The 72,089-nt window shown below is 45.0% G+C and overlaps 2 protein-coding genes across 2 annotated transcripts; both read right to left on the minus strand.

Annotated features, from left to right (window-relative positions):
• Positions 1–15,324: 15,324 nt before the first annotated feature.
• LOC130128075 (H-2 class II histocompatibility antigen, E-S beta chain-like) lies at positions 15,325–24,449 on the minus strand. Its single transcript, XM_056297782.1, has 6 exons — positions 24,389–24,449; positions 23,988–24,260; positions 16,794–17,007; positions 16,160–16,227; positions 15,939–16,052; positions 15,325–15,350 (listed from the first exon to the last, which is right to left on the minus strand). The coding sequence occupies exons 1-6, from the start codon at positions 24,447–24,449 to the stop codon at positions 15,325–15,327; spliced, it is 756 nt and encodes a 251-aa protein (XP_056153757.1).
• A 19,382-nt stretch (positions 24,450–43,831) lies between these two features.
• On the minus strand, positions 43,832–51,341 carry LOC130127820 (H-2 class II histocompatibility antigen, I-A beta chain-like; the record flags this gene model as incomplete). The annotated part of the gene is made up of 5 exons (XM_056297542.1): positions 43,832–43,857; positions 44,446–44,559; positions 44,667–44,734; positions 45,265–45,478; positions 51,056–51,341. Coding segments are annotated over 5 exons (708 nt in total), but the record flags the coding sequence as incomplete, so codon positions are not given.
• Between the last annotated feature and the right edge of the window lie 20,748 nt (positions 51,342–72,089).

Consider the following 72,089-nt stretch of genomic DNA (forward strand, 5'->3'; position numbering starts at 1 on the left):
TAGCCTCTGAGGTGACTCAACCACTGGTCCAAGATGTTGGGTCATGTCGTGTGGCGGGTATACCATATCACTAGAACCGTTGGGTTGGGTGGTGCGGCGGGTATACCACGTCACTAGAACCGTTGGGTTGGGTGGTGTGGCGGGTATATCATATCACTAGAACCAAGTGAGACTGTATAGGTAAGTTCATTAACGTTACTGTTAGCATGCTAATGCAGCATTGCACAGAAAAGTCACAGTACGGTTCGCTTTCGGTACGAGCGTGCCATCCATCTCACTAATGATGAGTTGGTAAGTAACACGCAGCGTCTTCGTATTATAGGGAGATTAAAACTGATTTTTCTTATTTATCATTTAGCCAATTACCAAGTAGCATACACTTAACAGAAAAAAACACACCACTCTGAACTACCGTGTCAGCATTAATCTTAACTAGCAATAACAAATCCGCACATGGCAGGTCTCCGCCATGAATATCCTCCACGTGCGGAGAAGGAAGGAGTCTAGCCTATATGCATCCACAAATAATGCTGATAAAATGTGCACAACTTTACAATGCAAATAAGAATAATTGTAGGCTATTACTCGCTAAATGGACTAATTGAAGAAAGCTAATGTGGATGCCGCCACTGGTTTTCTTGAGAGCTGGAGACGGTACGAGATTTGACGGATGTGGCATTTCCCCCCCCCCCCCCGATGTACCGGAAACTACCGAACCGTATGGTGATTGGTGACACCGCATAGGCTACTGTAAATATGGGGATATTTTTCTTTGCATATATGCAGCATTGGCTGTGCCAAATTCTAAAAATAGACACGCGCGACGTAGCTTTTGAACAGTACTATGAACTGGCTCTGTCTTCTAACAAAGTCACACCCTCCCTGACCCATACAGAATAAACATACAGACTCACGGAGGATAGAGAGTTAAAGCTCAGCTAGGTAGCATGTAACATACTTAAATCAATAATTAAATGACTGGGTTTTGCTAATTAATCCCTGTCCTGTTAGTCTCATAAATTATGTATCTTTTCTCATACTTTTCATTTATCCAGCTAGCTTACATTAGTTAATCTACTAATATGGTAATGTTAGTTATATAGATAACTAAATATGTAACTTAACTGGTTATGGTTCAAACAACTATGTGTATAATGTGTAACATTTGTATTGCATATTGTTATAGCTATAACGTTACACATTTTTTGCTGTGAGAAAGATTACTTGAAACAGTTTGGCATTAGCAAGCTAAAGTGTGTATCCTATCTTCCCCTAGGTTCCAAGAATACCGTGCCTCCACTGCTTCAGTGTGATGCCAGCTGCTTCAGGTTAGAAGACTATCACATCATTTTTAAATGATGGACAGCAAAGGATGTACGACCTCAAACATCCACGTCAGAAGGCTATAAGTGATGCCCTTGTAAAAGATCTAATCATTAAGTGCTGCTTGCCACTCTCCATCGTTGACAACGAGGACTTCAAGCACTTGCTGCATATCCTGGACCCTCAGTACCGGCCCATAGCAAGATCCATAATTTCCTCTGTGACCATTCCAGGAATGGTGGAAGTCAAGAAAGAACAGATAAAGAGCCAGCTGGCAGAAGCATCGAGTGTTGCTGTTACCACAGACATTTGGAGTGATCGAAATATGCGGTCATTCCTTGGAGTGACAGCACACACAGTGGCAATGGATAACAAAAAACAGGAACTCAGCCTTCAGTCATATCTTCTTTCCTGCAAAAGAGTGCATGGGAAACACTCAGGAGAGAAGATTGCAATGATGTTTGAATGCTGTGCTGAAGAATACCTGATTAAGGACAAGATCAACTTTGTCATAACTGACAATGCATCCAACATGAGAAAAGCTTTCCAGGCCAGCTTTCCCCTAGAGGATCCTTGTGATGCTGAAGCTCATGATCCCAGCACATTTGAGGAGGATGATGAAATATGGCAAGACCTGATGCCAGAAGATCAACAGACAGTCAATGACACTTTGGCTGAGAACTGTAAGATGCAGAGACTATCATGCTTCACACATTCACTGCAGTTGGTCATAAAAGATGGTCTGAAAGACAACAGTGGGCTGTCAAGCACCCTAGCAAAGCTATCCCGTGCAGCCAACCTCCTCCACAGTGGCACCTCGTTTAAAGACTGCTTTGAAGCGTGTTTTGGTGATGCAACAATTCCAACAGCGAATGCCACACGATGAAATTCCACTCTGAAGCAGGTGAAGGCTTATGTGCATTTAGACATGCAAAAGCTGTCCAGTGTGTTGGAATCAGAGGGGCACAAAAGCCTTATCTTATCCCCGCCAGAGTATGCTCAGCTTAAAGAACTGATAGAAGTTCTTGATCTGTTCTTAGAGGCAACCAACATAACTCAGGGTGAGACTACTGTCACCGTCAGTGTGATTGTGCCCTGTGTCCTCACTCTGCGCTGTCACCTGCAGGAAATAAGAGGAAAAGCCAGATACTGTGGGCCTCTGGTGAGAGCTCTGGAGAGCTCCTTGAAAACAAGGTTTGCAGAGGTTTTCAGTGCAGTCAAGATACCAGGATGTGAGCCGGCTGAAGGAAGAGGCCCTACCAAATTTCCTTTCACCAATGCCTACTTCATAGCATCTGTGTTGGACCCAGCATTTGGCTTCCAGTGGCTAGAACATGATGTGCAGCTGGACAGTGACGTCAAAGAAGTGCTGAAGACTGAGATCAAAGGTGAGAAATGTTTTGATTAATGTTAGTTAAGTGATTAACTATTTGATTGTTGGGATGTTTATATCATTGAAGGTGTTACAATAAAGCACATAGGCGTGTCATTTGTCATGTAGGCCTAGTCAATAACATATTTGTAATGAGTCCCCCATGCCCCCTCTCATTTCAGAGTATATAAAGGCAGAGGGTGACAAGCAAGCGGTATCAACAGCAGATGCAGCGGAAGCAACAGGACCAGGGGAAGGTGAACTTTCAGAGTCTCCTCCTGAGAAGCAGTTGAGAATGTTCTCCCACTATAGGAGGACTCCCTCCTCCACCGAGAAGAAGCCGTCTGGCCAGGCTCAGTTGACTGCATACCTCGACTTGATCGCCGAGCAGGACTCTGACTCAGTCCCGTGCCTCAGGTTTTGGCAGCAAAACAAATCCAAATTCCCTACCCTCTCTATCAGATTGCCACACAGGTATTCTCTATCCCTGCCTCCAGTGCGCCCATTGAAAGGGTATTTAGTCATGGAGGCATTTTGATGAGGCCTCACCGTGCAAGGTTGAGTAGTTCCATGCTGTCAGATCTTATGTTTTTGAAATGCAATGTGTATGCTTAAAACTAGTGCCACCAGGCTTTTGTTCCTAACTATTCCTGAGAGACAATGTCTTTTGACTAGTTTTTATGAATGTATTGTATGCTGTGGAACTTACTTCTGTATACTGTTTCCACCATTTGCTAATATCATGCTATTCACAGCTATCAATGTGTTTTGAAGCACATCCAGTGTTCAGAATGTCAAAGAAATTCAGACTGTTCTAAAAATGTGTGTGTGCGCGCATGCTTGCGCGTGCATGTGTGCGAGTGTGTGGGTGTGCATTTGTTTGGCTATCGTGTCACAAAGTAAATAAACTCCCTTTGAAATGGTGACAGCTGTGTCATTTTTGTTTAATGTACACCTTTTTTATTTGTATGTCAGATCTTTGACTGTGCCCGAGTGGATCAATGGAGCCATCTTGGAACTCGACTCAGACTCAACCTTGATGACTCGGACTCGGACTAGGGTAATAGGGACTCGACTCGGACTCAGGTAATGGGGACTCGACTCGGACTCGACTCGACTTTTCTTTGGTGACTCGGACTTGGACTCGAACACTGGGGACTCGAGACTCGACTCGGACTCGAGGTTTAGTGACTCGACTACAACACTGGTGTCTAGATATGAGATGTGAAATGTGTGTCTAGATATGGGATGTGAAATGTGTGTCTAGATATGAGATGTGAAATGTGTGTCTAGATATGAGATGTGAAATGTGTGTCTAGATATGAGATGTGATATGTGTGTCTAGATATGAGATGTGAAATGTGTGTCTAGATATGAGATGTGAAATGTGTGTCTAGATATGAGATGTGAAATGTGTGTCTAGATATGAGATGTGAAATGTGTGTCTAGATATGAGATGTGAAATGTGTGTCTAGATATGAGATGTGAAATGTGTGTCTAGATATGGGATGTGAAGTTCATTTAACCAGTCTACATATGCTCACGTTTACAGAGAGGTTTAAGGTGCCAGCTGTTCCCCTGCCTTGTTGGTAAAATCAGCATTAGGCTTTATTAACATGTGATTTAATTGTTCTGTAAAGATCCTGAAAGTATCAGTGTAAAAGGGGGAGATGTAGTGAGCAGGTTTTGATATGTAATGAGCGCGCATGCGCGAGTGTTGGGACTTGAAGACATGCCTAGTAAAAGGTCAACGTTATGCCTTGGTCTCCGGTCCATTCATGACTAATATCAGTACTATAAAGTACAAGACAACATGCACCCCCAAACAAACTCTGGGGACCGTCCTTGATGAGTCCCGCTGGCAGCCAGAAGACACCAGGGTCTTTCTTGTGGCATTCCATCCAGCCCAGCAGCACCGTCAGGGACTCCTGCTCAGCAAATTTGTTCCCCCTAATTTGTGAATAGTTGTACATTTTAAGACTGTCGCTTAATTATTAATTATAATAAAAGAAACAATTCCGTCCTTTGTTGCCCGTGAAATGTTTGTTAACCCTTTTATAAATGGTTGTACTTTAGTTGTAAATAGTAAAAAGAATAGATAACACATATAACAAAGTAACAATATTTTAATTTATAAAACATCTAACGTTTTGCACAATAAACTTATTCATAACAATTAATACCCACACAAAGAACAACAACCAATCAACGCCTGTCTCTCATTCTGGCTCCAGTAAACAGTTGCTGGTTGTCTTCACGGAGTGGGATGAACTGCTCAGTTTGTTCCTTGCTGCCTTAAACAAGCTGACATGTAAAGCATGTTGTGTGTTATGTCACCAGACACAAGGCTTCTTATGGACTACATTCATCATAATTAAAACGTTTAACTACACTTAACGGTTTTACAGTCTGGAAATAAGGCAGGACTCACAACTTAACCTGACATTAGTTCATCTTGGTGCATTGATGTAGATAATATGAAGTATCAATAGTCTATAAAGTGTCCCGATCATCTTAGATATGAGTCCAGCTTGTAAAGTGGAACATGGGAAAGTGAAGCGTTATAAGGCTTTAGTTCAAAGCTGAAACTGAGGCCTCACATCGAGCCGTCGGCTAGCATGCTAGGTGGCTACATGGAAGCAATACTAACCTCACGTATCTTAACAGACATTTTGAGCTTTTAAGCTCCCCTGAAGTTTAACATATCTGCCGTTAGATGTTCAAATGAGTAGAAACCCAGTACTTACATTTATAAGGGAAATCTTGCTCGGTGCTTTGAACAGACATTCGTCCGCCGCCCATTATTTATTTATCTTTATTTGTTGTTGGTGAGGAGAAGGGGCGGAGCAGCGGCGCGCAAAGCATCTTGGGATATGGAAGTCCGCGAAGGATAGTATTTTTTTTTTATTGAACAAAACATATAAACAAGAAAATATTACATCACAATAGGACTAAAAGTAGTTACAAAAATATAAATTGTTTCAAAATTAAAATTTACATATCCATAAAAAAAGAAAAGAAAAGACAAAATAAAAAAGCTCGAGATACAGGATTTAAGTTAAATTATATTCTTCACATAGTCTTCTTGTTTTGCTGGCTTTAGGATTCATACATTCTTTTAAAGATTCTAAATAGGATGAAATAAGTGCTTTGAATACACTAATGTTTGGACGCTGGTGTGCAAATTTGGTACAATGAATATGAAATTTAGCAAATATTAATAGAAGTTTGATAATATACATTGTTTTCTGAACTTATTTCCTCATTTTGTGACAGACCAAATAAAACATGTTGGATGTCCAGTTTACAAGAAGAGTCAATTTTGTTATTTATGAGATTATTTAGATCAATCCAAAAAACATGAGAGTAGGTACAATCCCAAAATAAATGACATATGGTTTCATCCACATTGCCACAAAAGGAACAGAGGGTGTCAATATGAATCTTGTATTTTACAAGAAGGTCCGCGAAGGATAGTAGCGGTGCATACATAGACATATAAAGAGTAGACGCCGCATTGGCTGTTGGGGCGCGAGAAATACGGCCGCCATCTTGGACCGGTCATCCTACGAGTTGCCTAGCAGCAGAATACACGACACGACTGAGAAAGATGGCAGAACACTGTTCAGCATATTCCTGCTCCAATCGACGGACCGTGGAAAACAGGGCTCGGGGGATTACTTTTCACAAGTAAGATTGAATATACGGTGGCATCACATAGCAAAACTCACCTCTCTTGACCTGCAGAGAGGGAGCACGAGAAAGAAACTCTGCAGAACAGGTCTCTTTCAAGGGTTTTAGGGGTTTCATGTCAAACTTTAATTAGCAACTTTTATTCTTTCCCCGACATTGTTATGATACATTGTTTATATATTTATCTCTCTTTAAAACATATATGTATATCTGTATTTATTTTTTATTATTACATCATACTATTGGATATAATTACGATATTATTACAGGATTATACCCCTTTATTATACACATACACACACTGTATACTTCCTACCCTCACATGTAAATATTTTGTGTTGTTGTCAGTATTTACGTTTGTCCATTGTGTGTAATGTACTGGTCACCTATGTAAGCAACTTTGTACATGTGTAAATATGGTTTGGGGCGGGGATTTATATATATTTTCATTTTCTCTGATATATAACATATATTGTTGTTATATATACTGTAGATATATAATGTGTTCATATATTGTTTATATATTTATATAGCCTAATCATATATTGTTTCTTCAACTTAATAAAATAGCTGACTTTACTGCCACTGTCTGCTTCTGCCTCTCTATCATATTTTACCTTGTGTGTCTGTGTGTGTATGTATATGTAGCACACTTGATAAGAATGACACTTACAAGGGCTGGTGTTTTTGTTGTTTTACTCCATCTGTCAAATAGACATTACAGAGGACACGTTTTCAGAGCACGGCTCACTATACGAACGGCAACACTCATCTGACGACTCTACCCGAATGTCCCAGAGTGCACCGCGGGAGCCAGCACTACGTCACACAGGCTAGAAGCAATTAACCTGCAGTGCCCTCCTGTGGCGAGAACCGGCTATCACAACAACACAGCAGACAATTCTCCTCTTTACTAGTAGTGAGTGGTCAATGAAGGTAAGTATATAAAATAAAAAATAGATGGGGGGCTACTAAATCCCAAGTACCCCACACTCTCCCCTCAAAAAGATAATGGCGTCCCGACATAACAAATCTACCAGTCCACATTGCATAACTTTTCATTGAAAAGATAGGTTATTACTAAGCAGGAGTCAATCTGGATACTGTACTGTAATCAGTCATAACATATAACACACATCTCCTATTAATGGTATATGTTTGCAGTAAATAATGTGCACTTGAATCCACTGCTTCGTCCGTCTTGAGGCCGGGGAGCTATAGTATCTGACTAAAAGCAAATAACTTTGTAATAGTAATATCCCTGGTGGTAACAGGGGTGTTCTAAAACACCAATGCTACAGTAACTCTATGTCTGGTGATCACAGGACAACTAAAATAACATAGCTATAACAATTGTAACATGTCAAAAGTTTTTTTTTTTGGTTTTTTTTTTAAAATTTTTTTTTTTTTTCATTTATTTATTTATACTAACTTGTCTGATTTGCTTATCTACCAGACACACTAGGCTGCCCTAGTCTGTGATAAGTAAACACTGGTGTAAGTTTTCTATTTCTCAAAGGATATGCTTTTTCTCTGGCAGGCTGCACAGCTTCCCCTGGAGGAGGCTGCAAGGCATCTTCTGGTGGAGGCTGCAAGGCATCTTCCGGGCTCTTGTCGTCATCGGGCTCATCCTCTTCTTCAGCTCCAGATGTCTCGCCATTCTCTGACACTGTCCCATTATCCTCTATTGTTGCAGGCTGCTCCGCAAAATCCTCTTCATCTTGACCGTCTCTTTCCTCCGGATAGAACTCCAAGGCGTCTGGGCTCAGCTGACTCTGGATCCGCTCACTGGCTCTGACTGTTGGTCGTCCCACGATGCATCTCCAGTTATCCTCATCATCTGAGTCACTGTCCTGTTCCTGGTTCCACTGCATTTGTCTGTCTGTCTTCTTTCTCTCCCGTCTAGGTTTCACAGGTAAGTCCTCTTCTCTTGGTTCCACCGGCAGGAAGTCGCATGGCAGAAGAAGGTTCCTATGCATGATTCTGGTTCGTCCTTTTCCATTCTCCGGCTTCAGCTCATACACAGGGCTGTCGGCGTGCTTCCTCTGTGTTACTACATGCACCTGGTCCTCCCAGAATGGTCTTAATTTCCCCGGTCCTCCTTTCTCGTTCAGGTTGCGGATGAGAACCCTGCATCCGGGATACAGCTCTGTCCCGTGGGCCTTTTTGTCGTATAGTGTTTTGTTTCTGGCCCCCTCCTTCCGTGCTGTCTCTGATGCTAGGCGATAGGCGTCATTCATGCGGGCCTTCCACTTCTCTGCATATTCTTGATGGGATAGTGCCTGGTCCTTTGCTCTAAGGCCAAACATCAGGTCAATGGGAAGTCTTGGATTTCTGCCGAACAACAGATAGTAAGGTGCAAATCCGGTCGCTTCATTTCGGGTGCAGTTGTATGCATGTATCACCTTTGGGAGTGACGCTTTCCAATCCGTTTTCGCAACCGCTGGCAGGTTTCTCAGCATCGCCAGAACCGTTCTGTTGAAACGCTCGACCTGACCATTTCCTTGCGGGTGATACGGTGTTGTGTGAGAACCCCTGACTCCACTGTACTCCTGCAGCTTGGCGAAGAGCTTATTGTCAAACTCCTTCCCTTGGTCATGGTGCAGCGTCGCCGGGAAACCAAATCTCAGCACAAAGTCCCCGAATACCTTCTCTGCGGCGGTCTTGGCAGCTTTGTTTCTGCATGCATAGGCTTGAACAAAACGGGTAAAGTGGTCCATAACCACCAGTATATACTCGTACCCTCCCTTACACTTCTCTAAGTGTAAGAAGTCAATGGAGACCCTCTCAAATGGGTGTGTGGTCACGATGTTGGTGAGAGGGGCTCTGGTTGGTTTGTTGGGGCGCTTGGTCTTCAGGCAGCTACACACCTGTGTGATGTAATGTTCCACATCTTTCTGCATGTGAGGCCAATAGAAACGGTCCCTCAACAGGTGCAACACCCTCTCCACGCCTAGATGGCCCAGGTCTCTGTGCAGTTCTTTATACACCAGCTCATGGAACTTTTTCGGCAGGACTAGCTGAGTTCGGGTAGCTGTTTTCCGGCGCAGGATGCCATCATCATCAAGGCACAGCCGATGCTTCTCTCTCATGAGTGTCGCAACACCCCTGCTCGCACACTGTGTTTTTCCCCGAGGCCACTGATTGGAGGTTATGTACTTCAGCACCTCACCAATGACAGCATCCTCCCTCTGGGCGTCTCTCACCGTCTGACTGGGTATCTCTGCCACAGGTGATGTATGTTCCTTCTCAAACTCGGCTAGTGCTGTGGCTATGGTTACCGGACACATCCAAGGCTCAGCTCTCTCCAGCTGTACTGACAGCGCCTGGGTCACACTGTTCATGACCTCGGGGTGTACTTCTTGTGAACAGGTCTGCATGTACTGCTCCATCGGGATGCGTGAGAGGCCATCTGCGTCCCCATTGGCTCGTCCAGGCCGGTACTTGATAGAGAACTGGAAATCGGCTAACTCTGCTACCCACCTGTGGCTGGTCGCATTCAGTTTGGCTGTCGTGAGCACATAGGTGAGGGGATTATTGTCTGTGTAGACAGTGAATGATGGAGCGTGGTAGAGGTAATCTCTAAATCTCTCACATATGGCCCATTTCATCGCGAGGAACTCCAACTTCCCTGAGTGGAGATGGTAGTTCTTCTCAGGAGTTGTCAGTGTCCTAGACCCGTACGCGATGACTGCCAGCCCACCCTGTGACTGTCTTTGATACAATACTGCCCCGAGGCCCTCTCGTGACGCGTCGCAGTGAAGGATAAAGGGCTGTTCAAAGTCTGGGTAGCCCAACACTGGTGGCTGGATGAGGAATTCAATCAACTGACAGAGGACCTGTTGGTGTTCAGCTGTCCACTTAACTGGGTGGGAGGAGGGCAGATGGTCTCGGGAGCCCTTCCTCCCCTTGTCCTTTCTCTTTTGTTTGAGCTTCCCCGCTGCTGTCTTCTCTGGGGTGAGGAGGTCATAGAGAGGCCTTGCGATTCGGGAGAAGTTAGGTATGTGGGGCCGGTAATACGAGATGAATCCCAGCATCTTCCTGAGCTCTCCGATGGTCGTAGGTTCTCTCTCCTTCAGTGCCTGGACCGGGGCCACATCAGCGGGGTCCATTGTGTATCCATCCTTGGTCACAAGCCTTCCCAGGAACCTTACTTGGTTTTTGAAGAGTTCACATTTTCTTGCCGTCAGCTTGATTCCATGGCTTCTGTAGTGGTGCAGTACTCTTCTCAGGTGCTGGAGGTGTTCGTCGAATGTGGTTGAGTGGACCAGGTTGTCATCTAAATACGGCTGACAAATGTCGTCCCTCAGCCCAATCAAACATTCCTCCATGGACCTCTGGAACTCTGCTGGTGCTGAGGACAGTCCGAAGGGAATTCTCACCCATTCATATAATCCCCACGGGGTGATGAATGCAGTCAGTGGGCGGCTGGACTCCTCAAGAAACCCCTGGTGATATGCCTTCCCCTGATCCAAGACAGAAAACCAGGCACTCCCCTTCAGGCTGTCGAGCATATCCTGGATGCGTGGTATTGGATGGCGGTCTGGGATGGACCTCTTGTTCAACTCACGGTAGTCACAGCAGAGGCGGAGGCTCCCATCCTTTTTCCGCACACACACGATTGGGCTTGAGTAGGGTGATTTTGACTTAGTTATCCAGCCTCTGTTCAGTAAATCCTCGAGGTATTCCTTCACTTCTTTATGAAGAGGCTTTGGGACTGATGTGTATGTCCGCTTCACCGGTGTGGTGTCACTCAGGCGGATCTTGAGCTGGAGTGATGGAATAGTCCCCACATCATGGTCATCACGTGCGAACACACTACTCTCCTCCCGCAGTAGCTCTCTCACCTGCAGTTGTTGTTCAGGTGTCAGGTGGTTCAGAGGGACAGGCGGGTCCCATAGATCTTCCTCCTGGTGTTCCGTCTTGACATCACCTGGCCCTTTCAGCTTTGTTGTGTCTCTAATCAAAGGTCTTCATTCTGTACCTGTTGTGGAGGTCCCTGGGATGACTGGGTTCACTGTACTAGTCCCATCCACATCCAACGGCTTCATGGCGGCAGGGTAGATGGCTTTAGTTCTTTGGGTCTGCCCCAGGGGAGTCCGTGGCGGCAGTGTGATGTCATGAGCTGTGACGTTAGTCACTGGGACAGCGATGCGTGACCAGGTTCCCTTCTGTAAACATACAATGTTTTCATCCACCTTCAGGCCCTCTGGCCACTTTGGGTTCACATTAGGCTCAAAGAGGACGTTCTGGTCTGCTTGGAGGGGCCCTGCTCTAACACCACACTTAACAGTCTTTGTCTGGCCCGCCGGAATAGTCATGCTTTCTCGGCCCACTTTAACCATCCCCTCACCTTCCATATAATCTCGGCTCTTTATCAGCTTCACGAGAACTTCAGCCTTCTTGTAGTCAACCGCGAACGCAATGCTTAGTGCCTTTGTGATTACACTTGATGGATGTCCAGCTCCAGACTCTAACAGGTGTTCAATTACATTGTAACCGATGATCGGTTCTTCTGCGGTGCCCTGGTGTGTGGTTACTAGTATTGGCACAGTGAGTTCCATTGGTGGGGTCTGAGTGGTGCTATTCGGTGCTAACTGGACAGTCACTTCCACCCATCCAGAGAAAGGAATGGTTGTCTGGTTTGCTGCTTTACCAGTAAGGGTGCCAGGGCCAAGGATCTCTTCTGTGCTTCTCACCTTGGTGTGTGGGAGATGTTTTCTCCTCCATTCTTCACTGATTAGGCAGACCTGCGACCCGATATCCCACAATGCCTGTGTGGCTACACCATCAATGTAACAGTTTATCATGTATTTCTTTCCAATTAGGTTCAGCAGCTGTGACTGGCGTTTTGAGGAGATATGACTCACTGTGGGTGCTTGCTGTTCCCGCCCTGCCTCGTCTCGCTGTCGGGCAGACACTCTGGCTTCTAGTAGCTGAATACTGTCGTCGATGAGCTTGCTGGTGACAGTACAGCTAGATGTGTCTACCTGCTCCGATTTTTCAGGCCTCTGAGCTCTACACCCTCTTGAAAGATGGCCACTCTGTCCGCATTTGAAACAGTGGTTGCACTGGTCGCCCCTTTCACTGTCTTGACAGGCTTTGCATCCGCGCTTCCTCACAGGCTGCTGCTGACGAGAAGGTCTTTGGCCAGAGGAGTGGTTCATGGCTTTTCTCATCTGTTCCATTTCTCCTTTCAGCTGTTGGATTATCTCGTAGAACGCAGACTCCTTTTGGTTCCCTGCCTGTGTCTTAAGGGCTTTCACACTCGCGGATGTTGATGGCGACGACTCCTGACCCCCGACCACTGCAGCTTCCGCTCCTAGATACTGATGTGCCTCAGCTCGCACTTCCCGCACTCTGGTTTCCTTACTGTGGGAGCTCTTCTTGAATTTCCGCTGTCTCTCTGACTCGAAACTTGCGGCCTCTATCATCTTAACAATGAGAACATCATCAGTAGTTGCTTGATCATCGAGATAGCTCTTGAGCTGATATTTTACCTGGTCATTCACTAGCCCAGTTCCCACAGCTCTTAGGAACTTCTTCTGTATCAGTTCAGGGCTGTATTGTTCATCAGAGCCAGGCTCTCTCGCTGCTGCTAAGAGTCTCTCTTTACATGCTATGGCTCGGAACAGGAAGTTCTGTGGTGACTCCTGACTGTCCTGTGTGATGTTGATTAGTCGGTGATATAGGTCCACAGAGCTATCCTCTTTGAAATGGCCTTTCAGAATGGTCCTCAGCTGAGGGAGGGTGAGTTCGGTTTTGATCTCTAACAAGTCACGGAGAGTCAGCCCAGGGCTGATGGCTCGGATTACAGCCTCTATTATCTCCAACTCGCTGTGGCCTTTTCTCACCCCCATATCAATCTGATGCGTAAGATTTATATAAGACAACTTGTCTATCTGCCCCCGTTCTCCTATTTGGCCATTTATCTTAAAGTATCTGCGTATGGTCACTTCAGGGGGTTGGATTACTGACGGGATTGGGTTTGAAGGTTGACTAGGTCTACTGGGTTCTTTAAGACTTAGTTTTTCACTGAGGCGTGATATCTCTTCCTCAAGCGCTTTTGTGGATGCAGTAAAGCTGGACTGTAAGGCCTGATATTGTTCATGTAAGCTTGCCAATTCAGCAGCATCCTTGTTAGTACTGTCTGCACCTGCACCAGTATGTGACTCCGCCCCTCTCTGCTTCATTTCACTAGAGAGGTCCACTAGTCTGGACAGAAACTGACGTGCTACCTCTTCATCCTCCTTCTCAATTGCTTCATCCACAGTTTCACTAATAAGTCTGATCAGCGCATGCCTCTTTGTCTGGTTTTCAGTGGGGACTTTAGCAATAACACACACCTCTTTTAACTGGTCCAGCCCTAACTGCAGGAGGGTCTCACTCAGCCTGTCTTGCAGTTGCTCAAGCTCCAGTTCCATTGTTGGTCACGTGTTCTCACTCCGCTCCCCACTTCTTCTCCTGACAATGGTGGCAATGGCGCTGATCCCGGGTTTCGGCACCAATATTTGTAGCACACTTGATAAGAATGACACTTACAAGGGCTGGTGTTTTTGTTGTTTTACTCCATCTGTCAAATAGACATTACAGAGGACACGTTTTCAGAGCACGGCTCACTATACGAACGGCAACACTCATCTGAAGACTCTACCCGAATGCCCCAGAGTGCACCGCGGGAGCCAGCACTACGTCACACAGGCTAGAAGCAATTAACCTGCAGTGCCCTCCTGTGGCGAGAACCGGCTATCACAACAACACAGCAGACAATTCTCCTCTTTACTAGTAGTGAGTGGTCAATGAAGGTAAGTATATAAAATAAAAAATAGATGGGGGGCTACTAAATCCCAAGTACCCCACATATATATATATATATATATATATATATATATATATATATATATATATATATATATATATATATATACACACACATATATACATATATACATACACACACATACTGTGTTTTGCTAAATACCGTATTGTTCCGAATATAAGACGACCCTGATTATAAGACGACCCCCCCTTTTTCAAGACTCATTTTTGGAAAAATACTTTTTGAAACACATTGAATAAAACAAGGTAGTCTGTTTAACAGCTTTTAAATAAAATTATGTTTTCAATATATTTTAGATGAAATTGTCACATTTAAATAGAAAAATGTAAATACATTTGTAAATGAATGACTCATGGTATTTAAATAGCATACAAATGAAAATAAACTGTAGTCTATTGAGACTATCCATCTCCTAGTGAAAAAATAACCATTTCAACATTTCAATAACTGCATTAACCATCGAAGTGGTCTAATTTTAGAACGGTCTTGAAACAAATCTGACTGAGTGAGAATGTATATTGACATTCAACAGTCTAGACCTCGAATGTAAGACGACCCCCACTTTTTCATACGTATTTCCAGGGTAAAAACCCCGTCTTATATTCAGAACAATACGGTAGCTACCTATCATACATCACATATATCATATATCAGAATATTCTATTACTGTCAAGCCAACTATGAACATTAAAATACGTCAAACCATGTGTCCTGTATCATAGCTACATGTATGACGTTTTCAGCAACAAAAAAGGCGTGGAAATCAGTTTGGTATTCAGCGAGTTATGATTGATTAACTGCGCTGACAGTTCATTGCGCCTGCCAAACACATTACACTGAGTGGAGCGGGTGAGCGGTCCAAGATGGCGGCCCCACGGCTCGTCAGCGCCAATAGGCAGCAGCGGTCGATGCGGCGTCTACTCTTTATATGTCTATGACATCAGAATCTGTAGAGCATTAGTAAGAATACGAGCAGGAGGCAATGAGATCCAGCAGGGGGCAGCACTGACAACCTGGGAGAAAACCTTCAGGTGAAAGCAACACACACTGGACTGCCACCAAAACAGCCAACGAGGAAGAAGCGTCACTTCCTGCTTCAGCTGGTTGGAACCAGAACACGCCCTGTTAAAAAAGACCAACGATAAGAAAAGTGGTGAAGAGTGAAGAGACTGAAATACAACCAAACAAGTCTGGCCCACTTCAAGTACTGATGACACCCAACTTAACTATTGTTTCTTCAACTATCTATAAGTACTAATGTGTACAGTGTACTGTACATGTGTACTGATATGTATAGTATACTGTCTATATGTATAGTGTACTGTCTATATGTACTAATATGTACAGTGTAATGTCTATAAGTACTGATATGTATAGTGTACTGTCTATGTATATGTATAGTGTACTGTCTATGTATATGTATAGTGTACTGTCTATAAGTACTGATATGTATAGTGTACTGTCTATGTATATGTATAGTGTATAGTCTATATGTACTGATATGATATAGCGTAGTGATATATAGTGTACTGTTTATATGTGTTTGTATTATAATGTAGTGATGTAGTATACTGCGTCTATGTAGTGGTATTATAGTGTACTGTGTATATGTAGTGGTATTATATTGTAGTGGTATTGTAGTGTAGTGTGTATATGTGGACTGATGTGAACCAGTGTAAACCTGGTCTGGACTGATCTAGTGTTACTGACCTCTGGCCTTCCTCTTGTAGTAGATCAGACCTGCCAAAGACAAAATCAAGCCCAGAAGCAGACCTGACGCTCCGGTGGCGATCTTGTTTCTGTCTGATTGTGGCATGGAGGGATCTGGAGAGACAGACACATGTCTCTATCTATAGACACATCTGCATGTTGACCTGTCTCTCTATGTCTTCATCACCTATCCATGGACAGAGACACACATAGATACTCACTCCAGTCCACTTTCTTAGGAGAGGGGAAACTGGCGTGTTCCACCATGCAGGTGATCTTCTCTCCAGACCTGAGATGAAATAAGTGAAGAAGAAGAAAACACAGGAAATAAACAACATATCAGCAATAAATAAGACGTGATGTGATTGGATGAGGTAAGTCTGTACTTTCCTGTCTGTCTGTACAGAAACTAGTCGAGTCTGATACTAAACATCAGCCCAGTTTAAAACACGTTATTAATACACAATAAATACTCTGTCGTCCATCTGGGATCTCACCTGTAAAGAGCCACGCATCCCACCTTAAATATACAGCTGGTGTCTACAGAGCAGACACTGAGGGGACACGTTCCACCTTAAACATACAGCTGGTGTCTACAGAGCAGACACTGAGGAGACACGTTCCACCTTAAACCATCACTTTGTGCTTTGTTTTCCAGTCATTGTGTGTGTGTGTGTGTGTGTGTGTGTGTGTGTGTGTGTGTGTGTGTGTGTGTGTGTGTGTGTGTGTGTGTGTGTGTGTGCGTGCGTGTGTGTGTGTGTGTGTGTGTGTGTGTGTGTGCGTGAGTGTGTAGTGTTAAAGTATTGTGTATGTATTTGGACCGGTCCATTTGGTACTGAGTCTAAGTGTTCTGACCTGGGCGTGTACTCCAGGTAGGAGTGGATCTGGTAGTACCAATCACCATTTGCCAGCTCATCGGTGGAAGTGACGTCAGAGGTCACCGGCTGTCCGTCTCTCAGCCAGGTGACACTGATGTATTTGGGGTAGAAGTTGTAGACACTGCACATCAGCATGGCCGGATGTCGGCCACTATGGGGCCTCACTGAAGTCAGTCTCACACTGGGCTCAGCTGGTAAAGAATAATAATAATTATTATTATTATCACCATCGTTATTATCATCATCATCATCAGGGCTTGAAATTAACTTTCTGAATCAACGTCAAATGTGTAGAGTTGCTAATCCTCAGAGTATATAATGTTTGGGGCCACATGGTGGCGCAGTGGTCAGCGCAGTCGCCTCACAGCAGAAAGGTCGTGGGTTGGAATCCCGGGGTAGTCCAACCTTGGCGGTTGTACTGATGTGTCGTAGGTTAGTTTACATTATTACGACAGCGGCCCCCAGAGGAGTTACCATAAACTGATTTACGGCAGTGCCTAGCAGCGCTGGAATAAAGCATGTTAAACGGCTCTTCTGCGGTGAGTCGCCTCAGTCCAGCCCTCCGCATTGAGGACTAGACTCTGTTATAGCCGGACCTCAAACAGGACTCATGAAAACCCGGCACGTTACTGTAACATGAGACTCATGCTAGATCTGCTGGATGATGCAGATGCAGTAAATTCTGAAGCACTTATTTTGTTCCTAGACTTCTATGAGGCCTTTGACGTGATTGAACTCACGGTTCTGTTACAGTCCGTCGAGGCGTTGGGCTTTGGGAATAACTTTGTTGGCATTGTCAATATGTTTTACAAAGATATGAATAGTTCTGTTATGATGAACTTTAACAGCTGTAAAAGAGTCCAGATGAACAGAGGGTTCCGCCAAGGCTGCCCTGTTCCTCCTCCCTTATTTATTTGAGGAGCTGAATTCTTATCAGTTAATATCGAGAATGATGGACGTTTGGAAGGAATGTCGGGTTTTGGTGGAGAGTTAAAAATCTCACAACTGGCAGACGACACCACTTTGTTTTGAAGGACAAGAAGCACGTGAGGAACTCTGTTACCTCAGGTATCCAGTGTTCCAGGGCCTCGGACCTGCGACTAAATGTGTGCACATGTGGAATGTTGTCTGTGCGTGATTGTAGCGATTGTGTAGTTGGAAACATCCGGTAAAAGAGTCCGTTAAGTATTTGGGAATATATACAACTACACATCTTACAGCTAGACAACATCTCCATTTCTCCAACAGATTAAAAAGACCAAGTCTGTCTTCAGGATTGGTCTTGGAAGGTGTTTCTCTATTTTAGGAGGAGTTCTCCTCTCCAAAGCAGAGGGCCTGTCTCGCTTTGTGGGTCCATCTGTGTCTCTATTGGTTTATGGTTCTACCGCCACAGAAGCAAATAGAACTTTCTTAAATGTCATTTGGAAGAATAAACCACACCAGCTTAAAACATGTGTCCTGTCCAGCAGTGAAGCAGAAGGAGGTCTGGAAGTTCTAGATTCCGTTGATTCTGGTAACACAACACACAAACACGCTCACACTTGTTGTGTGATGGTGAAATGTCCCATAAGTGTTGGACTGGTGTGGAGCCTCGTGACTCTGTCCCTCCTTTAACATGAGACACATGACCTGGTGCTGTCTTCATCCAGAAGATGTGATCTTCAACATCTGATTAATTGTGTTACTGTAGATGCAACATGTGTACTCACAAACAGGAGTTGTGTAAATCATTACCTAAGATCCCTGCTTGTCTCCAAGAAGTGAGTCTTTCCTTAAACCTCTCAGCCTTGAAACAACACAAGTAACGAGCTGCTGACCTACTACCACACTTGTGTCCTGACAGCCGTCTGTTACTTTACATGTGTACACGTGTACTCCTCTTCTGTTTTGTTGTGTGTCTGTTCTTTGTTTGTATTATGTTGTTACCATTTATTAGGCGTCCAAGCCCCAGGGGCTGGGGACCCCTATTGTTTCTGCTCAGATTTTTATTTTATTTTATTTTATTTTTTTATTTTTCCGTTGGTAAAAGTGGTACTGCAGCCTACACCGTAACAGATTCAACAAAACCCTTTGGAGGCCTGGTACAGAACTACACACTTACCCCACAAGCAAAACATGACACTTGTCAACCAGTTGGTGGCGCTGTTTTGAACGTAAACGCGTTTTGGCGTGTAACTCCCAAACCGTACATCGGACATGCAAAACCTTTACATGTACAGATTCACTGAGCATAGCTGAGTCACGTGGTATAGGCCACACCCATTTCTGCTGTAATTTCATTTCGCAAATTTGCGAAAATAGCCAAAACTACTTGTTCGAACTCCTCCAAGGCCGTGCGATCGATTTACACGAAACGTGGCACACATCATCTACAGTCACTCAAGGCAAAACGTTATCGAAAGAATTTTGAGCCGTTGCTCGGTTTTGATTTGACAGATCAATGAACCTTGACTGAAAAACGGTGATTTTCCATGACGGTGCCATAACTCATCAATGCATTGACATATCAACTTGAAATTTTAGACTTATATCACCTATTGTCGAAAGGTCCTAACCCATGAAGTGCGTTTCATTTGTCCAGTAGGGGGCGCTATAAATTGGAGAAGTTTATATCTCATAATAGGCTCTATGGATTTGGACGAAATTTGGGGTGCACAATCTAGGCTCATACTGAAGTTGAGACATGCAATTTATTCATAATTTAATAAGTGGGCGTGGCTTATAACAAAAATGTAAATTTCACCTGCGAAACTTCAAAAATGCCCCAAAATGTCCCCCAAATCCCCTGCACATCCTACAGAGCTGAGATGTTGTGAGCAGATCCAGTAAGTGATGCCAACACTTTGCTGCACTGCAACATATGGTCAATTCAGAAGTCCGTCACTCTATATTTTTCAAAATATGAAAAATCATAAAACATAAATATTTCTGCACAGATTCATTCAATTGCTACCAACATCGCCACAGACATTCTGGAGAATGAACATATCAAGGGGGTCAAAGGTCATTCTAATCGGTCAAAACATGCATCCACACCAATGTACAATATATGCCTGTACAGTGTACAATATACCTAATATTTTTTATTTTCACGCATATTTGAACAAACTATTCCAAAATATCTGACAGGACACGTGACACTACCAGCATGACGTGTGAATGTGTTCAGATGTTTATCAGCGACGGTTTTTGTGTTATAAGCGTTTAAAGTATAAGGGACAACATGCAGCTCTTTAGCAGCAGCTGTGCTATTGGTTCAAGGTGGCGGATCTTGTTCACAGCAACTCCGATTAACACGAAACTTGGTCCACCAATAAGTCATGACGCCCTGAGGTTCTGTGCATTATTTACTGTTAATTGGCCACTAGGTGGCGCTATGCTGCAAAATCATGAAATGCGCTAAAATTATATATCCAAACTATACTGCTCAAAAAAATAAAGGGAACACCTAAAAACACAATATAGACCTCCTATGAATGAAATATTTCAGCTGAAAATCTTTATTTATTAGACAGAGGAATGTGTTTAGAGCAAAATAACCTAAGAATGATCAATGGAAATCAAAATCATTAGCCCATTAAGGTCTGGATTCAGAATCATACTCAAAATCAAAGTGGAAAATGAGAACATAGGCTGATCCAACTTCTGTGGAAATTCCTCAAGACGATTCAAAATGAGGCTCAGTAGTGTGTGTGGCCTCCACGTGCCTGTATGCACTCCCTACAACGTCTGGGCATGCTCCTGATGAGACGACGGATGGTCTCCTGAGGGATCTCCTCCCAGACCTGGATCAGGGCATCGGTCAACTCCTGGACAGTCTGTGGTGCGACATCGCGTTGGCGGATGGTACGAGACATGATGTCCCAGAGGTGCTCGACTGGATTCAGGTCTGGGGAACGTGCAGGCCAGTCCATAGCATCAATGCCCTCGACATACAGGAACTGCTGACACACTCTGGCCACATGAGGACGAGCATTGTCATGCATGAGCAGGAACCCAGGGCCCACTGCACCAGCATATGGTCTGACAATGGGTCTGAGGATCTCATCCCGGTACCTAATGGCAGTCATGGTACCTCTGGCTAGCACGTAGAGGTCTGTGCGGCCCTCCAAGGATATGCCTCCCCAGACCATCACTGACCCACCGCCAAACCGGTCATGCTGGAGGATGTTGCAGGCAGCAGAACGTTCTCCACAGCGTCTCCAGACTCTCTCACGTCTGTCACATGTGTTCAGTGTGAACCTGCTCTCATCTGTGAAGAGCACAGGGCGCCAATTGCGAATCTGCCAACCAAGATGTTCTCTGGCAAAGGTCAATCGGGCTGCACGGTGTTGGGCTGTGAGCACAGGCCCCGATTGTGGACGTCGGGCCCTCATACCATCCTCATGCATTCTGTTTCTCACTGTTTGAGCAGAAACCTGCACATTAGTGGCCTGTTGAAGGTCGTTTTGTAGGGCTCCGGCAGTGCTCCTCCTGTTCCTCCTTGCACAAAGGACCAGATAGCGGTCCTGCTGCGGGGTTGTTGTCCTCCTGCGGCCCCCTCCACGTCTCCTGGTGTACTGGCCTGTCTCCTGGTACCTCCTCCATGCTCTGGACACTGTGCTGGGAGACACATCAAATCTTCTTGCCACAGCACGCATTGATGTGCCATCCTGGATGAGCTGCACTACCTGAGCAACTTCTGTAGGTTGCAAATACCGCCTCACGCCACCTCTAGTGGTGAGGGCACTAGCAAAATGAAAAACTAACCAAAGATCGGCCAGAAAAGATGAGGACAGGCAAATGGTCTGTGGCCACCACCTGCAAATCCATTCCTGTTATAGGGGTTGTCTTGCAAATTAGACAATTTACCAAAAGGTGAAATTGATTCACAAATCAGTGTTGCTTCCTAACTGGACAGGTTGATATCTCAAAAATGTGATTGACTTGGAGCTACATTGCATTGCTTATGTGTTCCCTTTATTTTTTTGAGCAGTGTACTTGTAGGCTGTCAGTGTGATCAAACTGAAGCTTTGCAGCTAGCAGCTATGTACTCTTGTGAGCACCCTTCAGTAAAGGACATTTTATAATGCAAACCATTATCACCCCAAGTCCACTCTACTGCCCTTTGACACGGCTACACAACGCACTACAGGAGTATAACTACACATTTCTTTCAGAATCAGCAAACAAGTCACAGAATGACCCATAGCAGCTGTAAGATAAGCCTCTGCTTCCACATCTCTGGCTCAGACACCGCCATTAGCTGCGTCTGTTAAGAACTAATCTCAGTTTCCTGATGACGCCTTCCACTGTTAGTACTCAGTACTTAACACTCAACATTGTTGACAAGTATGTACAGCCTAATACTACTCATTTCCCCACCTCATCCCTACATGTCATTATATTCTTTTAGACACATATGTTGTTTTTCTTCCAGCCCCAACCCACACGATGTTAATAACCTGTTCCGGGTTCATCAATAATCCTTTGTTGACGTCATAGATGATCAATAGTTGTGCGCTGTGTTCACAACCATCCTCATACACCATCTTGACGGACAGCTTTACGACCACCGTCGCTCTTTAAGACTGAGACTTGCATCCGTCTAATAAGCAAACAGCTCAACTAGCGAGGCTCCTACAGACAGCCAGACCCGACTTACATACATGGGGGCTTGGAGCCCGTTAATACCTGCTGGCAGCGCTGCTTTATGTCGGGGACTGTCTCACACCCTGATTGGGTTCTTCTGACGTAGTTGTGTAATGATACTGAACCTGATGTGTGTCCGTAATACTACACACCTGTTTTATGTACCATGTTCTATTGTTCAATAATACACACACACACACACACAAACACACACACACACACACACACACAGACACACAAAGACACACAGACACACACACAGACATACAGACACATGCACACACACACACAGACACACACAAACGCGCACACACACACACACGCACAAACACACACACAGAGACACACACACACAGACACACATACAGACACACACACACACACACACAGACACACGCACACAGACACAGACACACACAAAGACATACAGACACACGCACACACACACACAGACACACACACACACCGACACACACAACTCACAGACGCACGCGCGCACACAACTCACAAACGCGCGCGCACCTACACACAGATACACACAAACACACACACAGACGCACACACGGTGACAAACACAGACACGCACGCACACACACACACACGGTGACAAACACACACACAAACACACAAACGGACACGCGCGCGCGCAAACAGAAACCCGCGCACACCGACACACAACTCAGAAGTGCGAGCACACACAACTCACAAACAGGCGCGCAAACTTACATACGCGCGCACACATACACACACACACACGCACACACAAACACACACACAACCACACACACACAAACACACACACACACACACGGACACACACGCGCGCATACAAAAACGCGCGCGAAGAGACACGCGCGCACACCTACACACACAACTCGCAGACGCGCGCGCGCACACAACTCAAAATCACGCGCGCTCACTTACACACACGGATACATGCATGCATAATAATAGTACTAATAATAGTAGTAGTAATAGTAGTAGTAATAGTCATAATAATAGTACTACTAATAGTAGTAGTAACAGTAGTAGTAATAGTCATAATTATAGTACTACTAATAGTAGTAGTAACAGTAGTAGTAATAGTCATAATTATAGTACTACTAATAGTAGTAGTAACAGTAGTAGTAATAGTCATAATTATAGTACTACTAATAGTAGTAGTAACAGTAGTAGTAATAGTCATAATTATAGTACTACTAATAGTAGTAGTAACAGTAGTAGTAATAGTCATAATTATAGTACTACTAATAGTAGTAGTAACAGTAGTAGTAATAATCATAATAATAGTACTACTAATAGTAGTAGTAACAGTAGTAGTAATAGTCATAATAATAGTACTACTAATAGTAGTAGTAACAGTAGTAGTAATAGTCATAATTATAGTACTACTAATAGTAGTAGTAACAGTAGTAGTAATAGTCATAATAATAGTACTACTAATAGTAGTAGTAACAGTAGTAGTAATAGTCATAATTATAGTACTACTAATAGTAGTAGTAACAGTAGTAGTAATAGTCATCATAGCAGAGCAGCTCACCTGTCTTATCCAGTGCAGCTCGGTACCTTGTCTCTATATTAGGTTTGCAGTACGTCTCTTTCTGAGCTCTCCTTTGTGCCAGAAATGCAGGATCGTTGTTCCAGCGCTCTGCGTTACGGATACCAAGTTCAGTGTATCCAACAAACTTCCCCACAGTGCTGTTAAACCTGATAAATTCTATCTTATTGAAATAATAAGAGTGTATGTACTCTATGTCAGGAAGCTCAGAGGAGGTGAACACACATGTGGCCAGGTAATAATGCAAAAACGCATCTGGAAGAGAAAAAGAAACAGGTTCAAGTTACTTAGTTGAATTGTTTTAAAGACAATAATTAAAACCTCTTTTCTAACAACACAGCAGAGCCCATCCAACAGAGACTGATTTACATATTTTATCTCACCTGCTCCATAGAAGCCCACGACCAGGAGGGAGCAACACACAACAAGGCAGCATGAAGCCATGTGTCTGTCTTGCTGATGAACACAATAAACTGTCCTCCTTTACAGACTGACTGGTGTGGACTGTCCCCTGGACATAAACCAGTCCACCACCCAATCACCGCACTGGGCTGGCTAGCTCTCCCAACATCAGCCAATAGAAAAAACAGAGGCCTGCCACGTCATCTGTTACCAGGTAAAGGGTAGAGCCTAATGCTGGAAAGGGACAGAAACTCACAGGTTCGAGCCTGTTCGGGGACTGAGAAGCTTTGGCCGGTGACAGAATGACAAGAGGACATGTGTTGTTAGTATAGCGCCCCCTAGCTGCAGGACACTCAACATGTAGACAATACACACTCAACATGTACACAATACACACTCAACATGTACAAGAACACACACACACACACACACACACACACACATATGTGTGTGTGTGTAGAGCCGAATAATGCCGTCAAGGAGGTTGCACATTTCCTCATGTTTGGGTACTTGTCCTCTGTAAGTAAGTTCCAAAACTCTCCATGCGCCCTGGACTTAAGCTGAATGTCAGCCTGTACTGTCAGCATCTCATCCTCCACTGCAAACGAGTTCAGGTGAAACAGTGTTGCCATTTTTGAGGCGAGGGAATCCACCTCTGTATCTTCCCCAAATGGGTAGCACATAAATGTAGCGATTGGCTCAAGCAAAGCAAAGTCTTGAAACCGTTTGTCAAAGTCTGACCGGACATTTTCAATCTGCTCTGTGTAGCGTGCACTGTCAAGTTGCGCACACGCCCTCCCTTGCTTCTCCAGCTCTGCTGCCAGGTTTCGGGAGTTTCCCAAATCACGGCGCTGCAACTTTGAGGACAGAAGTTGCATTTTCCGTTTGAAAGCGTTAACTGAGCTGATCATGTTTACCACGCTTTGGTCTTTTCCTTGCAGCTCTAAATTAAGCTCGTTCAACATGTTGGTTAGATCAGGTAAAAACGCCAAGTCTAGCAGCCACTGATTGTCATTAAGTTGCTTGTGTTCCGCATGTTTAGTGATAAGGAGAAACTCCTTAATCTCCGGACAGAGCTCTCGACATCTCTGCAAGAATCTCCCTCTACTAAGCCATCTCACGTCAGTGTGTAGCAAGAGGTCAGAGTAGTTACAGTCGGCCTCTTCCAAATGTGGACCAAACAACCGTCTTTGAAGAGACCTCGCTCGAATAGAACAGGCGGGTTTGGTTGCCACATCCATGAGCTCTTTCATGTTTAGCATGTTTGCGCATAATGCTTGTTGGTGTATTATGCAATGGTAATTAAGGAAGTCAGGGAAAGCATCGTCCTCCCTGCACTTGGTAATAAATCCATTGGAGCGGCCCACCATAGCAGGCGCACCGTCCGTGGTGATTGACACCAGTTTACACACTGGAAGCTGGATTTTATCCACAAAGTTTTTGAAGATCTGAAAAATGTCCTCTCCCCGCGTGTGTTCCTTCATGGGTAGTATTGTTAACAGCTCCTCTTTTGCGGTCATATCTTGAAACACCATGCGAATGAAAATGCACAATTGGGCCGTATCACTGATGTCCGTAGACTCGTCCAGTTGTAGTGAAAAACACTCGCAGTCCACGATGTCCCTCCAAAGCTGCTGTGTCAAATCACCGCCCATCACTTCACAGCGCCTTGTGACGGAATCTCTTGATAACTGGAGAGCTTTGATTGAAGATATTATTTCTGATTTGTTTTTAAAGTCCCGAAACAACGAATCTGCTGCCTGAAGGAAGGCCTCTTTCATCATCTCTCCATCTTGGGATGCTTTCTTATGCTTAATGATGGAGTGACTCACCCGTAAAGATGCTTCGGTGGCTGCCTTTGCCTTTGAATGCGGCTGGGTGAAAAATGACTGCTGGGCGATTAACTGCGATTTTAGTTCCCTCACCTTTCTCTTTCTCAGCTCGCTTTTCGGAGGGAAGTCATTGGCATAGTTTTTATGAACAGTTCGAAAGTGCCTCTCCACATTTCCTTTTTTTGGGATAGCAATGCTAGACTGACAGATGAGACAAACGTATTTGGAATAATACATGGTGAACCAAAAGTCCTGCTCCCATTCCACATGGAAATGGTACGTTTTTTGTTTCTTACTAGGTCCGGCTCCCCCACTCATTTTTGTTTTGTTTCACTTTTTAGTAGAATTTTTTTTTAGAGAGTTGAACTAGCTAGCTCGACGCAGTTCTGCGTTAGCTCACGTTGTGGGCATGTGAACTTCAAGGTACGTTCGAGAAGGGCTCTGGTTGTTATGGTAACCTAATGTAATAAAGTTTTAGGTTACGCTCTAGAATCTTTGGTTTTAGGCAACAGCAGACTGGCCGTCCTTTACGTCAATCAAAAGGCAAATGCCAAATGGAGGACGGATGATAGGCTAATGTCTTGGAAAAAAAAAAGTTTTTTGGAATGTCATGGAGATCTACCAGCACTGCCTTCGCGATCTACTGGTCGATCGCGATCGACGTAGTGGGCACCCCTGCCATACCTTGTATGTTGCAAACATATCGGCGATTCTTAAGAAGGGTACACCCCCAGATGCCGGTGGTTCATATTGCCCCATTATTTTAACAAATGATAGCTGAATGTTTTCCAAACTATTGCTGATCAGACTTGGTTTGTTCCTCTTATAATTGAAGGTGATTAAACAAGCTTCATTGAAAATAGGGTGTCTCGGACCAATATGAGGAAATTACTCATCATTATCCAATATGCGAAAATCTATCAAAAGCAAGGTCTTGTTATTTCGCTTGATACGGAAAGGGCCTTTGGTAAAATAAGTGGCCTTACCTATTTAGTACCATGGGAAGGTTTTCCTTGGCAGGGACTGAATCAACTTGATGAAGTTGATGCACCATTCACCTAGGGCCAGTGTGGTGGTTAATGGCACGGGATCACCAGAATTCCTGTTGGGTAGGTCTACACGTCAAGGGGACTCTAGTCCCACTTGTTTTTTCCATTACCATTGAACCACTCGCCGGGGCTATTAGCAGCCACCCTAATTTAACAGGAATGCAATCGGACTTACTACATAGAAGATTGGTCTGTATAGGGATGACGTCTTATTGGTTGTTGCTGATCTACAGGAACCCATCCCTCCTATCATGTCAGTCATACATCATCTTTCAGGATACAACATACATGTGAACAAATCAGTGGCTATGCCACTTGGGTGTGATGAGAACACACCAAACCATTTTCGTGGTCTACTTCAGGATTCACGTACTTAGGGGTTTTCAGAACTTGTCACAGTCCATCTGAGTCATTGTTTTTGTCTCCTCTTGTTTCCTTGTCTCGTGCTTCCTGTTATAATTTGATACTCACCTTCTTAGCTGTGTCCCAATTCAGGGTCTGCATCCTTCGGAGGGTGCAGCCTGCGCGGTCTGCGAAGCCGAATCCTCCGGAGGCTCCTCCGTATACCGCGTTAACGGTTGTTAAATGGGACGGTCTAGCCTTCGGTGGATTTTCTGGTTGCGTCACCTTATCCTTACGTCACGATTACTCTTGGGAGTTACTACTGAAAAATGATGGAGCCGGAGCTGCCGCTTTTGTTCTGTTTTAATTTGCCTCATGCTGGAGGAAGAGGAGATGCGCCGCCGTCATAGCCGGCGGCTGATTTATATCCGGCAGGGAGAGGACCGTGGAGAGGTAAACCTATTATTTTAACCCATGGTAATGTTATTATTAGATAGGTAGATGGATGATGTGGTGGACAGTGGAGACATGTGTAGTGAGCAGGTTTTGATATGTAATGAGCGCGCATGCGCGAGTGTGGAGACTTGAAGATATGCCTAGTAAAAGGTCAACGTTATGCCTTGGTCTCCGGTCCATTCATTACTAATATAAGAACTATAAAGTACGAGACATGGTGTCAGAAGTCGTCGTCCTCGCCTCTGAGATGAATACAATCACCCGACGCAAGTGAGCGGAATGATCCGTGCAGTTTGACTCCGTGAGAAAAGAGCTTCTGAAGTGTCCGAGTGAGCTAGCAGAGCTAACGCTAACGTGGAGCTGCGTTGATACAACGTTGGAGAGGAGCATCCGGAAGGTAAAACAGAATGGATTCTCTATTTTCAATAAGTCCGCCTGAAGCATTTGACTTGGGAGACTTTGGTAGTGGCCTAATTGGATGCGAGGTTTAGAAAGATTCCGCATAGCGGCAGCAGGACTAAATGCAAAGAGTCAAGAGTATCAAGCTAACTCGCTAGTTTACACTATGGGAGACATGGCGGAGGACGTTCTGAACACGTCAGCACTGACGGAGGAGGACAAGACAAAGTAGGACCAAGTAAAGCAAGCGTTCATAAACATCTCATATGCAAGCATAATGTGGTCTAGGAAAGAGCTAAATTCAACAAACGTAGCCAGGAGCCTGGTGAGACGGCTGAAGCGTTATTACTGCTGTGCATCAACTGGCTGAGCATTGTCAGTATGGACTTCTCCAAGACGAGATGATCAGAGACCGCCTTGTGGTAGGTACCAGAGACCATGGACCTGCAGAGAAGTTACAGCTAGATTCTGAGTTGACTCTCGTGGAAGCTGTCACACAAATCCGCCAGAGTGAGGAAATTAAAAAGCAACAGCCTGCATTGAGACAGAGTAGCACAGATGGCACAGAGGCAAACATGGACGCAGTTAGATTCAAGTTCAAACAGAAATACTCTCCACACGGAAAAAGTGGTTTTAAACCAAAGGAAAGAGGGCAAAATAATGCAAATACTAAATGTGGCAGATGTGGGAAGACACATGAAAATTCGTTCAATGCATGTCCCGCGCGCACTGCTGAGTGCAAGAAATGTAAGAAAAGGGGGCATTTTGCCCCTGTTTGTAAAACGAAAATGAGAGTGGAAGAAATGAAGGAAAATGACTTGGATGAAAGCGTAGAGACATTGTTGCTGGGCACAGTGAATTGTACAACATCCAACACATTCTGGCAGAACTCGGTTGCAGTGAATGGTCAGCAGATGACGTTCAAGTTGGACACGGCGCTGCAGTGACAGCTATCCCGGCACATTTGTATTCACAAAAGCGACATGGAAAGCTGCTACTGACAACCAAAAGACTGTGTAGACCAAGTAACTCTCCCATAGAGGTGAAGGGACATGTTGCTGCGGATATTAGTCACAGTGGACGTGTAGCGAAGCAGCAAGTGTATGTTGTGCCAGGGTTAGTGACTCCTTTGCTTGGCTTACCAGCGATACAAGACCTCTGCTTGCTCAGCCCTGTGCAAGCTATCACAGCAGCTGAGGTAAGCTACAAAGAACAATATCCCAGTTTTCACAGGCTTAGGTAAGCTAGAGGGAGAATACAAAAATAAATTAAAAGAAAATGCCACTCCCTTTGCCCTCGCTGTGCCACACCGTGTGCCATTGCCCTTAAGAGGAAAAGTTCAAGAAGAGTTAAAAAGGATGGAGGAAATGGGCGTTATTTCTCCCAAAGAGGAAGCTACAGAGTGGTGCTCAGGAATGGTCGTAGTACCAAAACCTAATGGAAAAATTAGAATATGTGTCGACCTAACCGGCCTGCACGAAAATGTGTGCAGGGAGCGATATATTCTTCCAGCTGTTGATGAGACGCTAGCTAAGCTAGCTGGAGCTAGGATTTTTTCCAAACTGGATGCCACTGCCGGTTTTTGGCAGGTGCCTTTGTACAAAGATTCAGCCCCACTCACCACCTTCATCACACCATTTGGCCATTATTGTTTTAATCGGCTTCCCTTTGGAATATCATCCGCGCCAGAACACTTTCAGAAGTGTTTAACGCAGATGCTTGACAGCCTAGAAGGAACTTTGTGTCATGCGGATGACATCCTGGTGTTCGGTGCCACGCCCAAAGCGCATGATGACAGGGTGCATCAAGTTTTGCAAAGACTGCAGCAGCGAGGCCTAACTCTGAATGACAAATGTCAGTTCGCAGTGAAGCAGGTCAAATTTCTCAGACACGTCAGTTCAGAGGGCATACAAGCAGATCCTGAGAAGATTAGCGCAATTAGAGAGATGCCACCACCCAAAGATGTGGCTGATGTAAAACGCTTCATGGGGATGGTCAACTATGTAGGAAAATTCTCTCCTAACATCGCAAAGCTCGCTGGGCCAATCAGAGAACTCCTGAAAGCAGAAAACATGTGGATGTGGGGAGCAGTGCAGCAGTGTGCCTTTGAAAAGGTGAAAAACGAGCTCAGCTCATCTACTGTCCTTGCCCTGTACAGTCCAGAGAAACCGACCAGGGTGTCAGCAGACGCATCGTCTTACAGATTAGGAGGGGTCTTATCTCAGCTTCAAGAACCTGGAGACTGGAGGCCAGTGGCTTTCATATCTCACAGCATGACTGAAACTGAGCGCAGATATGCCCAAATTGAAAAGGAGGCCCTTGCTGTCACCTGGGCTTGCAAAAGATTTCAGACCTACCTCCAGGGCCTACACTTTGTGATGCAAGCTGACCACAAACCGTTAATCAGTCTTCTCAGCTCAAGGCCGCTGGATGACGTCCCGCCTCGTATAATGCGCTTCAGATTGAGACTTCTGCATTTTTCCTACTCAATCGTACATGTACCAGGGAAAAATCTTATTGCAGCTGATGCTCTATCAAGAGCTCCACTCCAGCGTACTACAACAGAGGAAGACCTTGCGCTTCAGAACGACATCACAGCTCAAATCAATGAGGTCATTCAGCAACTCCCGGCCTCACCTGAGAAGTTGCTACAAATAAGAAGAGCACAAGAAGAAGATCCAGTGTGTAAGCAGCTGTCCTCCCTGATCCACACAGGATGGGAAAGAAGCAGTTCTGTGCCACAGTTAAAGCCTTTCTGGCAATACAGAAACGACGACCTGTTGATGGTGGATGGCCCGTTGATGAAAGGAAAGAGAATACTGATTCCAGCAAGCATGCAGCAGGACATCTTGGACAAAATTCACCAGGGAATGGTGAAATGCATGGCCAGGGCCCATGAAGCAGTGTGGTGGCCTGGGCTGACAAAACAGATCAGACAGAAGGTACGTCAGTGTGAAATTTGTGCTAAAGAGAGTCAAAATGCCACCGAACCTCTGATGACCACACCCTTGCCATCACGCCCATGGGAACGGCTAGCAGCTGACTTATTTGAGTGGAAGAAGGGTCAGTATTTAGTAGTCATTGATTACTATTCAAGATACATTGAGGTTGCCAATTTAACAAGCACTTCAGGAACAACTGTGATTGTGAAAATAAAAGTCATCTTTAGCCGCCACGGGGTGCCGGATACACTCGTCACAGACAACGGACCGCAGTTTGCTGCTGCAGAGTTCGCAGATTTTGCTAAAGATTACAACTTTCAACATGTTACCAGTAGCCCCCATTACCCGCAAAGCAATGGGGAAGCTGAACGTGCGGTAAAGACTGTGAAATCCTTGTTGCAGAAGAGTGAGAACCCTCACAAAGCACTTATGGCATGCAGAGCAACTCCTCTTGCCTATGGAGTATCACCGGCACAGCTCCTGATGGGACGCAACATCCAAACACCCCTTCCGGTGTGTCCATGCACTCTCAAACCAGCATGGCCAGACTTGAGAGCTTTTGAGTTGAAAGACCAGGAGCTTAAAAGACAACAGGCTGAAGGACACAACAGACGACATAGAGCACGGGAGACACCACCACTCCAGCCAGGTCAGAGAGTTTGGATACGGAATGTTCCACACACAGGAGTCGTCTCTGGATCAGCAGGGACACCACGTTCATACGTGATCCAAACCTCAACAGGCAGTCTCCGAAGAAACCGTTCTCATTTGAGAGTAGTGCCTTCACCGTCTGGAAGCCAGCCGGACTCTGGACTACACACCAGAGTTGGCAGGGCAGTCAAGCCTGTTAAAAGACTGAATTTGTAGTTTAGTGTTGTGAGTATACACGGAGCAGAATAACCTCCATACCACAACAGAGAGGATCAGGTAGTCTACCCTACCTCTCAGTTAGGTTATGTACTTGTCTTGATATGTTCATAGGTTAAAAAAAAAGAAAAGGAAAATGAGATGTGAAATGTGTGTCTAGTTATGAGATGTGAAATGTGTGTCTAGATATGAGATGTGAAATGTGTGTCTAGATATGAGTTGTGAAATGTGTGTCTAGATAGGAGATGGGAAATGTGTGTCTAGATAGGAGATGGGAAATGTGTGTCTAGATATGAGATGTGAAATGTGTGTCTAGATATGAGATGTGAAATGTGTGTCTAGATATGAGATGTGAAATGTGTCTAGATATGAGATGTAAAATGTGTGTCTAGATATGAGATGTGAAATGTGTGTCTAGATATGAGATGTGAGATGTGAAGTTCATTTAACCAGTCTACATATGCTCACGTTTACAGAGAGGTTTAAGGTGCCAGCTGTTCCCCTGCCTTGTTGGTAAAATCAGCATTAGGCTTTATTAACATGTGATTTAATTGTTCTGTAAAGATCCTGAAAGTATCAGTGTAAAAGGGGGAGATGTAGTGAGCAGGTTTTGATATGTAATGAGCGCGCATGCGCGAGTGTTGGGACTTGAAGACATGCCTAGTAAAAGGTCAACGTTATGCCTTGGTCTCCGGTCCATTCATGACTAATATCAGTACTATAAAGTACAAGACAACATGCACCCCCAAACAAACTCTGGGGACCGTCCTTGATGAGTCCTGCTGGCAGCCAGAAGACACCAGGGTCTTTCTTGTGGCATTCCATCCAGCCCAGCAGCACCGTCAGGGACTCCTGCTCAGCAAATTTGTTCCCCCTAATTTGTGAATAGTTGTACATTTTAAGACTGTCGCTTAATTATTAATTATAATAAAAGAAACAATTCAGTCCTTTGTTGCCCGTGAAATGTTTGTTAACCCTTTTATAAATGGTTGTACTTTAGTTGTAAATAGTAAAAAGAATAGATAACACATATAACAAAGTAACAATATTTTAATTTATAAAACATCTAACGTTTTGCACAATAAACTTATTCATAACAATTAATACCCACACAAAGAACAACAACCAATCAACGCCTGTCTCTCATTCTGGCTCCAGTAAACAGTTGCTGGTTGTCTTCACGGAGTGGGATGAACTGCTCAGTTTGTTCCTTGCTGCCTTAAACAAGCTGACATGTAAAGCATGTTGTGTGTTATGTCACCAGACAGAAGGCTTCTTATGGACTACATTCATCATAATTAAAACGTTTAACTACACTTAACGGTTTTACAGTCTGGAAATAAGGCAGGACTCACAACTTAACCTGACATTAGTTCATCTTGGTGCATTGATGTAGATAATATGAAGTATCAATAGTCTATAAAGTGTCCCGATCATCTTAGATATGAGTCCAGCTTGTAAAGTGGAACATGGGAAAGTGAAGCGTTATAAGGCTTTAGTTCAAAGCTGAAACTGAGGCCTCACATCGAGCCGTCGGCTAGCATGCTAGGTGGCTACATGGAAGCAATACTAACCTCACGTATCTTAACAGACATTTTGAGCTTTTAAGCTCCCCTGAAGTTTAACATATCTGCCGTTAGATGTTCAAATGAGTAGAAACCCAGTACTTACATTTATAAGGGAAATCTTGCTCGGTGCTTTGAACAGACATTCGTCCGCCGCCCATTATTTATTTATCTTTATTTGTTGTTGGTGAGGAGAAGGGGCGGAGCAGCGGCGCGCAAAGCATTTTGGGATATGGAAGTCCGCGAAGGATAGTATTTTTTTTTTATTGAACAAAACATATAAACAAGAAAATATTACATCACAATAGGACTAAAAGTAGTTACAAAAATATAAATTGTTTCAAAATTAAAATTTACATATCCATAAAAAAAGAAAAGAAAAGACAAAATAAAAAAGCTCGAGATACAGGATTTAAGTTAAATTATATTCTTCACATAGTCTTCTGGTTTTGCTGGCTTTAGGATTCATACATTCTTTTAAAGATTCTAAATAGGATGAAATAAGTGCTTTGAATACACTAATGTTTGGACGCTGGTGTGCAAATTTGGTACAATGAATATGAAATTTAGCAAATATTAATAGAAGTTTGATAATATACATTGTTTTCTGAACTTATTTCCTCATTTTGTGACAGACCAAATAAAACATGTTGGATGTCCAGTTTACAAGAAGAGTCAATTTTGTTATTTATGAGATTATTTAGATCAATCCAAAAAACATGAGAGTAGGTACAATCCCAAAATAAATGACTTATGGTTTCATCCACATTGCCACAAAAGGAACAGAGGGTGTCAATATGAATCTTGTATTTTACAAGAAGGTCCGCGAAGGATAGTAGCGGTGCATACATAGACATATAAAGAGTAGACGCCGCATTGGCTGTTGGGGCGCGAGAAATACGGCCGCCATCTTGGACCGGTCATCCTACGAGTTGCCTAGCAGCAGAATACACGACACGACTGAGAAAGATGGCAGAACACTGTTCAGCATATTCCTGCTCCAATCGACGGACCGTGGAAAACAGGGCTCGGGGGATTACTTTTCACAAGTAAGATTGAATATACGGTGGCACCACATTGCAAAACTCACCTCTCTTGACCTGCAGAGAGGGAGCACGAGAAAGAAACTCTGCAGAACAGGTCTCTTTCAAGGGTTTTAGGGGTTTCATGTCAAACTTTAATTAGCAACTTTTATTCTTTCCCCTACATTGTTATGCTACATTGTTTATATATTTATCTCTCTTTAAAACATATATGTATATCTGTATTTATTTTTTATTATTACATCATACTATTGGATATAATTACGATATTATTACAGGATTATACCCCTTTATTATACACATACACACACTGTATACTTCCTACCCTCACATGTAAATATTTTGTGTTGTTGTCAGTGTTTACGTTTGTCCATTGTGTGTAATGCACTGGTCACCTATGTAAGCAACTTTGTACATGTGTAAATATGGTTTGGGGCGGGGATTTATATATATTTTCATTTTCTCTGATATATAACATATATTGTTGTTATATATACTGTAGATATATAATGTGTTCATATATTGTTTATATATTTATATAGCCTAATCATATATTGTTTCTTCAACTTAATAAAATAGCTGACTTTACTGCCACTGTCTGCTTCTGCCTCTCTATCATATTTTACCTTGTGTGTCTGTGTGTGTATGTATATGTAGCACACTTGATAAGAATGACACTTACAAGGGCTGGTGTTTTTGTTGTTTTACTCCATCTGTCAAATAGACATTACAGAGGACACGTTTTCAGAGCACGGCTCACTATACGAACGGCAACACTCATCTGACGACTCTACCCGAATGCCCCAGAGTGCACCGCGGGAGCCAGCACTACGTCACACAGGCTAGAAGCAATTAACCTGCAGTGCCCTCCTGTGGCGACAACCGGCTATCACAACAACACAGCAGACAATTCTCCTCTTTACTAGTAGTGAGTGGTCAATGAAGGTAAGTATATAAAATAAAAAATAGATGGGGGGCTACTAAATCCCAAGTACCCCACACTCTCCCCTCAAAAAGATAATGGCGTCCCGACATAACAAATCTACCAGTCCACATTGCATAACTTTTCATTGAAAAGATAGGTTATTACTAAGCAGGAGTCAATCTGGATACTGTACTGTAATCAGTCATAACATATAACACACATCTCCTATTAATGGTATATGTTTGCAGTAAATAATGTGCACTTGAATCCACTGCTTCGTCCGTCTTGAGGCCGGGGAGCTCTAGTATCTGACTAAAAGCAAATAACTTTGTAATAGTAATATCCCTGGTGGTAACAGGTGTGTTCTAAAACACTAATGCTACAGTAACTCTATGTCTGGTGATCACAGGACAACTAAAATCACATAGCTATAACAATTGTAACATGTCAAAAGTTTTTTTTTTTGGTTTTTTTTTTTATTTTTTTTTTTTTTTCATTTATTTATTTATACTAACTTGTCTGATTTGCTTATCTACCAGACACACTAGGCTGCCCTAGTCTGTGATAAGTAAACACTGGTGTAAGTTTTCTATTTCTCAAAGGATATGCTTTTTCTCTGGCAGGCTGCACAGCTTCCCCTGGAGGAGGCTGCAAGGCATCTTCTGGTGGAGGCTGCAAGGCATCTTCCGGGCTCTTGTCGTCATCGGGCTCATCCTCTTCTTCAGCTCCAGATGTCTCGCCATTCTCTGACACTGTCCCATTGTCCTCTATTGTTGCAGGCTGCTCCGCAAAATCCTCTTCATCTTGACCGTCTCTTTCCTCCGGATAGAACTCCAAGGCGTCTGGGCTCAGCTGACTCTGGATCCGCTCACTGGCTCTGACTGTTGGTCGTCCCACGATGCATCTCCAGTTATCCTCATCATCTGAGTCACTGTCCTGTTCCTGGTTCCACTGCATTTGTCTGTCTGTCTTCTTTCTCTCCCGTCTAGGTTTCACAGGTAAGTCCTCTTCTCTTGGTTCCACCGGCAGGAAGTCGCATGGCAGAAGAAGGTTCCTATGCATGATTCTGGTTCGTCCTTTTCCATTCTCCGGCTTCAGCTCATACACAGGGCTGTCGGCGTGCTTCCTCTGTGTTACTACATGCACCTGGTCCTCCCAGAATGGTCTTAATTTCCCCGGTCCTCCTTTCTCGTTCAGGTTGCGGATGAGAACCCTGCATCCGGGATACAGCTCTGTCCCGTGGGCCTTTTTGTCGTATAGTGTTTTGTTTCTGGCCCCCTCCTTCCGTGCTGTCTCTGATGCTAGGCGATAGGCGTCATTCATGCGGGCCTTCCACTTCTCTGCATATTCTTGATGGGATAGTGCCTGGTCCTTTGCTCTAAGGCCAAACATCAGGTCAATGGGAAGTCTTGGATTTCTGCCGAACAACAGATAGTAAGGTGCAAATCCGGTCGCTTCATTTCGGGTGCAGTTGTATGCATGTATCACCTTTGGGAGTGACGCTTTCCAATCCGTTTTCGCAACCGCTGGCAGGTTTCTCAGCATCGCCAGAACCGTTCTGTTGAAACGCTCGACCTGACCATTTCCTTGCGGGTGATACGGTGTTGTGTGAGAACCCCTGACTCCACTGTACTCCTGCAGCTTGGCGAAGAGCTTATTGTCAAACTCCTTCCCTTGGTCATGGTGCAGCGTCGCCGGGAAACCAAATCTCAGCACAAAGTCCCCGAATACCTTCTCTGCGGCGGTCTTGGCAGCTTTGTTTCTGCATGCATAGGCTTGAACAAAACGGGTAAAGTGGTCCATAACCACCAGTATATACTCGTACCCTCCCTTACACTTCTCTAAGTGTAAGAAGTCAATGGAGACCATCTCAAATGGGTGTGTGGTCACGATGTTGGTGAGAGGGGCTCTGGTTGGTTTGTTGGGGCGCTTGGTCTTCAGGCAGCTACACACCTGTGTGATGTAATGTTCCACATCTTTCTGCATGTGAGGCCAATAGAAACGGTCCCTCAACAGGTGCAACACCCTCTCCACGCCTAGATGGCCCAGGTCTCTGTGCAGTTCTTTATACACCAGCTCATGGAACTTTTTCGGCAGGACTAGCTGAGTTCGGGTAGCTGTTTTCCGGCGCAGGATGCCATCATCATCAAGGCACAGCCGATGCTTCTCTCTCATGAGTGTCGCAACACCCCTGCTCGCACACTGTGTTTTTCCCCGAGGCCACTGATTGGAGGTTATGTACTTCAGCACCTCACCAATGACAGCATCCTCCCTCTGGGCGTCTCTCACCGTCTGACTGGGTATCTCTGCCACAGGTGATGTATGTTCCTTCTCAAACTCGGCTAGTGCTGTGGCTATGGTTACCGGACACATCCAAGGCTCAGCTCTCTCCAGCTGTACTGACAGCGCCTGGGTCACACTGTTCATGACCTCGGGGTGTACTTCTTGTGAACAGGTCTGCATGTACTGCTCCATCGGGATGCGTGAGAGGCCATCTGCGTCCCCATTGGCTCGTCCAGGCCGGTACTTGATAGAGAACTGGAAATCGGCTAACTCTGCTACCCACCTGTGGCTGGTCGCATTCAGTTTGGCTGTCGTGAGCACATAGGTGAGGGGATTATTGTCTGTGTAGACAGTGAATGATGGAGCGTGGTAGAGGTAATCTCTAAATCTCTCACATATGGCCCATTTCATCGCGAGGAACTCCAACTTCCCTGAGTGGAGATGGTAGTTCTTCTCAGGAGTTGTCAGTGTCCTAGACCCGTACGCGATGACTGCCAGCCCACCCTGTGACTGTCTTTGATACAATACTGCCCCGAGGCCCTCTCGTGACGCGTCGCAGTGAAGGATAAAGGGCTGTTCAAAGTCTGGGTAGCCCAACACTGGTGGCTGGATGAGGAATTCAATCAACTGACAGAGGACCTGTTGGTGTTCAGCTGTCCACTTAACTGGGTGGGAGGAGGGCAGATGGTCTCGGGAGCCCTTCCTCCCCTTGTCCTTTCTCTTTTGTTTGAGCTTCCCCGCTGCTGTCTTCTCTGGGGTGAGGAGGTCATAGAGAGGCCTTGCGATTCGGGAGAAGTTAGGTATGTGGGGCCGGTAATACGAGATGAATCCCAGCATCTTCCTGAGCTCTCCGATGGTCGTAGGTTCTCTCTCCTTCAGTGCCTGGACCGGGGCCACATCAGCGGGGTCCATTGTGTATCCATCCTTGGTCACAAGCCTTCCCAGGAACCTTACTTGGTTTTTGAAGAGTTCACATTTTCTTGCCGTCAGCTTGATTCCATGGCTTCTGTAGTGGTGCAGTACTCTTCTCAGGTGCTGGAGGTGTTCGTCGAATGTGGTTGAGTGGACCAGGTTGTCATCTAAATACGGCTGACAAATGTCGTCCCTCAGCCCAATCAAACATTCCTCCATGGACCTCTGGAACTCTGCTGGTGCTGAGGACAGTCCGAAGGGAATTCTCACCCATTCATATAATCCCCACGGGGTGATGAATGCAGTCAGTGGGCGGCTGGACTCCTCAAGAAACCCCTGGTGATATGCCTTCCCCTGATCCAAGACAGAAAACCAGGCACTCCCCTTCAGGCTGTCGAGCATATCCTGGATGCGTGGTATTGGATGGCGGTCTGGGATGGACCTCTTGTTCAACTCAAGGTAGTCACAGCAGAGGCGGAGGCTCCCATCCTTTTTCCGCACACACACGATTGGGCTTGAGTAGGGTGATTTTGACTTAGTTATCCAGCCTCTGTTCAGTAAATCCTCGAGGTATTCCTTCACTTCTTTATGAAGAGGCTTTGGGACTGATGTGTATGTCCGCTTCACCGGTGTGGTGTCACTCAGGCGGATCTTGAGCTGGAGTGATGGAATAGTCCCCACATCATGGTCATCACGTGCGAACACACTACTCTCCTCCCGCAGTAGCTCTCTCACCTGCAGTTGTTGTTCAGGTGTCAGGTGGTTCAGAGGGACAGGCGGGTCCCATAGATCTTCCTCCTGGTGTTCCGTCTTGACATCACCTGGCCCTTTCAGCTTTGTTGTGTCTTAATCACAGGTCTTCATTCTGTACCTGTTGTGGAGGTCCCTGGGATGACTGGGTTCACTGTACTAGTCCCATCCACATCCAACGGCTTCATGGCGGCAGGGTAGATGGCTTTAGTTCTTTGGGTCTGCCCCAGGGGAGTCCGTGGCGGCAGTGTGATGTCATAAGCTGTGACGTTAGTCACTGGGACAGCGATGCGTGACCAGGTTCCCTTCTGTAAACATACAATGTTTTCATCCACCTTCAGGCCCTCTGGCCACTTTGGGTTCACATTAGGCTCAAAGAGGACGTTCTGGTCTGCTTGGAGGGGCCCTGCTCTAACACCACACTTAACAGTCTTTGTCTGGCCCGCCGGAATAGTCATGCTTTCTCGGCCCACTTTAACCATCCCCTCACCTTCCATATAATCTCGGCTCTTTATCAGCTTCACGAGAACTTCAGCCTTCTTGTAGTCAACCGCGAACGCAATGCTTAGTGCCTTTGTGATTACACTTGATGGCTGTCCAGCTCCAGACTCTAACAGGTGTTCAATTACATTGTAACCGATGATCGGTTCTTCTGCGGTGCCCTGGTGTGTGGTTACTAGTATTGGCACAGTGAGTTCCATTGGTGGGGTCTGAGTGGTGCTATTCGGTGCTAACTGGACAGTCACTTCCACCCATCCAGAGAAAGGAATGGTTGTCTGGTTTGCTGCTTTACCAGTAAGGGTGCCAGGGCCAAGGATCTCTTCTGTGCTTCTCACCTTGGTGTGTGGGAGATGTTTTCTCCTCCATTCTTCACTGATTAGGCAGACCTGCGACCCGGTATCCCACAATGCCTGTGTGGCTACACCATCAATGTAACAGTTTATCATGTATTTCTTTCCAATTAGGTTCAGCAGCTGTGACTGGCGTTTTGAGGAGATATGACTCACTGTGGGTGCTTGCTGTTCCCGCCCTGCCTCGTCTCGCTGTCGGGCAGACACTCTGGCTTCTAGTAGCTGAATACTGTCGTCGATGAGCTTGCTGGTGACAGTACAGCTAGATGTGTCTACCTGCTCCGATTTTTCAGGCCTCTGAGCTCTACACCCTCTTGAAAGATGGCCACTCTGTCCGCATTTGAAACAGTGGTTGCACTGGTCGCCCCTTTCACTGTCTTGACAGGCTTTGCATCTGCGCTTCCTCACAGGCTGCTGCTGACGAGAAGGTCTTTGGCCAGAGGAGTGGTTCATGGCTTTTCTCATCTGTTCCATTTCTCCTTTCAGCTGTTGGATTATCTCGTAGAACGCAGACTCCTTTTGGTTCCCTGCCTGTGTCTTAAGGGCTTTCACACTCGCGGATGTTGATGGCGACGACTCCTGACCCCCGACCACTGCAGCTTCCGCTCCTAGATACTGATGTGCCTCAGCTCGCACTTCCCGCACTCTGGTTTCCTTACTGTGGGAGCTCTTCTTGAATTTCCGCTGTCTCTCTGACTCGAAACTTGCGGCCTCTATCATCTTAACAATGAGAACATCATCAGTAGTTGCTTGATCATCGAGATAGCTCTTGAGCTGATATTTTACCTGGTCATTCACTAGCCCAGTTCCCACAGCTCTTAGGAACTTCTTCTGTATCAGTTCAGGGCTGTATTGTTCATCAGAGCCAGGCTCTCTCGCTGCTGCTAAGAGTCTCTCTTTACATGCTATGGCTCGGAACAGGAAGTTCTGTGGTGACTCCTGACTGTCCTGTGTGATGTTGATTAGTCGGTGATATAGGTCCACAGAGCTATCCTCTTTGAAATGGCCTTTCAGAATGGTCCTCAGCTGAGGGAGGGTGAGTTCGGTTTTGATCTCTAACAAGTCACGGAGAGTCAGCCCAGGGCTGATGGCTCGGATTACAGCCTCTATTATCTCCAACTCGCTGTGGCCTTTTCTCACCCCCATATCAATCTGATGCGTAAGATTTATATAAGACAACTTGTCTATCTGCCCCCGTTCTCCTATTTGGCCATTTATCTTAAAGTATCTGCGTATGGTCACTTCAGGGGGTTGGATTACTGACGGGATTGGGTTTGAAGGTTGACTAGGTCTACTGGGTTCTTTAAGACTTAGTTTTTCACTGAGGCGTGATATCTCTTCCTCAAGCGCTTTTGTGGATGCAGTAAAGCTGGACTGTAAGGCCTGATATTGTTCATGTAAGCTTGCCAATTCAGCAGCATCCTTGTTAGTACTGTCTGCACCTGCACCAGTATGTGACTCCGCCCCTCTCTGCTTCATTTCACTAGAGAGGTCCACTAGTCTGGACAGAAACTGACGTGCTACCTCTTCATCCTCCTTCTCAATTGCTTCATCCACAGTTTCACTAATAAGTCTGATCAGCGCATGCCTCTTTGTCTGGTTTTCAGTGGGGACTTTAGCAATAACACACACCTCTTTTAACTGGTCCAGCCCTAACTGCAGGAGGGTCTCACTCAGCCTGTCTTGCAGTTGCTCAAGCTCCAGTTCCATTGTTGGTCACGTGTTCTCACTCCGCTCCCCACTTCTTCTCCTGACAATGGTGGCAATGGCGCTGATCCCGGGTTTCGGCACCAATATTTGTAGCACACTTGATAAGAATGACACTTACAAGGGCTGGTGTTTTTGTTGTTTTACTCCATCTGTCAAATAGACATTACAGAGGACACGTTTTCAGAGCACGGCTCACTATACGAACGGCAACACTCATCTGACGACTCTACCCGAATGCCCCAGAGTGCACCGCGGGAGCCAGCACTACGTCACACAGGCTAGAAGCAATTAACCTGCAGTGCCCTCCTGTGGCGACAACCGGCTATCACAACAACACAGCAGACAATTCTCCTCTTTACTAGTAGTGAGTGGTCAATGAAGGTAAGTATATAAAATAAAAAATAGATGGGGGGCTACTAAATCCCAAGTACCCCACATATATATATATATATATATATATATATATATATATATATATATATATATATACACACACATATATACATATATACATACACACACATACTGTGTTTTGCTAAATACCGTATTGTTCCGAATATAAGACGACCCTGATTATAAGACGACCCCCCCTTTTTCAAGACTCATTTTTGGAAAAATACTTTTTGAAACACATTGAATAAAACAAGGTAGTCTGTTTAACAGCTTTTAAATAAAATTATGTTTTCAATATATTTTAGATGAAATTGTCACATTTAAATAAAAAAATGTAAATACATTTGTAAATGAATGACTTATGGTATTTAAATAGCATACAAATGAAAATAAACTGTAGTCTATTGAGACTATCCATCTCCTAGTGAAAAAATAACCATTTCAACATTTCAATAACTGCATTAACCATCGAAGTGGTCTAATTTTAGAACGGTCTTGAAACAAATCTGACTGAGTGAGAATGTATATTGACATTCAACAGTCTAGACCTCGAATGTAAGACGACCCCCACTTTTTCATACGTATTTCCAGGGTAAAAACCCCGTCTTATATTCAGAACAATACGGTAGCTACCTATCATACATCACATATATCATATATCAGAATATTCTATTACTGTCAAGCCAACTATGAACATTAAAATACGTCAAACCATGTGTCCTGTATCATAGCTACATGTATGACGTTTTCAGCAACAAAAAAGGCGTGGAAATCAGTTTGGTATTCAGCGAGTTATGATTGATTAACTGCGCTGACAGTTCATTGCGCCTGCCAAACACATTACACTGAGTGGAGCGGGTGACCGGTCCAAGATGGCGGCCCCACGGCTCGTCAGCGTCAATAGGCAGCAGCGGTCGATGCGGCGTCTACTCTTTATATGTCTATGACATCAGAATCTGTAGAGCATTAGTAAGAATACGAGCAGGAGGCAATGAGATCCAGCAGGGGGCAGCACTGACAACCTGGGAGAAAACCTTCAGGTGAAAGCAACACACACTGGACTGCCACCAAAACAGCCAACGAGGAAGAAGCGTCACTTCCTGCTTCAGCTGGTTGGAACCAGAACACGCCCTGTTAAAAAAGACCAACGATAAGAAAAGTGGTGAAGAGTGAAGAGACTGAAATACAACCAAACAAGTCTGGCCCACTTCAAGTACTGATGACACCCAACTTAACTATTGTTTCTTCAACTATCTATAAGTACTAATGTGTACAGTGTACTGTACATGTGTACTGATATGTATAGTATACTGTCTATATGTATAGTGTACTGTCTATATGTACTAATATGTACAGTGTACTGTCTATAAGTACTGATATGTATAGTGTACTGTCTATGTATATGTATAGTGTACTGTCTATGTATATGTATAGTGTACTGTCTATAAGTACTGATATGTATAGTGTACTGTCTATGTATATGTATAGTGTATAGTCTATATGTACTGATATGATATAGCGTAGTGATATATAGTGTACTGTTTATATGTGTTTGTATTATAATGTAGTGATGTAGTATACTGCGTCTATGTAGTGGTATTATAGTGTACTGTGTATATGTAGTGGTATTATATTGTAGTGGTATTGTAGTGTAGTGTGTATATGTGGACTGATGTGAACCAGTGTAAACCTGGTCTGGACTGATCTAGTGTTACTGACCTCTGGCCTTCCTCTTGTAGTAGATCAGACCTGCCAAAGACAAAATCAAGCCCAGAAGCAGACCTGACGCTCCGGTGGCGATCTTGTTTCTGTCTGATTGTGGCATGGAGGGATCTGGAGAGACAGACACATGTCTCTATCTATAGACACATCTGCATGTTGACCTGTCTCTCTATGTCTTCATCACCTATCCATGGACAGAGACACACATAGATACTCACTCCAGTCCACTTTCTTAGGAGAGGGGAAACTGGCGTGTTCCACCATGCAGGTGATCTTCTCTCCAGACCTGAGATGAAATAAGTGAAGAAGAAGAAAACACACAGAAAATAAACAACATATCAACAATAAATAAGACGTGATGTGATTGGATGAGGTAAGTCTGTACTTTCCTGTCTGTCTGCACAGAAACTAGTCGAGGCTGATACTAAACATCAGCCCAGTTTAAAACACGTTATTAATACACAATAAATACTCTGTCGTCCATCTGGGATCTCACCTGTAAAGAGCCACGCATCCCACCTTAAATATACAGCTGGTGTCTACAGAGCAGACACTGAGGAGACACGTTCCACCTTAAACATACAGCTGGTGTCTACAGAGCAGACACTGAGGAGACACGTTCCACCTTAAACCATCACTTTGTGCTTTGTTTTCCAGTCATTGTGTGTGTGTGTGTGTGTGTGTGTGTGTGTGTGTGTGTGTGTGTGCGTGCGTGTGTGTGTGTGTGTGTGTGTGTGTGTGCGTGAGTGTGTAGTGTTAAAGTATTGTGTATGTATTTGGACCGGTCCATTCGGTACTGAGTCTAAGTGTTCTGACCTGGGCGTGTACTCCAGGTAGGAGTGGATCTGGTAGTACCAATCACCATTTGCCAGCTCATCGGTGGAAGTGACGTCAGAGGTCACCGGCTGTCCGTCTCTCAGCCAGGTGACACTGATGTATTTGGGGTAGAAGTTGTAGACACTGCACATCAGCATGGCCGGATGTCGGCCACTAGGGGGCCTCACTGAAGTCAGTCTCACACTGGGCTCAGCTGGTAAAGAATAATAATAATTATTATTATTATCATCATCGTTATTATCATCATCATCATCAGGGCTTGAAATTAACTTTCTGAATCAACGTCAAATGTGTAGAGTTGCTAATCCTCAGAGTATATAATGTTTGGGGCCACATGGTGGCGCAGTGGTCAGCGCAGTCGCCTCACAGCAGAAAGGTCGTGGGTTGGAATCCCGGGGTAGTCCAACCTTGGCGGTTGTACTGATGTGTCGTAGGTTAGTTTACATTATTACGACAGCGGCCCCCAGAGGAGTTACCATAAACTGATTTACGGCAGTGCCTAGCAGAGCTGGAATAAAGCATGTTAAACGGCTCTTCTGCGGTGAGTCGCCTCAGTCCAGCCCTCCGCATTGAGGACTAGACTCTGTTATAGCCGGACCTCAAACAGGACTCATGAAAACCCGGCACGTTACTGTAACATGAGACTCATGCTAGATCTGCTGGATGATGCAGATGCAGTAAATTCTGAAGCACTTATTTTGTTCCTAGACTTCTATGAGGCCTTTGACGTGATTGAACTCACGGTTCTGTTACAGTCCGTCGAGGCGTTGGGCTTTGGGAATAACTTTGTTGGCATTGTCAATATGTTTTACAAAGATATGAATAGTTCTGTTATGATGAACTTTAACAGCTGTAAAAGAGTCCAGATGAACAGAGGGCTCCGCCAAGGCTGCCCTGTTCCTCCTCCCTTATTTATTTGAGGGGCTGAATTCTTATCAGTTAATATCGAGAATGATGGACGTTTGGAAGGAATGTCGGGTTTTGGTGGAGAGTTAAAAATCTCACAACTGGCAGACGACACCACTTTGTTTTGAAGGACAAGAAGCACGTGAGGAACTCTGTTACCTCAGGTATCCAATGTTCCAGGGCCTCGGACCTGCGACTAAATGTGTGCACATGTGGAATGTTGTCTGTGCGTGATTGTAGCGATTGTGTAGTTGGAAACATCCGGTAAAAGAGTCCGTTAAGTATTTGGGAATATATACAACTACACATCTTACAGCTAGACAACATCTCCATTTCTCCAACAGATTAAAAAGACCAAGTCTGTCTTCAGGATTGGTCTTGGAAGGGGTTTATCTACTTTAGGAGGAGTTCTCCTCTCCAAAGCAGAGGGCCTGTCTCGCTTTGTGGGTCCATCTGTGTCTCTATTGGTTTATGGTTCTACCGCCACAGAAGCAAATAGAACTTTCTTAAATGTCATTTGGAAGAATAAACCACACCAGCTTAAAACATGTGTCCTGTCCAGCAGTGAAGCAGAAGGAGGTCTGGAAGTTCTAGATTCCGTTGATTCTGGTAACACAACACACAAACACGCTCACACTTGTTGTGTGTTGGTGAAATGTCCCATAAGTGTTGGACTGGTGTGGAGTCTCGTGACTCTGTCCCTCCTTTAACATGAGACACGTGATCTGCTGCTGTCTTCATCCAGAAGATGTGCTCTTCAACATCTGATTAATTGTGTTACTGTAGATGCAACATGTGTACTCACAAACAGGAGTTGTGTAAATCACTACCTAAGATCCCTGCTTGTCTCCAAGAAATGAGTCTTTCCTTAAACCTCTCAGCCTTGAAACAACAACACAAGTAACGAGCTGCTGACCTACTACCACACTTGTGTCCTGACAGCCGTCTGTTACTTTACATGTGTACACGTGTACTCCCCTTGTGTTTTGTTGTGTGTCTGTTCTTTGTTTGTATTATGTTGTTACCATTTATTAGGGGTCCAAGCCCCAGGGGCTGGGGACCCCTATTGTTTCTGCTCAGATTTTTATTTTTATTTTTCCGTTGGTAAAAGTGGTACTGCAGCCTACACCGTAACAGATTCTACAAAACCCTTTGGAGGCCTGGTACAGAACTTCGCAGTTACCCCAGATGCAAAACATGACACATGTCAACCAGTTGGTGGCGCTATTTTGAAGGTCAAGACGTTTTGGCGTGTAACTTCCAAACCGTACATCGGACATGCAAAACCTTTACATGTGCACATTCACTGAGCAGAGCTGAATCACGTGGTATAGGCCACGCCCATTTCTGCCGTAATTTCATTTCGCAAATTTGCGAAAATAGCCAAAACTACTTGTTCGACTCCTCCTAGGCCGTGCGATCGATTTACACGAAACGTGGCACACATCATCTACAGTCACTCAAGGCAAAAAGTTATCGAAAGAATTTTGATCCGTTGCTCGGTTTTGATTTGACAGATCAATGAACCTTGACTGAAAAACGGTGATTTTCCATGACGGTGCCATAACCCATCAATGCATTGACATATCAACTTGACATTTTAGAGGTATGTCAGGTATTGTCAAAAGATCCTAAGCCATGAAGTGCGTTTCATTTGCCCAATAGGGGGCGCTATAAATTGGAGAAGTTTATATCTCATAACTGACACCATGGATTTGGATGACATTTGGGGTGCACAATCTAGGATCATACTGGAGTTGATACATGGAATTTGGTCATGAATTTAAAAAAGTGGGCGTGGCTTATGACAAAAATGTAAATTTCACCTGCGAAATTTCAAAAATGCCCCAAAATGTCCCCCAAATCCCCTGCACATCCTACAGAGCTGAGATGTTGTGAGCAGATCCAGTAAGTGATGCCAACACTTTGCTGCACTGCAACATAGGGTCAATTCAGAAGTCCGTCACTCTATATTTTTCAAAATATGAAAAATCATAAAACATAAATATTTCTGCACAGATTCATTCAGTTGCTACCAAAACCGCCACAGACATTCTGGAGAATGAACATATCAAGGGGGTCAAAGGTCATTCTAATCGATCAAAACATGCATCCACAGCAATGTACAATATATGCCTGTACAGTGTACAATATACATAATATTTTATTTTCACACATATTTGATCAAACTATTCCAAAATATTTGACAGGACACGTGACACTACCAGCATGACGTGTGAATGTGTTCATATGTTTATCAGCGACGGTTTTTGTGTTATAAGCGTTTAAAGTATAAGGGACAACATGCAGCTCTTTAGCAGCAGCTATGCTATTGGTTAAAGGTGGCGGATCTTGTTCACAGCAACTCCGATTAACACGAAACTTGGTCCACCAATAAGTCATGACGCCCTGAGGATCTGTGCATTATTTACTGTTAATTGACCACTAGGTGGCGCTATGCTGCAAAATCATGAAACGCGCTAAAATTATATTTCCAAACTACTTGTAGCCTGTCAGTGTGATCAAACTGAAGCTTTGCAGCTAGCAGCTATGTACTCTTGTGAGCACCCTTCAGTAAAGGACATTTTATAATGCAAACCATTATCACCCCAAGTCCACTCTACTGCCCTTTGACACAGCTACACAACGCACTACAGGAGTATAACTACACATTTCTTTCAGAATCAGCAAACAAGTCACAGAATGACCCATAGCAGCTGTAAGATAAGCCTCTGCTTCCACATCTCTGGCTCAGACACCGCCATTAGCTGCGTCTGTTAAGAACTAATCTCAGTTTCCTGATGACGCCTTCACGCATTCACTGCATAGATGCTGAACTCAGATGCAGCATACTCATGCTTCATTACATCCTCCTACTCCCACTTCAGCAGGTTTAATTAAAACACAAATAAGTTCCCTGAAGCTCAGAACAAGGTTTCCAGCAGGCTGCATTTCTCCCACTTTACTGAATAACTCACTGCAAGGCTGCCAAGAAACCCTCTGAAGTTAGTGGAAGACAACCTCTTCGCTCCTGTCAGCCCCACACTTGCCTCGTCCATGGGAGGGAACACTAGAATTGTACTTCTCCTAAAACAGATACTACACGCTCTTCCACTGTTAGTACTCAGTACTTAACACTCAACATTGTTGACAAGTATGTACAGCCTAATACTACTCATTTCCCCACCTCATCCCTACATGTCATTATATTCTTTTAGACACATATGTTGTTTTTCTTCCAGCCCCAACCCACACGATGTTAATAACCTGTTCCAGGTTCATCAATAATCCTTTGTTGACGTCATAGATGATCAATAGTTGTGCGCTGTGTTCACAACCATCCTCATACACCATCTTGACGGACAGCTTTACGACCACCGTCGCTTTTTAAGACTGAGACTTGCATCCGTCTAATAAGCAAACAGCTCAACTAGCGAGGCTCCTACAGACAGCCAGACCCGACTTACATACATGGGGGCTTGGAGCCCGTTAATACCTGCTGGCAGCGCTGCTTTATGTCGGGGACTGTCTCACACCCTGATTGGGTTCTTCTGACGTAGTTGTGTAATGATACTGAACCTGATGTGTGTCCGTAATACTACACACCTGTTTTATGTACCATGTTCTATTGTTCACTAATACACACACACACACACACACACACACACACACACATACACACATACACACACACACACACAAACACAGACACACATACACACACGCACACACAGACATACACACACGGACACACACACGCACACGCACAGACAAACACACACACAGACACACATACGCACACACACGCACACACAAAAACACAAACGAACGCGGGCGCGCACACAAGCGCGCGCACACACACCTACGCGCGCGGTGACAAACACACACGGACACACGCGGGCACAGAAAAACGCGCGCGCACATACACGCGCTCACACCGACACACACAACTCACAGACGCGCGCACACACAACTCACAAACGCGCGCGCGCACTTATACACATACAGATACAAACACAAACACACACACTCACACACACACACACGCACACACAGACACGCGCACACACACACGGACACACACGCGCACACACAACTCACATACGCGCGTGCACACACAACTCACAAACGCGCGCGAACAATTACACACGCGCGCGTACACACAGACACTTATACATACATGCACTACTAATAGTATTAGTAACAGTAGTAATAGTAGTCATAATAATAGTACTACTGATAGTACTAGTAACAGTAGTAGTAGTCATAATAATAGTACTATAGATAGTATTAGTAACAGTAGTAGTAGTGGTAGTCATAAAATATTACTACTAATAGTGGTAGTAACAGTAGTAGTAATAGTCATAATAACAGTACTACTAATAGTAGTAGTAACAGTAGTAGTAATAGTAATAATAGTAGTACTACTAATAGTAGTAGTAACAGTAGTAGTAATAGTCATAATAACAGTACTACTAATAGTAGTAGTAACATTAGTAGTAATAGTCATAATAACAGTACTACTAATAGTAGTAGTAACAGTAGTAGTAATAGTCATAATAGTAGTACTACTAATAGTAGTAGTAACAGTAGTAGTAATAGTCATAATAGTAGTACTACTAATAGTAGTGATAACAGTAGTAGTAATAGTCATAATAACAGTACTACTGATAGTAGTAGTAACAGTAGTAGTAATGGTCATAATAGTAGTACTACTGATAGTAGTAGTAACAGTAGTAGTAATAGTCATAATAGTAGTACTACTAATAGTAGTAGTAACAGTAGTAGTAATAGTCATAATAGTAGTACTACTAATAGTAGTAGTAACAGTAGTAGTAATAGTCATCATAGTAGAGCAGCTCACCTGTCTTATCCAGTACATCTTGGAACCATGTCTCTATATTAGGTTTGCAGTATCTCTCTTTCTGAGCTCTCATGTGTGCCATCTCTGTAGGATCGTTGTTCCAGAGCTCTGCGTTACGGATACCATGATCAGTGTATCCAACCCACTTCCCCACAGTGCTGTTAAACCTGATATCTTCTATCTTATTGAAATACTGAGAGCCTATGTACTCTATTTCAGGAAGCTCAGAGGAGGTGAAAACACATGTGTCCAGGCAATACCGCAAAAACGCATCTGGAACAGAAAGAGAAACAGGTTCAAGTTACTTAGTTGAATTGTTTTAAAGACAATAATTAAAACCTCTTTTCTAACAACACAGCAGAGTCCATCCAACCGAGACTGATTTACATATTTTATCTCACCTGCTCCATAGAAACCCACGACCAGGAGGGAGCAACACACAACAAGGCAGCATGAAGCCATGTGTCTGTCTTGCTGATGAACACAATAAACTGTCCTCCTTTACAGACTGACTGGTGTGGACTGCCCCTTGGACATAAACCAGTCCACCACCCAATCACCTCACTGGGCTGGCTAGCTCTCCCAACATCAGCCAATAGAAAACACAGAGGCCTGCCGCGTCATCTGTTACCAGGTAGAGGGTAGAGTCTAATGCTGGAAAGGGACAGAAACTCAAAGGTTCGAGCCTGTTCGGGGACTGAGAAGCTTTGGCCGGTGACAGAATGACAAGAGGACATGTGTTGTTAGTATAGCGCCCCCTAGCTGCAGGACACTCAACATGTACACAATACACACTCAACATGTAGACAATACACACTCAACCAGTAGACAATACACACTCAACATGTAGACAATACACACTCAACCAGTAGACAATACACACTCAACATGTACAAGAACACACACACACACACACACACACACACACACACACACACACACACACACACACACACACACACACACACACACACAAGCCAAGCGCGAAGCAAGCCCAATAATAAAAGCGATGCATCAGTTTGACGCTGAATGGCGGAAATAGGTATAAATGTCCCAAACTCTTAGAGGGATTTATTCATGACGTCATGGAAAACAGGGGGGACACGACGCTGTTTTAGGAGAAGTCAAAGAGGGAGGGGCCTCAGTACGTCACTACAGCACGACTCTTTACACAGTACTTCCTGATCTGCGTCACATAACGCAATGGCGGCTCATCAGTGTGTGTGTGTGTGTGTGTGTGTATATATACACTCACTGGCCACTTTATTAGGTACACCTTGCTAGTACCGGGTTGGACCCCCTTTTGCCTTCAGAACTGCCTTAATCCTTCGTGGCATAGATTCAACAAGGTACTGGAAACATTCCTCGGAGAGTTTGGTCCATATTGACATGATAGCATCACGCAGTTGCTGCAGATTTGTCGGCTGCACATCCATGATGCCAATCTCCCGGTCCACCACATCCCAAAGGTGCTCTATTGGATTGAGATCTGGTGACTGTGGAGGCCATTTGAGTACAAAGAACTCATTGTCATGTTCAAGAAACCAGTCTGAGATGATTCGAGCTTTATGACATGATGCGTTATCCTGCTGGAAGTAGCCATCAGAAGATGGGAACACTGTGGTCATAAAGGAATGGACATGGTCAGCAACAATACTCAGGTAGGCTGTGGCGTTGACACGATGCTCAATTGGTACTAAGGGGCCCAAAGTGTACCAAGAAAATATCCCCCACACCATTACACCACCACCACCAGCCTGAACCGCTGATACAAGGCAGGATGGATCCATGCTTTCATGTTGTTGACGCCAAATTCTGACCCTACCATCCGAATGTCGCAGCAGAAATCGAGACTCATCAGACCAGGCAACGTTTTTCCAATCTTCTATTGTCCAATTTTGGTGAGCCTGTGCGAATTGTAGCCTCAGTTTCCTGTTCTTAGCTGACAGGAGTGGCACCCGGTGTGGTCTTCTGCTGCTGTAGCCCATCTGCCTCAAGGTTCGACGTGTTGTGCGTTCAGAGATGCTCTTCTGCATACCTCGGTTGTAATGAGTGGTTATTTGAGTTACTGTTGCCTTTCTATCAGCTCGAACCAGTCTGGCCATTCTCCTCTGACCTCTGGCATCAACAAGGCATTTTCGCCCACAGAACTGCCGCTCACTGGATATTTTCTCTTTTTCGGACCATTCTCGGTAAACCCTAGAGATGGTTGTGCGTGAAAATCCCAGTAGATCAGCAGTTTCTGAAATACTCAGACCAGCCCGTCTGGCACCAACAACCATGCCACGTTCAAAGTCACTTAAATCACCTTTCTTCCCCATTCTGATGCTCGGTTTGAACTGCAGCAGATCGTCTTGACCATGTCTACATGCCTAAATGCATTGAGTTGCTGCCATGTGATTGGCTGATTAGAAATTTGCGTTAACGAGCAGTTGGACAGGTGTGCCTAATAAAGTGGCCGGTGAGTTTATATATATGTGTGTGTGTACATATATATATATACCTGCGCAGAGATAGTTTTAAAGTGGCATGGGGGGTGCGATTCTCCCAACGCCACATGACTTGATTGTAGAGCAGATGGTTCGGATGGCAAGGGGGATCCCTAGACGACCGGCACCTCCACACAACTGCAGGGGGCTGCCGGAAATCCAGTTTTTCGGAAACCGCCTCGAAGCATGCCGCCACAGCTTGCTTTTCTGTTGGGGTGAGCTCCCTTAGCCTTATGTCTTCCAGACTCACCCACAAGGCAGCGGGGCAGTGGTTGATAGGTGCCAGGGCGTGTCCACCAGGGTGGGCCTGCACACCATATCTCTGGGGCCCACTGCTGCTCCGAGATCCCCTGCCCAGTTAGCCTGGGGCCGCAAGACCCCAGTTACCACGTGTGGCCACGGGGAGGCCTGGCAGGAGTCTTGGTGAAGGAGAGGCTATGTACTGGCAAGGGAAGGCTTACACGCTAGCATGCTGCCCTATTCACCACAGAGGCTAGCCAGCGGCAGCAAGCTAAGGGCAGGAAGGACACAAGCGGGTTGGAAGAACACATGCACCTTCCCTCCAACTACACACTGCTGCACTACCCGCATCACAACAGCCTGTGTGTATGTACACACACACACACACACACACACACACACACACACACACACACACACACACACATATATATATGGGCTGGGACTTTAACGCGTCAATTCGATAATTAATTATAGGAAAAATAACGGCGTTAAAAAAATTAACGCAATTTATGGCGTTTTATTTTTACCCTCTAGTCAACACGGAACGCTTCTCAGTGCACTCGTTTCTGGCATACGGATTATACCAATGCACCGAGTGACGTCAGTCAAGCGGAAGGCGGAGTAGGTCAGGCTAACAAGTTAGTATGCTAGCAACAGATGTGATGGACGACAAGGACGACACCGCGTTGCTTCGCTCTGTGGATGGGAAATTAACGTTTAAAAAGCGGTCGGATGGAAGCCCAGATAAGAGCGCTGGTGTGTGCAGACTCTGCAACAAAGAGTTGGCATTCCACCGCAGTTATTCAGGCCTCCGGTACCAGCTACATGCTAAACACGTTGCAGCTAGTACCAACACCGGAGCTAACGCTAATGCTAACGCTAACGCTAGTGCTAACGCTAACGCTAGTGCTCCTAGTACAACCAAGCAGAGTCGCCCACCGACTCTCCACCAGATGACGGGGTTCAAAGCCAAGATGAGTAAGTCCACGTCTGATAAATTAACAAACTCACTGGCCAAACGGATCCCTGTGGACTGTAGACCACTTTCAGTGGTAGAAGACCAGGGCTTACAGAAAGTACTGTGTTTACACAACAAACTTGTTTTGAACAAAACAAACAGGATTTTGTTGTTTAAACTTCTGTATGTGTCTATTCATTGATTTAGTCATCTAGCAAGACCTGTTTGAATTGAGAAATGTTGCTTCTGGTGTCAAATATCGATATGCGATTAAAATGCGATTAATTACGGTTAATTAATTACAAAGCCCATAATTAATTCGATTAATTTTTTAATCCAAGTCCCACCACTAATATATATATATATATATATATATATATATATATATATATATATATATATATATATATATAATACATAGCATTACAAGCTTGTACTGCTATGTATTAAACGTTTTTTCCTGCATCTGTATTGATATTCCGCTCCTCATTAGTTCAGCACTTACCATTGACGGTTCCTGGGGAAAAACCACTATATATGCCGGATACACTCGTCACAGACAAGGGACCGCAGTTTGCTGCTGCAGAGTTCGCAGATTTTGCTAAAGATTACAACTTTCAACATGTTACCAGTAGCCCCCGTTACCCTCAAAGCAATGGGGAAGCTGAACGTGCGGTAAAGACTGTGAAATCCTTGTTGCAGAAGAGTGAGGACCCTCACAAAGCGCTTATGGTGTACAGAGCAACTCCTCTTGCCCATGGAGGATCACCGGCACAGCTCCTGATGGGGCGCAACATCCAAACACCCCTTCCGGTGTGTCCACGCACTCTCAAACCAGCATGGCCAGACTTGAGAGCTTTTGAGTTGAAAGACCAGGAGCTTAAAAGACAACAGGCTGAAGGACATGATATGAGATGTGAAATGTGTGTCTAGATGTGAGATGTGAAATGTGTGTCTAGATATGAGTTGTGAGATGTGAAGTTCATTTAACCAGTCTACATATGCTCACGTTTACAGAGAGGTTTAAGGTGCCAGCTGTTCCCCTGCCTTGTTGGTAAAATCAGCATTAGGCTTTATTACCATGTGATTTAATTGTTCTGTAAAGATCCTGAAAGTATCAGTGTAAAAGGGGGAGATGTAGTGAGCAGGTTTTGATATGTAATGAGCGCGCATGCGCGAGTGTTGGGACTTGAAGACATGCCTAGTAAAAGGTCAACGTTATGCCTTGGTCTCCGGTCCATTCATGACTAATATCAGTACTATAAAGTACAAGACAACATGCACCCCCAAACAAATTCTGGGGACCGTCCTTGATGAGTCCCGCTGGCAGCCAGAAGACACCAGGGTCTTTCTTGTGGCATTCCATCCAGCCCAGCAGCACCGTCAGGGACTCCTGCTCAGCAAAGTTTTTCCCCCTAATTTGTAAATAGTTGTAAATTTTAAGACTGTCGCTTAATTATTAATTATAATAAAAGAAAAAATTCAGTCCTTTGTTGTCCGTGAAATGTTTGTTAACCCTTTTATAAATGGTTGTACTTTAGTTGTAAATAGTAAAAAGAATAGATAACACATATAACAAAGTAACAATGTTTTAATTTATAAAACATCTAACGTTTTGCACAATACACTTATTCATAACAATTAATAGCCACACAAAGAACAACAACCAATCAACGCCTGTCTCTCATTCTGGCTCCAGTAAACAGTTGCTGGTTGTCTTCACGGAGTGGGATGAACTGCTCAGTTTGTTCCTTGCTGCCTTAAACAAGCTGACATGTAAAGCATGTTGTGTGTTATGTCACCAGACACAAGGCTTCTTATGGACTACATTCATCATAATTAAAACGTTTAACTACACTTAACGGTTTTACAGTCTGGAAATAAGGCAGGACTCACAACTTAACCTGACATTAGTTCATCTTGGTGCATTGATGTAGATAATATGAAGTATCAATAGTCTATAAAATGTCCCGATCATCTTAGATATGAGTCCAGCTTGTAAAGTGGAACTTGGGAAAGTGAAGCGTTATAAGGCTTTAGTTCAAAGCTGAAACTGAGGCCTCACATCGAGCCGTCGGCTAGCATGCTAGGTGGCTACATGGAAGCAATACTAACCTCACGTATCTTAACAGACATTTTGAGCTTTTAAGCTCCCCTGAAGTTTAACATATCTGCCGTTAGATGTTCAAATGAGTAGAAACCCAGTACTTACATTTATAAGGGACATCTTGCTCGGTGCTTTGAACAGACATTCGTCCGCCGCCCATTATTTATTTATCTTTATTTGTTGTTGGTGAGGAGAAGGGGCGGAGCAGCGGCGCGCAAAGCATCTTGGGATATGGAAGTCCGCGAAGGATAGTAGCGGTGCATCCATAGACATATAAAGAGTAGACGCCGTATTGGCTGTTGGGGCGCGAGAAATACGGCCGCCATCTTGGACCGGTCATCCTACGAGTTGCCTAGCAGCAGAATACACGACACGACTGAGAAAGATGGCAGTGTGGAGTTAGAAAACAACGAGACAGGAGACGTAGTCGAGGTAGTTTACTAGCTCCAACTTTACATGTCATATATTCGACAACGACACTGAACTCTCTGGACCGGAAGCGGAAGTGCATTCTCTCTTAGGTGAATGTCTCTAGTTATATAGATGTGGGTCACCACACAGGCCCCCCCAGAATTCACCTACACAAAACAATGCAAAACAGCAAAAGCGCAACTCATGAACATAAAAATAGACTCTACAACAGAACAGTCAATGACATAGTGCAAAGTCACGGGGAAAACAAGTGACGAGTCGGGGGGTGGACCCTGCGGCCATAACGGCTGCGCTTCACAGGAGGGGAAACAGATGGGGCCGAAACCCGGGCCATAGGCGGGGCCGAAGCAGGAACAGAGGCAGGTGCCGGGGCCGACCTAGGAGGGCGTCCCCGCCGCGGGGGTAGGGCCAATTGCATTGGCTCCCCAATGTCCAAGTGAGCAGGCTTGAGACGGTCTATAGCGACCCGCTCCGGCCTGCCCCCCATGTCCACCACAAAGTTCTTATCCCCCGCCTCCAGGACGCGGAAGGGCCCGTCGTATGGGGGCTGCAGCGGGGACCGATGGCTGTCGTGCCTAATGAAGACGTACCTCGCCGATGGCAGATCCTTGGGGACGTAGGACCGGGGGAGGCAGTGTTGAGACATCGGAACGGGAGCGAAGGCACCGGCAGCGCTCCGGGACGCACTGAGGTGAGAGGCGGCCGACCAGGGAGTCGTAGCATCCGGAAGAAACTCCCCCGGAACTCGCAGGGGCTGGCCATACACCAGCTCAGCGGAGGAGGTCTGGAGGTCTTCCTTCGGGGCCGAACGCAGGCCGAGCATGACCCATGGGAGCCGGTCCATCCAGTCGCAGCCAGTGAGGCTTGCCCGCAGAGCGGCTTTCATGTCCCGATGGAACCGCTCACAAAGTCCGTTGCTCTGCGGGTTGTACGCCGTAGTGCGGTGGATCTTCATCCCCAGGTGCTCAGCGACCGCCGTCCAGAGCTCCGAGGTAAACTGGGAGCCCCGGTCGCTCGTGATGTCACCCGGTGTGCCGAAACGGGCCACCCAGAAGCCGATGAACGCCCGTGCTACCTCTGCTGCCGTCGTGGAGGACAAGGGAATAGCCTCTGGCCACCTGGTGGCCCTGTCCACAATAGTGAGGAGGAACGTATAACCACGGGAGGGGGGCAGGGGACCCACCAGGTCAACATTGACGTGGTCAAACCGCCTCTCTGGAACCACAAACGGCGCCAAAGGGGCCTTGGTATGGCGGTGCACCTTGGCGCGTTGGCACGCCACACAAGAGCCGGCCCAGGCTCTAACATCCTTACGGAGCCCAGGCCAAACAAACTTGACGCTCACCAATTTGGTCGAGGCCTTCACTCCCGGGTGGGAAAGGCCGTGGACGGTGTCGAAAACTCGGCGCCGCCAGGAAGTAGGCACCAGGGGGCGCGGTTGACCGGTGGAGATGTCACAGAGGAGGGTGGTGTTGGCCGCGTCGAACGTCACGTCCTCCAGCCGTAGCGCCGTAGGGGTCGACCGGTAGTCTTGAACGGTCGCGTCCTTGGCTTGGTCCGCTGCCATAGCGGCGTAGTCGAGTCCCAAGTGAACGGCGTTAACAACCGCCCGTGAAAGGCAGTCGGCGACGGAGTTATCCTTGCCCGACACGTGTTGTATGTCCGTGGTAAACTCGGAAACCGCCGCGAGATGACGCTGCTGACGCCCAGACCACGGTTCTGAGGTTTTGGCCATACAGAACGTCAGCGGTTTGTGGTCCACGAAAGCGGTGAACTGTCGGCCCTCCAATAGGAACCTAAAGTGTCTGGTTGCGAGGAAGAGACCCAGTAGTTCCCTATCAAAGGTGCTGTATTTGCGCTCGCTCTCACGGAGTTGTTTACTGAAGAACGCCAACGGCTGCCAGCCCCCCCCCCACCCACTGCTCACACACAGCCCCCACGGCGTAGTCGGAGGCATCCGTTGTAAGGGCTATGGGGGCGGCAGGCGACGGGTGAGCTAGCAGCGCAGCGTTGGCCAGCGCGGTCTTGGCGGCCACAAAAGCCTCGTCCATCCCCGAAGACCAGTCCAGCTCGTCCTTAGACTTCTTACCCCGCAGGGCCTCATACAGGGGACGCATGATGTGGGCGGCACGGGGCAGGAAACGGTTATAAAAGTTCACCATGCCCAGGAATTCCTGCAGCGACTGTACAGTGCGGGGGCGGGGGAACATGGTGACAGCCTCAACCCTGGCAGGGAGGGGAACGGCCCCCTGTGGAGTGATGTGGTGCCCGAGGAAGGTGATGGACGACTCCCCGAACTGACACTTAGCTGGGTTGATGATGAGGCCGTGTTCGCTGAGCCTGTCAAACAGCTGTCTGAGGTGCGTCATGTGTTCCTCCGCCGACGCGCTGGCCACGAGGATGTCGTCTAAGTACACAAACAAAAATGGCATGTCACGGAGCACAGAATCCATAAGGCGCTGAAACGTCTGCGCCGCCCCTTTAAGGCCGAAAGGCATACGTAAAAACTCAAAGAGCCCAAAGGGTGTGATGACAGCCGTTTTTGGGACATCCAGTGGGTGGACCGGCACTTGGTGATACCCCCGCACTAAGTCGATTTTGGAATAGATGGCAGCGCCCGCCAGGTGGGTAGAGAAATCTTGTATGTGCGGTATGGGGTACCGGTCGGGGGTCGTGGCATTGTTTAGGCGACGGTAGTCCCCGCACGGGCGCCAACCCCCGTCGGCCTTAGTAACCATGTGAAGAGGGGAAGCCCATGGGCTGTCAGAACGGCGGACAATGCCGAGGCGCTCCATAGTCGAAAACTCCTCCCTGGCTATTGCGAGCTTGGCCGAGTCGAGGCGTCGGGCCCGGGCGTAAACTGGGGGCCCCACTGTGGTGATATGATGTTCCACGCCGTGCTTGGCCACCGCCGAGGAGAAGGTGGGTGTGGTCAGCTCGGGGAAATTTGCGAGCAGGCGTTGGTATGGATCCCCGGTGGAGAGTGTGTTAGCGAGGCACAGCGCTCCAGCGCCCCCAAGCGTGCAGGGGTATGACGCAAAAGAGACGGCATCAATCACGCGACAGTTTTTAACATCCACCAGCAGGTTGAAAGCACAGAGGAAATCCGCACCTAGGAGCGGGGTGGATACAGCAGCCATCACAAAGTCCCAGCCGAAACGTCGGCCGCCAAAACACACGTCCACATGTCTGATACCGTACGTCCGAATGGACGTGCCGTTGGCGGCGTCCATCTGGGGGCCGTGACTGTCGGTCATCGTGTCCACAGCTTGTGCTGGTAGTATGCTGCGTTGAGCGCCAGAGTCAACCAGCAGCCGCCGGCCCGACAAGGAGTCTCTGATGAACAACAGCTTGCAGTCACGGCCGGCGCCCATAGCCGTTAACGAGCGCCGGCCTTGGCGTTTCCCTGAACCCTGTAACTGCAGGGTTTGCGACACCGTTTTGCTTTTGCCCCAAACCTGGCATGGTAATAACAGAGCCCGTCGTCAGGTTGGCGGCGGGCTGTCACCGCAGCCGCGGTGTCCATATAGTCGTACACAGGTGGTGGTGGGGCGGTCTGGTGGGGTAGCAGGGCATGCACAAACTGTTGCCGGTTGGCCAGGAAAACCCTGTCTGCTTCAGCAGCCAGAGAACGGTAGTCCTTGGAGGCGGCGAGAGGAGAACTGGCCAGTGCTGTGCGTACAGGTGCGGGGAGCTGCCTCAGAAAAACGTGTGTGAAAAGAAAGGCCGGATCAGCCGATCCCAGCACAGACAGCATTTTTTCCATTAAATCAGACGGTTTGCCGTCGCCGAGGCCATTCGGGGACAGTAAACGGTCTGCCTTCTCCAGCTCCGACAGGTCAAATAGTTTCAGGAGGAATGTCTTTATAGCATCGTACTTGCCAGCAGCTGGCGGAGCTTCCAACAGTGTCATTGCTCGCGCCGTTGTCGATGCGTCTAACGCCGCCACTACGTGGAAGTACTGCGTTGCATCCTGCGTTATCCCTCTCAGCTGGAACTGGGCTTCCACATGTTGAAACCACGGCCGTGGATTATGCTGCCAAAAGTCGGGTAGCTTCACAGTAGCGGTGTAAATGCTAGCGTTAGCAATAGCCATGTTGTTAGCACCGGCGTCGTCGTTGTCAAACATACTCGTATTAGTTGTTCGATCACGTCGGGGTCACCAATGTGGAGTTAGAAAACAACGAGACAGGAGACGTGAGAGTAGACGTAGTCGAGGTAGTTTACTAGCTCCAACTTTACATGTCATATATTCGACAACGACACTGAACTCTCTGGACCGGAAGCGGAAGTGCATTATCTCTTAGGTGAATGTCTCTAGTTATATAGATGTGGGTCACCACAGCAGAACACTGTTCAGCATATTCCTGCTCCAATCGACGGACCGTGGAAAACAGGGCTCGGGGGATTACTTTTCACAAGTAAGATTGAATATACGGTGGCACCACATTGCAAAATTCACCTCTCTTGACCTGCAGAGAGGGAGCACGAGAAAGAAACTCTGCAGAACAGGTCTCTTTCAAGGGTTTTAGGGGTTTCATGTCAAACTTTAATTAGCAACTTTTATTCTTTCCCCGACATTGTTATGCTACATTGTTCATATATTTATCTCTCTTTAAAATATATATGTATATCTGTATTTATGTTTTATTATTACATCATACTATTGGATATAATTACGATATTATTACAGTATTATACCAATTTATTATACACACACACACACACACACACACACACACACACACACACACACACACACACACACACACACACTGTATACTTCCTACCGTCACATGTAAATATTTTGTGTTGTTGTCAGTGTTTACGTTTGTCAATTGTGTGTAATGCACTGGTCACCTATGTAAGCAACGTTGTACATGTGTAAATATGGTTTGGGGCGGGGATTTATATATATTTTCATTTTCTCTGATATATAACATATATTGTTGTTATATATACTGTAGATATATAATGTGTTCATATATTGTTTATATATTTATATAGCCTAATCATATATTGTTTCTTCAACTTATTAAAATAGCTGACTTTACTGCCACTATCTGCTTCTGCCTCTCTATCATATTTTACCTTGTGTGTGTGTGTGTGTATATATATATATATATATATATAGTGAGCGTTTTGCTAAATACCGTATTGTTTCGAATATAAGACGACCCTGATTATAAGACGACCCCCCCCCCTTTTTTTTCAAGAATCATTTTTGGAAAAATACTTTTTGAAGAGCAAATATTGGTTTTATAAAGAAAAACATTATATTTGAAAATAATGATAATAAAACACTTTGAAAAAAGAAGGTAGTCTGTTTAACAGCTTTTAAATAAAATTATGTTTTCAATATATTTCAGATGAAATTGTCACATTTAAATAAAAAAATGTAAATACATTTGTAAATGAATGACTTATGGTATTTAAATAGCATACAAATGAAAATAAACTGTAGTCTATTGAGACTATCCATCTCATAGTGAAAAAATAACCATTTCAACATTTCAATACCTGCATTACCCATCGAAGTGGTCTAATTTTAGAACGGTCTTGAAACAAACCTGACTGAGTGAGAATGTATATTGACATTCAAAAGTCTAGAACTCGAATGTAAGACGACCCCCACTTTTTCATACGTATTTCCAGGGTAAAAAACCCGTCTTATATTCAGAACAATACGGTAGCTACCTATCATACATCACATATATCATATATCAGAATATTCTATTACTGTTAAGCCAACTATGAACATTGAAATACGTCAAACCATGTGTCCTGTATCATAGCTACATGTATGACGTTTTCAGCAACAAAAAAGGCGTGGAAATCAGTTTGGTATTCAGCGAGTTATGATTGATTAACTGCGCTGACAGTTCATTGCGCCTGCCAAACACATTACACTGAGTGGAGCGGGTGACCGGTCCAAGATGGCGGCCCCACGGCTCGTCAGCGTCAATAGGCAGTAGCGGTCGATGCGGCGTCTACTCTTTATATGTCTATGACATCAGAATCTGTAGAGCATTAGTGAGAATACGAGCAGGAGGCAATGAGATCCAGCAGGGGGCAGCACTGACAACCTGGGAGAAAACCTTCAGGTGAAAGCAACACACACTGGACTGCCACCAAAACAACCAACGAGGAAGAAGCGTCACTTCCTGCTTCAGCTGGTTGGAACCAGAACACGCCCTGTTAAAAAAGACCAACGATAAGAAAAGTGGTGAAGAGTGAAGAGACTGAAATACAACCAAACAAGTCTGGCCCACTTCAAGTACTGCTGACACCCAACTTAACTATTGTTTCTTCAACTATCTATAAGTACTAATGTGTACAGTGTACTGTACATGTGTACTGATGTGTATAGTGTACTGTCTATATGTATAGTGTACTGTCTATAAGTACTGATATGTATAGTGTACTGTCTATGTATATGTATAGTGCATGGTCTATATGTACTGATATGTATAGTGTACTGTCTATGTAGTATATGTATAGTGTATGGTCTATATGTACTGATATAGTGTAGTGATATAGAGTGTACTGTTTATATCTGTTTGTATTATAATGTAGTGATGTAGTATACTGCATATATATAGTGGTATTATAGTGTACTGTGTATATGTAGTGATATTATAGTGTAGTGTGCATAAGTAGTGGTATTATAGTGTAGTGTGTATATGTGGACTGATGTGAACCAGTGTAAACCTGGTCTGGACTGATCTAGTGTTACTGACCTCTGGCCTTCCTCTTGTAGTAGATCAGACCTGCCAAAGACAAAATCAAACCCAGAAGCAGACCTGACGCTCCGATGGCGATCTTGTTTCTGTCTGATTGTGGCATGGAGGGATTTGGAGAGACAGACACATGTCTCTATCTATAGACTCAGCTGCATGTTGACCTGTCTCTCTATGTCTTCATCACCTATCCATGGACAGAGACACACATAGATACTCACTCCAGTCCACTTTCTTAGGAGAGGGGAAACTGGCGTGTTCCACCATGCAGGTGATCTTCTCTCCAGACCTGAGATGAAATAAGTGAAGAAGAAGAAAACACACAAGAAAAAAACAACATATCAACAATAAAAAAGACACGATGTGATTGGATGAGGTAAGTCTGTACTTTCCTGTCTGTCTGCACAGAAACTAGTCGAGTCTGATACTAAACATCAGCCCAGTTTAAAACACGGTATTAATACACAATAAATACTCAGTCGTCCATCTGGGATCTCACCTGTAAAGAGCCACGCATCCCACCTTAAATATACAGCTGGTGTCTACAGAGCAGACACTGAGGAGACACGTTCCACCTTAAACATACAGCTGGTGTCTACAGAGCAGACACTGAGGAGACACGTTCCACCTTAAACATACAGCTGGTGTCTACAGAGCAGACACTGAGGAGACACGTTCCACCTTAAACCATCGCTTTGTTCTTTGTTGTCCAGTCATTATGTGTGTGTGTGTGTGTGTGTGTGTGTAAATGTGAGTGTGTAGTGTTAAAGTATTGTGTATGTATTTGGACCGGTCCATTTGGTACTGAGTCTAAGTGTTCTGACCTGGGCGTGTACTCCAGGTAGGAGTGGATCTGGTAGTACCAATCACCATTTGCCAGCTCATCGGTGGAAGTGACGTCAGAGGTCACCGGCTGTCCGTCTCTCAGCCAGGTGACACTGATGTATTTGGGGTAGAAGTTGTAGACACTGCACATCAGCATGGCCGGATGTCGGCCACCAGGGGGCGTCACTGAAGTCAGTCTCACACTGGGCTCAGCTGGTAAAGAATTATTTTGTTATCATCATCATCATCATCATCATCATCATCAGGACTTGAAATTAACTTTTTGAATCAATGTCAAATGTGTAGAATTGCTAATCCTGAGAGTATATAATGTTTGGGGCCACATGGTGGCGCAGTGGTCAGCACAGTCGCCTCACAGCAGAGAGGTCGTGGATTGGAATCGCGGGGTAGTCCAGCCTTGGCGGTTGTACTGATGTGTCGTAGGTTAGTTTACATTATTACGACAGCGGCCCCCAGAGGAGTTACCATAAACTGATTTACGGCAGTGCCTAGCAGAGCTGGAATAAAGCATGTTTAACGGCTCTTCTGCGGTGAGTCGCCTCAGTCCAGCCCTCCGCATTGAGGACTAGACTCTGTTATAGCCGGACCTCAAACAGGGCTCATGAAAACCCGGCACGTTACTGTAACATGAGACTCATCCTAGATCTGCTGGATTATGCAGATACAGTACATTCTGAAGCACTTATTTTGTTCCTAGACTTCTATGAGGCCTTTGACGCGATTGAACTCACGGTTCTGTTACAGTCCGTCGAGGCGTTGGGCTTTGGGAATAACTTTGTTGGCATCGTCAATATGTTTTACAAAGATATGAATAGTTCTGTTATGATGAACTTTAACAGCTGTAAAAGAGTCCAGAGGAACAGAGGGCTCCGCCAAGGCTGCCCTGTTCCTCCTCCCTTATTTATGTGAGGGGCTGAATTCTTATCAGTTAATATCATGAATGATGGACGTTTGGAAGGAATGTCGGGTTTTGGTGGAGAGTTAAAAATCTCACAACTGGCAGACGACACCACTTTGTTTTGAAGGACAAGAAGCACGTGAGGAACTCTGTTACCTCAGGTAACCAGTGTTCCAGGGCCTCGGACCTGCGACTAAATGTGTGCACATGTGGAATGTTGTCTGTGCGTGATTGTAGCGATTGTGTAGTTGGAAACATCCGGTAAAAGAGTCCGTTAAGTATTTGGGAATATATACAACTACACATCTTACAGCTAGACAACATCTCCATTTCTCCAACAGATTAAAAAGACCAAGCCTGTCTTCAGGATTGGTCTTGGAAGGGGTTTCTCTATTTTAGGAGGAGTTCTCCTCTCCAAAGCAGAGGGCCTGTCTCGCTTTGTGGGTCCATCTGTGTCTCTATTGGTTTATGGTTCTACCGCCACAGAAGCAAATAGAACTTTCTTAAATGTCATTTGGAAGAATAAACCACACCAGCTTAAAACATGTGTCCTGTCCAGCAGTGAAGCAGAAGGAGGTCTGGAAGTTCTAGATTCCGTTGATTCTGGTAACACAACACACAAACACGCTCACACTTGTTGTGTGATGGTGAAATGTCCCATAAGTGTTGGACTGGTGTGGAGTCTCGTGACTCTGTCCCTCCTTTAACATGAGACACGTGACCTGGTGCTGTCTTCATCCAGAAGATGTGCTCTTCAACATCTGATTAATTGTGTTACTGTAGATGCAACATGTGTACTCACAAACAGGAGTTGTGTAAATCACTACCTAAGATCCCCGCTTGTCTCCAAGAAGTGAGTCTTTCCTTAAACCTCTCAGCCTTGAAACAACAACACAAGTAACGAGCTGCTGACCTACTACCACACTTGTGTCCTGACAGCCGTCTGTTACTTTACATGTGTACACGTGTACTCCCCTTCTGTTTTGTTGTGTGTCTGTTCTTTGTTTGTATTATGTTGTTACCATTTATTAGGGGTCCAAGCCCCAGGGGCTGGGGACCCCTATTGTTTCTGCTCAGATTTTTATTTTTATTTTTCCGTTGGTAAAAGTGGTACTGCAGCCTACACCGTAACAGATTCTACAAAACCCTTTGGAGGCCTGGTACAGAACTTCGCAGCCTGGTACAGAACTTCGCACTTACCCCAGATCCAAAACATGACACATGTCAAGCAGTTGGTGGCGCTATTTTGAAGGTCAAGGCGTCGTGGCGTGTAACTCCCAAACCGTACATCGGACATGCAAAACCTTTACATGCTCAGATTCACTGAGCATACCTGAATCACGTGGTATAGGCCACGCCCATTTCTGCTGTAATTTCGTTTCGCAAATTTGCGAAAATAGCCAAAACTACTTGTCCGAACTCCTCCTAGGCCGTGCGATCGATTTACACGAAACGTGGCACACATCATCTACAGTCACTCAGGGCAAAAAGTTATCGAAAGAATTTTGATCCGTTGCTCGGTTTTGATTTGACAGATCAATGAACAGTGACTGAAAAACGGTGATTTTCCATGACGGTGCCATAACTCATCAATGCAATGACATATCAACTTGAAATTTTAGACGTATGTCAAGTATTGTCAAAAGATCCTAAACCATGAAGTGCGTTTTATTTGTCCAGTAGGGGGCGCTATAAATTAGAAAAGTTTATATCTCATTATTGAAACAATGGATTTGGATGACATTTGGGGTGCACAATCTAGGATCATACTGGAGTTGAGACATGCAATTAAGTCATTACTTTAAAAAAGTGGGCGTGGCTTATGACAAAAATGTAAATTTCACCTGCGAAACTTCAAAAATGCCCCAAAATGTCCCCCAAATCCCCTGCACATCCTACAGAGCTGAGATGTTGTGAGCAGATCCAGTAAGTGATGCCAACACTTTGCTGCACTGCAACATATGGTCAATTCAGAAGTCCGTTACTCTATGTTTTTCAAAATATGAAAAATCATAAAACATAAATATTTCTGCACAGATTCATTCAATTGCTACCAACATCGCCACAGACATTCTGGAGAATGAACATATCAAGGGGGTCAAAGGTCATTCTAATCGGTCAAAACATGCATCCACACCAACGTACAATATATGCCTGTACAGTGTACAATATACCTAATATTTGTTATTTTCACACATATTTGATCAAACTATTCCAAAATATCTGACAGGACACGTGACATTACCAGCATGATGTGTGAATGTGTTCAGATGTTTATCAGCGACGGTTTTTGTGTTATAAGCGTTTAAAGTATAAGGAACAACATGCAGCTCTTTAGCAGCAGCTATGCTATTGGTTCAAGGTGGCGGATCTTGTTCACAGTAACTCCGATTAACACGAAACTTGGTCCACCAATAAGTCATGACGCCCTGAGGTTCTGTGCATTATTTACTGTTAATTGGCCACTAGGTGGCGCTATGCTGCAAAATCATGACTTGCGCTACAATTATATATCCAAACTACTTGTAGCCTGTCAGTGTGATCAAACTGAAGCTTTGCAGCTAGCAGCTATGTACTCTTGTGAGCACCCTTCAGTAAAGGACATTTTATAATGCAAACCATTATCACCCCAAGTCCACTCTACTGCCCTTTGACACGGCTACACAACGCACTACAGGAGTATAACTACACATTTCTTTCAGAATCAGCAAACAAGTCACAGAATGACCCATAGCAGCTGTAAGATAAGCCTCTGCTTCCACATCTCTGGCTCAGACACCGCCATTAGCTGCGTCTGTTAAGAACTAATCTCAGTTTCCTGATGACGCCTTCACGCATTCACTGCATAGATGCTGAACTCAGATGCAGCATACTCATGCTTCATTATATCCTCCTACTCCCACTTCAGCAGGTTTAATTAAAACACAAATAAGTTCCCTGAAGCTCAGAACAAGGTTTCCAGCAGGCTGCATTTCTCCCACTTTACTGAATAACTCACTGCAAGGCTGCCAAGAAACCCTCTGAAGTTAGTGGAAGACAACCTCTTCGCTCCTGTCAGCCCCACACTTGCCTCGTCCATGGGAGGGAACACTAGAATTGTACTTCTCCTAAAACAGATACTACACGCTCTTCCACTGTTATTACTCAGTACTTAACACTCAACATTGTTGACAAGTATGTACAGCCTAATACTACTCATTTCCCCACCTCATCCCTACATGTCATTATATTCTTTTAGACACATATGTTGTTTTTCTTCCAGCCCCAACCCACACGATGTTAATAACCTGTTCCGGGTTCATCAATGATCCTTTGTTGACGTCATAGATGATCAATAGTTGTGCGCTGTGTTCACAACCATCCTCATACACCATCTTGACGGACAGCTTTACGACCACCGTCGCTTTTTAAGACTGAGACTTGCATCCGTCTAATAAGCAAACAGCTCAACTAGCGAGGCTCCTACAGACAGCCAGACCCGACTTACATACATGGGGGCTTGGAGCCCGTTAATACCTGCTGGCAGCGCTGCTTTATGTCGGGGACTGTCTCACACCCTGATTGGGTTCTTCTGACGTAGTTGTGTAATGATACTGAACCTGATGTGTGTCCGTAATACTACACACCTGTTTTATGTACCATGTTCTATTGTTCACTAATACACACACACACACACACACACGCACACACACATACACACACACACACACAAACACAGACACACAGACACACACACGCACACACAGACATACACACACGGACACACACACGCACACGCACAGACAAACACACACACATACGCACACACACGCACACACAAAAACACAAACGAACGCGGGCGCGCACACAAGCGCGCGCACACACACCTACGCGCGCGGTGACAAACACACACGGACACACGCGGGCACAGAAAAACGCGCGCGCACATACACGCGCTCACACCGACACACACAACTCACAGACGCGCGCACACACAACTCACAAACGCGCGCGCGCACTTATACACATACAGATACAAACACAAACACACACACTCACACACACACACACGCGCACACAGACACGCGCACACACACACGGACACACACGCGCACACACAACTCACATACGCGCGTGCACACACAACTCACAAACGCGCGCGAACAATTACACACGCGCGCGTACACACAGACACTTATACATACATGCACTACTAATAGTATTAGTAACAGTAGTAATAGTAGTCATAATAATAGTACTACTGATAGTACTAGTAACAGTAGTAGTAGTCATAATAATAGTACTATAGATAGTATTAGTAACAGTAGTAGTAGTGGTAGTCATAAAATATTACTACTAATAGTGGTAGTAACAGTAGTAGTAATAGTCATAATAACAGTACTACTAATAGTAGTAGTAACAGTAGTAGTAATAGTAATAATAGTAGTACTACTAATAGTAGTAGTAACAGTAGTAGTAATAGTCATAATAGTAGTACTACTAATAGTAGTGATAACAGTAGTAGTAATAGTCATAATAACAGTACTACTGATAGTAGTAGTAACAGTAGTAGTAATGGTCATAATAGTAGTACTACTGATAGTAGTAGTAACAGTAGTAGTAATAGTCATAATAGTAGTACTACTAATAGTAGTAGTAACAGTAGTAGTAATAGTCATAATAGTAGTACTACTAATAGTAGTAGTAACAGTAGTAGTAATAGTCATCATAGTAGAGCAGCTCACCTGTCTTATCCAGTACATCTTGGAACCATGTCTCTATATTAGGTTTGCAGTATCTCTCTTTCTGAGCTCTCATGTGTGCCATCTCTGTAGGATCGTTGTTCCAGAGCTCTGCGTTACGGATACCATGATCAGTGTATCCAACCCACTTCCCCACAGTGCTGTTAAACCTGATATCTTCTATCTTATTGAAATACTGAGAGCCTATGTACTCTATTTCAGGAAGCTCAGAGGAGGTGAAAACACATGTGTCCAGGCAATACCGCAAAAACGCATCTGGAACAGAAAGAGAAACAGGTTCAAGTTACTTAGTTGAATTGTTTTAAAGACAATAATTAAAACCTCTTTTCTAACAACACAGCAGAGTCCATCCAACCGAGACTGATTTACATATTTTATCTCACCTGCTCCATAGAAACCCACGACCAGGAGGGAGCAACACACAACAAGGCAGCATGAAGCCATGTGTCTGTCTTGCTGATGAACACAATAAACTGTCCTCCTTTACAGACTGACTGGTGTGGACTGCCCCTTGGACATAAACCAGTCCACCACCCAATCACCTCACTGGGCTGGCTAGCTCTCCCAACATCAGCCAATAGAAAACACAGAGGCCTGCCGCGTCATCTGTTACCAGGTAGAGGGTAGAGTCTAATGCTGGAAAGGGACAGAAACTCAAAGGTTCGAGCCTGTTCGGGGACTGAGAAGCTTTGGCCGGTGACAGAATGACAAGAGGACATGTGTTGTTAGTATAGCGCCCCCTAGCTGCAGGACACTCAACATGTAGACAATACACACTCAACATGTACACAATACACACTCAACCAGTAGACAATACACACTCAACATGTAGACAATACACACTCAACCAGTAGACAATACACACTCAACATGTACAAGAACACACACACACACACACACACACACACACACACACACACACACACACACACACACACACACACACAAGCCAAGCGCGAAGCAAGCCCAATAATAAAAGCGATGCATCAGTTTGACGCTGAATGGCGGAAATAGGTATAAATGTCCCAAACTCTTAGAGGGATTTATTCATGACGTCATGGAAAACAGGGGGGACACGACGCTGTTTTAGGAGAAGTCAAAGAGGGAGGGGCCTCAGTACGTCACTACAGCACGACTCTTTACACAGTACTTCCTGATCTGCGTCACATAACGCAATGGCGGCTCATCAGTGTGTGTGTGTGTGTGTGTGTGTGTATATATACACTCACTGGCCACTTTATTAGGTACACCTTGCTAGTACCGGGTTGGACCCCCTTTTGCCTTCAGAACTGCCTTAATCCTTCGTGGCATAGATTCAACAAGGTACTGGAAACATTCCTCGGAGAGTTTGGTCCATATTGACATGATAGCATCACGCAGTTGCTGCAGATTTGTCGGCTGCACATCCATGATGCCAATCTCCCGGTCCACCACATCCCAAAGGTGCTCTATTGGATTGAGATCTGGTGACTGTGGAAGCCATTTGAGTACAGTGAACTCATTGTCATGTTCAAGAAACCAGTCTGAGATGATTCGAGCTTTATGACATGGTGCGTTATCCTGCTGGAAGTAGCCATCA

Source organism: Lampris incognitus, chromosome 17, assembly GCF_029633865.1.
Source record: "Lampris incognitus isolate fLamInc1 chromosome 17, fLamInc1.hap2, whole genome shotgun sequence".
Lineage (NCBI taxonomy): Eukaryota > Metazoa > Chordata > Actinopteri > Lampriformes > Lampridae > Lampris > Lampris incognitus.

Bases quoted from the DNA above. Each gene is read 5' to 3' on its own strand.
- LOC130128075 (XM_056297782.1), bottom strand. From the start codon at position 24,449: ATGGCTTCATGCTGCCTTGTTGTGTGTTGCTCCCTCCTGGTCGTGGGC. The intron at 17,008-23,987 runs GTGAGCTGCTCT...ATTCTTTACCAG, and splicing joins AGCTGCACTGGATAAGACAG to CTGAGCCCAGTGTGAGACTG. The intron at 16,053-16,159 runs GTGAGTATCTAT...CTGTCTCTCCAG, and splicing joins TCCTAAGAAAGTGGACTGGA to ATCCCTCCATGCCACAATCA.